This window comes from Pteropus medius, unplaced genomic scaffold (assembly GCF_902729225.1).
Source record: "Pteropus medius unplaced genomic scaffold, Ma_sr-lr_union100, whole genome shotgun sequence".
Taxonomy (NCBI): Eukaryota; Metazoa; Chordata; class Mammalia; order Chiroptera; family Pteropodidae; genus Pteropus; species Pteropus medius.
The window spans coordinates 2,476,695-2,548,400 of NW_024346692.1; the positions used below are offsets into that span (position 1 = coordinate 2,476,695).

At 37.9% G+C, this 71,706-nt stretch overlaps 3 protein-coding genes across 6 annotated transcripts; 1 reads left to right on the forward strand and 2 right to left on the reverse strand.

Annotated features, from left to right (window-relative positions):
* Positions 1-7,178: 7,178 nt before the first annotated feature.
* Positions 7,179-25,105, reverse strand: ERP27 (endoplasmic reticulum protein 27). Its single transcript, XM_039876422.1, has 7 exons — positions 24,129-25,105; positions 23,615-23,715; positions 21,724-21,861; positions 12,635-12,751; positions 8,968-9,093; positions 7,685-7,882; positions 7,179-7,284 (listed from the first exon to the last, which is right to left on the reverse strand). The coding sequence occupies exons 1-7, from the start codon at positions 24,220-24,222 to the stop codon at positions 7,237-7,239; spliced, it is 822 nt and encodes a 273-aa protein (XP_039732356.1). The 5' UTR covers positions 24,223-25,105; the 3' UTR covers positions 7,179-7,236.
* A 151-nt stretch (positions 25,106-25,256) lies between these two features.
* Positions 25,257-42,257, reverse strand: ARHGDIB (Rho GDP dissociation inhibitor beta). The gene is made up of 6 exons (XM_039876424.1): positions 42,028-42,257; positions 33,373-33,556; positions 32,641-32,724; positions 30,460-30,536; positions 27,898-27,961; positions 25,257-25,955 (listed from the first exon to the last, which is right to left on the reverse strand). The coding sequence occupies exons 2-6, from the start codon at positions 33,548-33,550 to the stop codon at positions 25,756-25,758; spliced, it is 603 nt and encodes a 200-aa protein (XP_039732358.1). The 5' UTR covers positions 33,551-33,556; positions 42,028-42,257; the 3' UTR covers positions 25,257-25,755.
* Positions 40,639-57,774, forward strand: PDE6H (phosphodiesterase 6H). Of its 4 annotated transcripts, XM_039876427.1 has the most exons (5): positions 40,644-40,722; positions 44,095-44,268; positions 53,790-53,970; positions 55,003-55,043; positions 57,283-57,774. In XM_039876427.1, the coding sequence occupies exons 3-5, from the start codon at positions 53,837-53,839 to the stop codon at positions 57,357-57,359; spliced, it is 252 nt and encodes an 83-aa protein (XP_039732361.1). In that variant the 5' UTR covers positions 40,644-40,722; positions 44,095-44,268; positions 53,790-53,836; the 3' UTR covers positions 57,360-57,774. The 4 variants fall into 4 exon arrangements, with proteins under 4 accessions (XP_039732360.1, XP_039732361.1, XP_039732362.1 ...); XM_039876426.1 differs by lacking the exon at positions 44,095-44,268 and having other exon boundaries at positions 40,639-40,722; XM_039876428.1 differs by lacking the exons at positions 40,644-40,722; positions 44,095-44,268 and adding an exon at positions 47,057-47,431.
* Positions 57,775-71,706: the final 13,932 nt, after the last annotated feature.

The window sequence follows — 71,706 nt, forward strand, 5'->3', positions numbered from 1 at the left end:
CATAAATACACAGTGTCAACTCTATTAATAGATAGATTCTGTATTTGAGGATTTTCCAATTTTCTCCCATCTCTTTCTTAGCCATTTTAAGATGACTTTTATGGTGCTTCAGCATCTATACAAGTGTGTGTGTGTGTGTGTGTGTGTGTGTGTGTGTGTGTGTGAAATGCTGGTTCATAGGAGTTTCTGAATCTAGGCCAAAGTCAATTGTGTATTTTTACATTTCAGGATGTTTTCCATTCCCTACTATACACTTGTGGGGAGATAGAAAGTTAAAATTAACTCCATTTCATAAGTAAGGAAAATGAGACACAGTGATGTTCTCAAGATGGCATGGTGAAGTCCAGATTCGAATCCAAATATCCTCTCTTGTTACAGTTTCTTGAAGAGCAGGCCCCATTTTCTCACCATTCCTTTCTATTAATTTGAATTAGAGAAGTTGTACAATAAATGCATACTGGAAGGTACATATACTCCTATCTTCGTATTTACAAAAGATGCTTCTAGTTAATATGTTTGGGCTCATTTTGAAGAGATGTACAGCATTTGTAATCTTAAGGGTCACTTCTATTCTAGATCCCATTTAAAATTTTAACTTTCCGCTCATAGACTGAAGAGACAGATCTTTTCACAGCCTCTTTGTGATGAATAGTACTCATACCTGACTCTTCTAATGGAGAATCATTTAACTATGACGTTATAAAAGACAAGATGTCTTAAACGAAACTTTCTGGCAGTCTTTTATGTGCTGAGCAGAGAAATAACTCTAAAGAAAGGGATAAGTGCTTGGAGAAGTGACTTATTCCTTCAGAGAATTCCTAGTCCCTTGAAGTTTCTTCCCTTTCATGTAACTGTGACCACTTTGCTCAAATCTGATTCTTGATCCCTCTGCAGAAAACAGACAGACTCTTATCTCGATGGATTTTTGAGTATCTGTTTTTTAGGGAGTATGTCGCTTACAGAAATATGGTCAAGAATTTGTAGAGGTACATGAGAAATTAACATTAGTTTCAAAAACAAAACAGCCTTTGCTGTGGTTTAGGTTCTGTTCTGGCTTTGGTGATTAAGAACTGTAACTAACAGCCTCTTCCAAATGCATCCCTTTTAAGATCCTGCTCAAGGGTTATCACAGCTTTCCTCATTCATTCATTAGTTATCTAGCAACAAAGTTCTTTTAAGGAAAACATGGTGCTTAAAAGTAGATATTTTGAGAACTGTGTGGAAATTGTGTTTTGTGACTTGAGCTTTTCGGAAATGGCTATGCTAAGACACTAAGATGTAATTAGAACCACACAGATTGGAAAATGGTGACTTTCTCCTTGAGGAAACCCTGATGAATTTGAATATTCTGTAATTTAGCAAATTGGAAAATGAGAAGGTGGAAGGAGAGCTAGAGGGTCATAAGCTGATGACAGTTCTTAAACTGTAGCTCTTAGTAAATTGCCATTTTAACACTTGCTCTGGCTTCCATAATTACATCCTGCTTTAAACTTATGGGCTACCATTTTTTTCCCAAATAGCAGCTGGCCTCAGCAGAGCAATGATTCCCTGCTCTTTAGCCCTCACCTTACAAATCAACATCATTTTATTGGCTACTACCATTCTTGCATTTCACAATCATGTAAATACCTGACCACAAACCACATGCCTGTGCACAAACACCTAACATTTCCACTTGTCGACTGACTTAGCCCCTTCCCTTCTCCAGGTCTGGCATTTCATTAGTGGTGTGAAGGAAAAAGAGCATGTGGAGTGCACAGGGTGAGTCAGTCTCAGACAGGCTGCAGGCCTAAAGAGTTAAATCACAAGTAACATTTCTTATTTCATTCTGTGACGTGTTTGCCAAAATGTGGTAAAGTCCCCTTTAGAACTAGTAATATTCTTGTGGTATAAAGAAATGGATGGACAGGGCTAGAACTTTCAATATACTGTTCAATATGTATTCACTTCTGTCCAGATACTTCCTTCTCTGACCATGCCCCTTTGTGCTCAGCCCTCATGCTATAACAATCTGCCTCAATCTCTGCCCCACATTGTAAACTGGAGCAACATCCTAGGAAAAGATGAAGATGGAAGAAAAAGCAGAGACAAACATTATGAGTTGGTAGAAAGTAATGAAGGGTGGACCACAGGGTGGGTAATTATTAGCAAGAAGGTGGATATGCTAGAAGGAGTGAGGAGCAGGAAGGGGTTACAGGAAGGTAAGACACCATTGTCTCTGGTCATAAAAGGAAATGATATTTAACAAGAAATATGATAAAGTCCATAAAATTTAGTTATTATAAATAAGCATTATGGTCAAAATTTAGAGTTAAATCTAGCATCAAAATTTAGAGTTAAATCTACCATCAGGCTGCTGGATGTGTTGACAGATGATAGCACTGAGCTTAATCCCACTCACTAACATCCAACTCAGAGATTGCCTTCTGTTGAGGTGAGCCATTTTCCTTGGGATCACACACCTTTCCTGTGTGCAGCCTGCATCAAACGATCAATGTGAGGGTTTAAAGACCTGGCCGTCATTCTCCAGTTTGGGACAACTCCAAAAGAACATTTCATGGGATAATCTGAGTCTTTGTTGTGACTACATTATAGCCCAACTTTTCCTTCTGCCTAATCCTACTTTCTTTTCCTCACAGGTCCCAAGAGCACTCTTCAACAAATTTCCTGCAAGGAAATTTAGTCTCAGAATCTTCTTCCTGGGAAACTTGACCACTAACACAACACGTCTGTTAATTTTAAAACTCTTACTTCACCATAGCTAGAATGATGTCAAATCCCATCTATTTTTTCTTTCTCAAGCCTAGGCTAATACCACATTACCATATTAAGACCAGAAGGCCTCATGTAGAAATTGAATCCTGCTATTAAGACTTAGTGCAATTAAAACATTAAAGTTTGGATTCCATACAACTTTTTATAACCTATAGAAGTAGTTTAACTCCATAATCCTTCACTTTCCCTTACCTTCCACTCTAGTGTGACTCAGATGTTTCATTGTCAAACCCACAGAAACAATGACTTCTGCTTACAGAATGGAATAAAAGAATGATGCACTGGCCTATCTTAGAAATGGTTTGAAAGAGGGTGAACTTTCTTCAAATTTACAGAGGTATGCTTTTAAAATTATTCGTTGCTTTGATTTCTAGAGTACTTTTCTCCAAAGATTTGAAACTCAAAAGGAGTTTTTAAATTTTTCCTTTTTCTATTCTCTAGGTTTCTGCATGTAAAAGTACTGCAATTAGCAGTATGAGTCATATACATCCCACTTCTTGTTTTATTTTTCTCTGCTTAGAAAACCAGATACTTTCAGAAAGGTGAAATAAATAGGGCTGGTTCCAAACCCAATTGTGAAATAAAGTTTGTTCATGATGAGCTTCTTCCCTTTTGTGGTAGACTCTTACTTTTTATGGCTTCTCTTCCCTCAACTCTGGGGCCTCTTCTGCCCATTACCAGCCTCCTGTTTATTCCTCAACACAGCATCTTTCTTCTTTACCCAGCTATCCCTGTTTTGCTGTTCTCTGTCCATGACCCAGAATCAATACGATGGCTTCCATGCTGCCTGTTGTCACTACAACTGAAATATCTCTGTTCCATAGCTTATCATCCAAGGCCAACTTTGCTTTCTTTCTTTTAAACAAACAAACAAACAAACAAACAAACAAACAAATAAATAAATAAATAAATTTTATAGTGACATCGGTTAACGAAATCCAATGAGTTTCGGCTGTACACTTTAGTAGTAAGGCATATATATATATATTTACATTGTGTGCTCACCCAACTTTGCTTTCTTAGGAGGTAACTTTGCCTAGCACACTTGTTGTTGATTTGTAAGTATTTAAATGAATGAATGAGTATATGAATAAACAAATTGCTCTCTTACTACACCACTTAACACCCATCCTACCCCCACCCACCCAAGGTGAATGTTTATTAATAGGGGTTTAATAAAGATGGCATGACCAAACTAGGTGAGTTGGGTGAGAAATATCATGGCTGTTGGTTGTTAGAGTATTCTATTAGCCATGTACTTCTGATATTTTGACATCTGGGGTCTTGCTAACCCTGGAGAGACTGTTCCTTCCAGGGCTAGACAATTTCTGGAGATAGTAAACATTTCACCTGCTAGGGTGTTTTTCATTATGCAAACCAACCAATCCAGAGCCCATACCCCAACCACCTCCTTTACTGAGTTCTCATAAGGCTCTCACACTCTGGGCCACCATCCACCTGCCCTAATCACCCCAGAACTAGGTTCTAGACAACTCAGGACAGTGCTTATGCCTCAGATCCTGCTGAAATTATTCAATCTTGCTTATCATGACTTGTTTGTTCCTTCCTACAGACACTACAATGAGGACTCTTGCCCACATTTTTCTCTTGCTCCTTCTGCTTCCTGACTGGTTCTAACACTTCCCTCTATGGCCCTGCGTGGCATGGCAGTTCTCTCCTATTGGGATGTGTAACAAACTGTCTTTTCAGCGGCAATGGCTTCCAGATCTGTTGGCCTCACCATACCCGAATAATAGTAAAACCTACATTTTAAAAGTTAAATACTTTCAAAAGAAATGTTTAGATACTTCTCTAATCTCAAGTGTGAGGTACTCCACTGCTAATTCTTTTAAGATCCAGAAGGAAGCCTCTCTTTTTCCATGTTCTGCCAATTGGAGAAATGACTTTTACTCAGAGAAGTCAGTGCAGTATTAAATAAAAAATTAAAAGTAATGAGAGACTTCTCTTAAGATGTATTATCATTGCAAAAATTCCTATGAATTATTGTATTATCCTCAATAAACTAAAGTTCGAAGGTTTTCTCAAGATCACAGAGCCATGTACATGGAAGAGGTGAGACTCAAGCACAAACTTTCCTGGCATTCCTCTGACTTAGGCCCTGCCCCCACTCCTTCCTTCTATCATATATCATAGTCTTCCAAATATTCCAATGCCTTTTACAAAGTTCTCTTGCCTAACATAACCATGTCCTTCATACTTTAAAGAAAAAAGTATGGCAGTGTTTCCAACTAGGACCAATAAATGATTTCACAATAAAAAATAGCTGAGATATATCTAGATATTTCAACAACAACAGAGCCTTGGGAAATGAATGTAGAGTTTTAAGAAGATATTATCAAAAGACAGAGAAGATCTGGAAATTAGAGAAGTTTGTAATACTAAGTCTGATCTTTAGTGAATGAATTAGAACTTCTAGAGATCTCTTCTTTTTGAAGAGTCCCATTCTTTGGTCACGGGTCCCCAGAGCTACAAAAAGGTTGGCTGTGAAGAAGACAGGAAAAAAATATCTTGTAGTTTTGGAAAAAACATAAACTGAGAAGGAATACTTAAATTCAATACTGTAAAGATGAAAATAAGCATATGAAAGAATATATAATAAAATATATTTTATCTATCGAATGTCATGAAGCAGCAACATACACTGTAAAAGTGTCAAGAACTATGTAGTTAGTGTTGACCATAGTTATGGGGGGAACACTTCAAGTAAAATAATTGAAAAATTAACCCAATATTGAACAAAATATAGCTCATGGAAATTTATTTGTTAGCATTTACCAAATTTCTACAATAGTTTGGAATTTCACTATTTTAAGCAAGAAAGAGGTAACATTGAGAAAGAGGGAAAGGAGAAAATAATGAAGTGAATCAAATGACTTGGAAATAAAAAAAATAGTGATGAAAAAGTTGATAGTGAGTAAGGAGAAAAAAGACTGGATCAGCAAAGAGCTGAAGTTGCTCTTTGGAGATGGTGATTGGCAGCTGTTAAGAGTTTCCATGGAGTGTGGGTAAGAAGAAATAAGCTGTGTATGGCTGGGGGACCTCAGCTGGATATCAGGAAGAATTTCCTGACTGTAAATGTCAAGAGCTCTGGTTTATAGGATCAAAGAGAGGCTTCTGGGGTATGCCTATCCTTGGAGTATTTTTCAGCCTCAAGCAAGAGATTTTTTGGGTGGTTTTCTGCAGCCCTGTGGATGGACTGGATGGCCTTCTCATGTTGCTGAGAGATGTGCTGTACACTGCTGCTTTCACAGTGTCCTTGCCAGCTGCTGACTCCCAGCTCAGAGGCTGTGGAGTTTTCCCCACAGAAAAAAACAACTAAGTCTTTCACTCTCTGTTCCTCACTTGGACCAGTCCTTAGGTGTATACTGTGGGTTGTTTTTTTTTTTTTTTTTTTTAGCTTCTCAGCACTTAGATACTTTCGTTTTGAGCCAAGGGCCTCCTAGAACAACGCAGTATCTGTGTGTTGACAGTAATAGCCTATGAGCCAGAGACACACAGCCAAGCTCTCCCTCCCACATGGGCTGGACTGCACACTTCACCTGCAGTAATCCACACACTTAGTCAGCACTAGCCTGCCCCAGGGCCAAGTGCCCCCGTCCTCTCGCCTCTTCCTCAACCCGAACCTATTAATTGATTCGATTCTGAACTTTTTGGCCACATTTATACTAATCCTCACTCAGGATGGTTTCTACCCACCTTCCATCCCACCCGCAGAGTGAACATTAGTGGATCACTGGTGAGGGTACATATTGCTTAGTTGGGCAGCTGGGTATTTACAAAAGGTTTGACCTGAAAAAAGATGCCAGTTTTTTCTTATAACATTATGGCCTTTCATTTATTGTGTGATTATCGATTTACATGGGGAGTTAGGAATGCTAAACAAGCGTAGAGTTTTTACATGGTCTGTTTCTGCTGAGTTCAGAAACTGGGGAACATCATTTGACTTCTGGCAAAAAGACAATTTAGAAAGGTGTTTTAAAACTGTCTTTTTGTTCTTTGCCCTGAATCTGAGATGGGAACATGTACTTCTAACGAAAGTAGAGTTTTAACCTTTAGGTAACCCTAGTAGAGAAGAAACTATGTTGTATGAAAGTCATGTGCAGGGTCCACATTCAATATCGAATGACAAATCAGAACAATCTCCCTCAAGGCATGTCTCTCTTCATAGTGGCATCACAAGATTTCTCTTAAAGCCTCGACCTAGTGGTACGATAATGGTATTATAGGCCTACATGAGATGAATACATAAGAGAAAACTAAATGGGTAGTAAGAGTATAGGAAAATTAAAAGAAAGGACAAGGAGAGTAAATGAGATTTTAAGGAACAAAACGAAGCTGTGTGTGTGTGTGTGTGTGTGTGTATCTGTAGGGCCTGATGTTACTCCTCTTTATTCAACATAAAGTAGATACTTGATGGTACGCAGAAGTATCAGGGAGAAATCAGAGTTCCACCTTTGGAGTCTTTTCTTCTGATTCATGATTTTCTCCCTGAAAAACATCATGACACCGATATTTAGATTTGGATTCCACTCTTGTTTCTGAGTTCTGAGATTAAAGAACTGAGCTATTTAGTTACTCATGGAAGTCTTAATCTACCTGCAATCTCATGAACTCTTTATATGGAATTTGATTTGTTTCCCACTGATATTGTGCACAGAACGGTGAAATTCAAAATTCAGCTCCTTTGAATAGGCAAGACCTTTCCAAAAATGCTTTTGTAGTTCTATTCTCTGTTCCCAAAAAGCATCAAGACTCTGTTCACCATATCGTCATTTACCTTTGTTCTTAATCAAATCCAGTGGAGCCCAGAGAAATTTTATTCAATGGGAAATAAAAGAGACATAGAGGAAGAAAACTCAACTTGCTTTCCTTATAGTCTCACACTTACCAGCCATTTCCCTTTTAGGAATCCATCACAAAAGCTTTGCACGTGCTCTACAGAAACTTCTGCCATGGGCAAGGTATCCCACTCCTCATCCACAGTTCGGTAAATGGCCAGTGCAGGCAGTTGAGACTCCTTTAGTTTGAAAAATGATATCACCTTCCCATTTTGCTTCACACCGCTGTCCACCAGAATAAAAAGAATCTGCAGTTGGAGAAGTTTGAAAGAGAAAGATCTATGCGAGGTCCTGAGGAGAATGAGACATCCTGTAATTGTGGCAGTTTACTCTGATTGAATTTATGGTTCGTACCACACAATTTAAATCTTAGTCGAATTAGAATGAATTTATTCTTACTTTGAATTAGGTATTTTATCCTTTTGATCCAGTTGATATAGTTTTAAGAACATAGAAGGGAGAAAGTAGAACCTAATGGAATGAGTTTTAAATTTTGCCTCTGGTACTTTCTAGCGGTGTGACTTTCAGCACATTATTTAGCCTTGCTGACACTCAGGGCTCTCATGGGCAAAATGGGCTTTTGCTGGGGCGATTAAATGAGAGCATACATTCAGTATTTCTAGTACAGTTTTTGGCACATAGTGAGTACTTAAATGCTAAGTATTTTATATTATTAAATCAAACCTTCTACCCAGAGTAGAAATCTTCTTTATAATATTCTGATTAGAGCATTGGCTACATTTGGTAACACTGAAAACTTCCTGTGTTAGGAAAACAACCACCAGAAAGTCAGCTTATTTTATCCTCAGACAGTTCTCATGATTGAACAGGCCTCCTGGTTCAATGCAGTAGCCTTAAAATGGTTGAAGTTTTACTATGTCAGTGATATCAAGCAGAATTGCACAAAGTAGGAAAGGGAAAGAAATAAGTATTTATTGGACATCCAGTAGGCACCAAGTACGTGATAGGTGTTTGATATGAGAAATAAGCCCTGAAATCTAACACTTTAAGAGATCATGGCAAGTAGTAAAAAAAATGTGATAAATAGGTAATTTTTATTTTCACATCTATACTTTTGCTCAACTTATCAATGTAGAAAAAAAGAAATAGGATTACCACCAACAGAAGATATGATTATACAGGTCTTTAATAGTATAAAATACAGTATCTTTAATTTTAAATCACAGTAATGTGATCTACTATGTTCCAGTTCTTACTTTATCTTTTAACCGTACTTGTTTTCCTTATATATTTCAGTTCCCTCACCCCATGCCACTTTTTCTAGTGTGCATGTGCCGAATTTTCAAAAGGGTGTCTCTCATGCCAGACTTACCTTCCCCTGGAAAAGCTTAGCTGCCTTCTTGTATCTGTGCATGCTTTCTTCATACTCTGGGGAGGCCTTGTTCATCATCAGGAGAAGATGAATCTGAATCATACTATTAAATAAGCCAATTGCAGTCTGGCAAGTTGAAATGTATCATAGTAGAATAAAAGAGAGATGGGGTGAAAAAAAAAAAAGCAATCTATTAGAGGCAACCCAGTAAATACATAGACAGAAACATAAATGAGAGCCGTCAACCAATAACACAAATGATAATTAGCCTCCAAGATGGCTCTCGGTAAGTCACACACTCTGGTTTTCATACAATGGTGTAGATCCCTTTTTTCCACATGGAATAGGGCTGAGCTGAGTAACCAGTGAGATATTGCAGATATGCTGGAGTGTGACTTCCAAGAATTAAGTCGTCAAAGACATTGTGGGTTCTGCCTTACTTTTATATCAATTACTCTGGGAAAAGCCAGTCCTATTGTTGGGTGTTTAAGCAGCTTTATAGAGAGATTCACAAAGCAAGGAACTAAGCTCTCTTACAAACAACCAACATGGACTTGTCTGCCATGTGACTGAGCCATCTTGGAAACAGATCTTCCGGCCCCCATCACACCTTCAGATGACCTTGCCTCCATAACCTATCACAGCAACTTCACAAGAGGCCCCCGATTAGAAGCACCTAGCCTAGTCACTTCCAAATTGCTTCCCATAGAACTGTGTGAGATAATCAATTTTTACTCTTTTAAACTGTTAAGTTTTGGGGTAATCTCTCTTCATGTGTTAAGAGCAGTCAGATACATTTAAAATGTGGCCTTTGACTCCATATTAATAGTGCACACTTTTGAGTGCTTACTATCTGTTGGGCACTGTTTTCAGGTCTCCACATATAATAACTAATTTAATTCTCAAATTCCCAGTTTTATAAATGAGAAAATTGAGGCACAGACTCTCTCAAAGTCACATAAGAGGTGGACTGGGATTCACACAAGAGAGTCTGGCTCCAGAGTCCATGCTTTTAAACCATCAGAATGTACATAAAAAACTCCTTCTAAACCAGTTCAACCCTAAATGTGGTTGAACCAGTTTACCTCGGGTCAATAATGAGATGAGATCTTCAGGAGATCAGAAACATTTTTTGCTGATTAGAGATGGTAATTCGCCATGAAGTCATCAGTGACGGAAGAGAGTGAGATAGCTTTGAGCCAGAGTAAGGAGAAGAGAGAGTGAAAATATGGCACTGGCTCCCTTCATTTCATTTTCCAGAAATAGTGCTGCAAAAGTCTTTTTTTAAAAAAAATTCCATTCCCTTTCAACTCTCCTAAATACAGAAAACATTGCTGTAAAACTAGCACGTGCACAGGAAGAGAGAGAGAGAGTATGGCGGGTTAACAAACCTCTGGGCATAGTCCCAGGATGGTGGGAAGGGAAACAATTAGGTAGGATCCTTTTGGAAGCTACACACTGCTGTGTAGAGATTCTTTAGGTTTATTGGCCAACATGTAGTCAAGGAAGGCTCTATTGGTTCTTTCCAAAACATTCTTCCTAGAGTTTAAAACCAGTTCTTAGATTTTTAAATTTGGGAGATTAGATGTTAAGTAATTGTCTGTTGTTTGACTAGATTCCACTACTTAAATTTAGAGCATGCATCTATGCTCCTACAACAGACATGGAGGATAATCCTTGGGAAGAGTCAAGAAATCAAAGCTAGCGAGTCAGAAGGTACAGTTGTCTTAGCAGAAGGGATTGAGCATAGCAAAAGTGATTAGTTTAATCCTCATAAACACAGTCTAATTTTTTACCTTGAAGCCAAGTATTGAGTCTGTACATTAAAAATACATGTTAGACCAAATACATTTCTGTGACTTTCTGCCCAGTTGCTGCTGATACAAACCTCTGTACCATAAGCAAATGAGCAATAGCTATAGTAGTGGAGCAGGTCTCCAAATGAAAAAAGTACTACTTTTGGGAAATGGAAGTCACAATAAAAGTTGAACTTGCACCTATAAAGAAATTCTTACCTAATTTCTTCTTGATGTGGTTTGCCTTCACTACTAAAGTGAAGTTTAAAATAATGTCATTCTTCTCTAAGATAAAAGATAGATCAGGCATAAGAACTCAGGAAAGCCAATTCTTGCCACTGCCTTAGTTGTCCCGCAGAACTTAGGACCATAGGGCCATAAACCCAGGAACCATAAAGTCTTTTCTGGTCCCACATGCATTCCTGGCATCTCTATAGACACAATGACCAGATTGACGATGGTCTAGAAAGAAAAATTTTTTTCAATTATTGCTGTCAACAAACCTAGATGCGTGCATTTAGAACCTTAGCGAAAGTGGAAATGGAGTTAGCACTCCATGGAGACAAAACATCGTGTGAGAGGTGGACATGAATTTAGTCAACAGGAAAGGGGTGTTTTCTGTTGAAGGCTGTGTAGGGCAATGGAAAAACCACAGGATTCAGTCAGACAGACCAGTCATGAAAAAGGCAGAGACAAGTGCAGAGGGCTGTCTGTGAAGCTCAAATTCCTAGTCACATGGCCTTGAGGAGGTTACTTCAATTTTCTGAACTCCCTCCCATTTTCTCTCCTGTGAAATGGAAATACACAAGACGAACTAATGCATGATGAGTTAAAATTTTTGCTTTCGATTATGCCTTTTCTACTTACTGTGTGATCTTGACTAAGTCACTTGGATCTTGAATGTTCTCCTTTATAAAATGGGCATAATAATTTCCTCTCTTCTACCTCAAAAAATCAATGTGAGGATTAAATGAGAATATGGTGGAAAAGGGTATTGTAATTTCTAAAGACCTTGACATGTTGTAAAATGTCATTATTAGAGAATGCATAACAATTCTGAACTGATATGGATCAATGGAAATTAATACTCCATCACTCTATGATCTCTGGCAGAGAAAAGAGAAAGCAGGCCATATAAGATAATTCTACAAGCTGTAGAGTGTTAGATTATGAGGACAGATGGACCACCACCTTGACCCAAGCTGCGTACAGCGTGCAACACCAAAAGAAGACAAACATAGAAAGAAAGCTGAGTCACTATGTGGGTCTAGGCGTGTGCAGGTGATGCCACACCCAAATTATTAGTTACTGGTCCACAAGGATGTAGGCACATAAAATGGGAAGAAGTGTATGAAAACTTTTATAGGAATTTTACATAGCTGCAACATCCAAATATGTCATCCTTAGGGTTTTTTTTTTAATTTTTTGTTTATTTTATTGCATTTTACAAAAATATTGGTTCCTGATGCTTTAGGGAAAAAAAATGGAGCTACATCATAGATTGCAATCTCATTTGAGAATGTGGGCTAGAGTGTTGCTAGGATCAGAGTTACCTTTACTGAACACTGTCAGGCAGGAAATCTCAGAAGTTTTTGAATCAGCCACCTTAACTTTGCATTATGGCTCTCTTTCTTATTAGCCAGGTGATAGATCATTTAACTTTCCTGACTCTGTTTCTTTCTATGTTGAATAGAGACAAGTCTATGAATCTTAAGAATGGAATATAAACAACTAGGTATTCCATTAATGGCAGTTACTGTTATTATTGGTTAAAGGATCAGAACTCCTAGAGGAAAAGATCTTTGCTATTAAGACAAGTACCCTCCTTGACACAGGGACTTTAGGGGCTGGAGACAGGGGATATTCTTTACCACAGGGTTGTACTCTGTCACCAAGTAGAGGCTGTTGATTTCAATGAAACGGCTTAATTTGGTGGCATCAATGCTTTCAATGTCTTCACTGTCTAAATCCAGTTGTTCGTTATCCGCCTGGGCAACATAAAAAAAAAAGGATAAAATTGTCGCTGTTTTGTCTTTATCCATTGATAAATGTTTCTGGACTATCTACCACATGTCAGGCACTGTTAAAGCTCCAAAAACAGAACTGTAAATAGATGATACTCTCTGCCCTCAAGGAACACACTGCCATGTGGGATACAAAGAAGTGGGCAGAAATGTCCCACAAGTTATGGCAAGTATCATCACAGGTCCATATATCATCTAAGAAAGAACAGAAAAGTTTTCATAAAGAGGTAGTTCCGTTAGAAGGCTATAAATGTATCCATAAATTTTGTATGTAGATCTTTTTATTCAGTTCAAAATATTTTTAAAAATTTTTGTTCTTATTTCTTCTCTAAACTATTGATTATTTCGAAGTATATTCCTTAATTTTAAAGTAAGACTTTCTGGTTATTTTCTTGTTATTGATTTCTAACTTAATTTCTACATTTTACATCTTTTATCAACTTTTATATGTTATGTGTCCTTAAAATTATGTACAGTCTACAGTTTTGAATGCAATATTCTATATATGCACATGAGGTAACATGGTTAATTTTATAGTTTAAATTTTCTGTATTGTTATTGATTTTAAAAACTAGTTTATTCTATCAAGAGAAGAGTGTTAAAATCTTCCAGTATGATTGGGAGATTTTTTTCTTAAATTTTTTCTTACAATTCTGCCAGTTATTCTGCCTATATATTTTCAGGACATGTATTAGATAAATGCAAATTTAGAATTGTTAAATCTTTTGTGCAAATTGAAAATTTATCATTATGAAAGATAATTCTTTATCTCTAAGAATGCTTGTTGCCTCAATGACTACTTTGTCTAATATTAATATACTTATTTCAGCTTTCTTTTGGAAGTGTTTGTATGGTATATCTTTATCCTCTTATCTTTATATTTTGCTTGTGTCCCTGTGTCATTATGTTTGAAAATGATGTCTCTTATAAAAAGTACATTGCTGTATTTTTAAATATGCATTTTTTCCATCATCTCTGCCTGTTGTACATTCCATTTTCCTGCATTTCTGGCCTCTTTTGAATTGATCAAATGCTTTGTATTATTCCTTTTTTCCTTTATGGGCTTAGAAGTTAAATAGGCTTTAGTAATTCTCTTAGGGATTACCAGCATACATTATACAACATGCACTCTTTACTTATCAAAATCTAATATTAATTGGCACTTTTATCCTTTTTTTAGACAATGCAGACATTAGAATATTATAATCCAGTTTACCTCCTCTCAACTCCATTCTCTGGCCCACACTCAAAAAGTACAGGTGATTACTGTCGTATGTCTTAATTCTAAATCTCACAAGACATTATTATCATTGTTATATAGTCAATATACCTTTACATTCATGCCCATATTTACATTTTAGTTTCTTTTCATTTTTTCCTGCATTTTTGAGTTTCTATCTGAGATTTCTCCCCTTTCTGCCAATAGGTCTTTCCTTTAGCATGAAGTAGTTCTCTTGGGTGACCTACTCTCTCAGCGTGGTTGTTTCAAATATCTTTATTTAACCTTTGTTTTTGAAGGCTATTTTGCTGGAAATACAATTCTAAGTTGACAGTTATTCTTTTTCAATTTTTGCAAGGTATAATTCTTTATATTTTGCATTCCACTCTTTCTGTAGAGAAGTCATCTGTGAACCTTAGTATTACCCCTTTGAGATTATTTTGAGGGCAATCTCTTTTCTCTGATTTAAGATTTTTTTCTTTTTCTTTGAGTTTTAGCTATTATACTATAGTATGGCTAAGGGTAGATTATATGTGTAATTATATATATTATATGAGTGTGAATATATGTGTATATATTTATATATTCATATATGATAATTCTAATACAATTTCAGGAATCGAGATGATTTGAATTTGTGCTGCAGTCCTTGGGAGGATGGGTCTACTTATGGCTCATTCTTGTTATTAGGGTATTGCTCTTTAGGTTCTAAAGCAGAGCAAAGGGTATTTTACTAAATCTACCTCTTACTTTCTCTTCTGGGCCCTAGATTTCAACTTTTACTTTTCTGGCTCTTTGAGGGTCTCAGAAATGCTCATAAACCTCTCAGCCTCTTGGTTGCTGCTTCTAGAACTTGCAAAAGTCTCCCAGAAGAAAAGCACTCCCAATACGGGGTTTACCTTTTGGGTTTCCGTCTTCCAGATCTTTGTCTAGACATTTTCCTCTCTCTAACTAATTCCCGTTTTTTTGGCCCAGTTTTTTTTTTTGTTTGTTTGTTTTTTGTTTTAATTGTCTGTGGTAGAAGGGGCTGCCTGGTCTCTTACCCCAGAATTACATTTTAGAACCACCTTTCCACCATAGTTAGGTATATTAAAAGATAGGATTTCATAGGCCAATCATTGTTTTCAGAGTTTCCCATTCCTCTCCTCCAGTCTACTCATGACCATTAAGACACAATGTAGTGCATCCATAACTCATAGCATCTATGCCTACAGATAAAATGATCAAGGCCGAGTCCTGAACAATTCCCTTTCCTAAAATACTTTGGGTCACTTTTGGGATCTTTGGACCACCAACCCTTGGATATTTCTTTAACCTCTTCCCCTTATACCTGCTATCTTATGTAGGTCCTATTCAGTCAAATCTTGCCATGGATCATTCTTCTGCTCTCAGGATCCTTTCTCCCAGTCTACCCAGCAAAGTCAGAGGTAATTATCATTTTAGTTTATGCATGAAGGAATTCAGACAAAGGTAAATTAAAGTCACTAAACAGTAAGAGTCTAATATTGTTCTTTATTGTCATCCCTATGATGACTCCCATTTTCTATTTTTCACTTCTTTTGTTCAAGATTGTCTCTCGCTGGGTTCATTAAATGCAATACAAACCTCTAAGAAGCTTGATGCACTCTTTATGTTTAATTTGGTTAATTCTCTGTATATCTAGTCATTCTCTTATAATCCATTTTTTATGAATTATTTATTGAGTGCCTTCCCTATGTTGTGCACTGAGGCACAGATGTGCTGACATTCACTCAAGTAGCAATTTAATCACTATTTTATGACTTTTTCGCAACTCAAATTTATGAAATAAATAACTGCTGAGGTACAGAAAACATTTGTATTTCTGAAAAAGTTTTTTTGAAAAAATTTATCAAAACCACGGGCTATTTTAAACTGTGAACTCCCTTTGTATATTGGATTGTTTTAAAATTCACAAAGTTCAAAGTGGAAAGCTTGAGGCAGAAATATAAAAGCAAGAGAAAAGTCTTCTTAGGTGCAGTCTTTACTCACTGTGCTACCATCCTCCCTAAGTCAATAAGAGCGAGAAGAGAAATAAAATGAGCACACAGATCTTCACTGTGGCTTAAGGCTTGGTTTGCCAGCTGGCACATCTTCACAGTTAAGGGTTTTCTAATTGCAGCGATCAAACTTATCATTATTATAATCACAATCAGGGCCTTTTTCATATTTAATATGTTTACTTATTACTTTATGATTATTTTTCTAGGAACTCATAGGCCTGGTGTCTGTGCCTCAGCTGACTTAGCTGTGCTCGGGGCCAGGAGCCCCCTCCCTCTGGCTCTCTTTTCCAGGCAGTCCGTCACATTTCCCAGAACAGAGGCAACAGGAAAGCCAGTAACTCCAGGTGTTTCTGGACTTAAGGCATGCAGTATATTGGAGGTAGAAGATGCTAAGTGGTGATAACATTCTCTAAAAGGCAAAGAGCTTTAATAAAAACCACTCTCCTGAAGTCTCTCCAGTTTGTACTGCTTCTTTTAACAAAACCTGACTGATTATTTCACTGTTTTTTAAACCAATAAACTCTGGAACATTCATGTGTAGGCTTCCTGGAAACAACATCTGAACAGGAAATTTGCCTTCTATAAAGGGAATTAATTATCTGTATAATTCACTGGAAAGGAAATCTGACCCTAGAACCAAGAGTTGGGAAAAAAATTCTTTAAAATATATTTTTCTACTTTTTGGAGAGAATTTTACTAGAGATATCATATTATTTTTCTCTTCAAGTAAAGAAGCTTCTGAAGAAAAGCAGGAAAAGTAAATCAGGATTGCCACCTTGAAATATGATTTTGAGATTCCCCAAAAGTATCTGAAGTGGATTGGTTTATGTTCTAGACATTACTTCTATCAAACCAACAGATTTAATCACTCCTTTTATGTTAATTAGTATTTCAGCAATATTCCTTTGAATTCCTATGTATTTCTCTAATTAACACCCCAGCTTTTGACAAAATGTATTAAAGTCACCTTAGTTGACATCGTAGTTATAGTATATTGGATAGCACTGAAAAGTCATCTGTTAAACAAATGCCCTCATGTCTTTGGGTTTGTTTTTATAAGCTGCTTAGCTTACCATATGTTTGGTAAATGTATGCTTTAAAATATTTAATAATTTGATATATATTACTTCTTGCATTTCCTATCCATTTATTTTTATGCACTAGTTCCTTCTGATGCTCTTTGTTTGGCAAGGTAAGTTTCTTATATTAGGTACCCAACAAATAACCATAAAAGGAATGAAAGAATGCCTCTACTGTGTTTCCATTACTATCCTATTGAGTTAAAGTTAGGCGAATTATATTTCTTAAAATAGAAGTCAAAGCAAATTAAATGTTCAAATAATATCTGAAATTTCCTTTTAAGATGGGCTCATGGTTTATTCAATACAGTATTATATCTCTGTAAGGGCAATAACAAGAGTCTTGTTGGAGAGTATAAAGTGTCATGCCGCAGTCACACTCAGAAAAGACAGACAGGCTACCTTACACAACTTATTACCGTTCATCTTACTTAAAGTTTTCCCGATGATGTTTATATAATGGGCCTGCATTATTTCTGGAGAGTGATGCATTCCATGAATGTAGCATTTACTGGCTTCTTATTGCTCCAATATTTCAAGCATTAAGTAACTCAACTCACGGTCTTATTATTGTTTTCACTTATCATTTCAGTTTATTTCTAAATATGTTCTTACAACTGAAAATTCTATATGTTTAAATTCTGAATTCAAAATATGTAATGCTTACTTTAAATCTTGAGAAATTATTCTGGGATTTGATAAACTGTGCCAGGGGTATAGAGAAATGGTTTAAGAAAAAGCAGTTTAAAAAAAGAAGTCTTCAGAAGGAGGGGCATTAGAATAGCTAGAATCTTGGAGTAAAAAAAAAAAACTTCACAAAGGTTTTCTTCAGCAATAAGTGCTTTAGAAAGTCACTGTAGTGTCACAGAAAAGGTATGCGTAGGAGTTAGCAGTGTTGGGTGTCAATCAGATGTCTGTTGTGTCTTAGTTGTGAGACTTTGGACAGCTGAATCAATCTCATGAAACCATAGTTTCCTTATTGATAATGTAGGGATCATAATTATTTCATCAAATTCTTGGGAGAATTAAATGGTAGAATATTGAAAAACATTTGGAATAGTGTCTATCATAAATTAGGCACCAAAACAAACAAACGAACAAACAAATGAGCAGAACAAACTATGAATCTAACATGAAAGATACCAGATAATTTGCAAAAGGTTTACATTTCCCAAGGTAAAGAAAAATAGTTTTGGTTGATGATCTCTTAAAAAAAAAAAAGTTATCTCAAACTCCTGAATAAGAACTCTACTAAAATATGGACTCAACTTTTGAAAGTGTAAACTGAGAATAAAGTGTTTATTTAAAAGCTGGCACAGCATAAACTGAACCTCTCCCAGATCTGCAAATGGAGTAGGGTAGGAACCAAAGTGTTTGTTTTTAGTATGGCACATAAATAATCTTGTCCACAGAGGTCTCAAGAGTTCATTCAGAACAGGTCTGCCACTAGCAGTAAACAAAAAACAGATGCTAAAGAAGAGTGAACGGCTCTGGGAAGTCATCAACAGGACTTTATAAAGAATAAGTTGTGCGCAGAGCTAATGTGCCCATTAGAGGTTTAGAATGTAGAGACATCGAAAGCAACAGCACTTGTTTTTCTTCTCCTTGTGTGTATCTTGGTAGTACTGGCTTTAAAATCAGGACTTTGCAAGATCTATAAACAACAAACTGATTAGAATTTTCATATTGAAGGGTTACTACAGATGGCTCAACAGTAACATGAAAGGCATTAACCTAACCGTCCATATCTTTCTTGCCAAAGCTTTTCACAGGAGAGTTTGATTTAATCCTATTTCACGATAATGAAAATGCAAACCCGCAACCGTTATCCAGGTGGGGAAAGAGTCGGTAAAGGGACTCAGGCACCCTCAAACATACTTTTGGAGGTTAGTCTGTTCCTCAAACCCTTTCTTAGTGTCTTCTGAGTACCAGAGACGTATCGTAGACCTTTGGAATACGAAGACAAGTAAGTCCTGGTTTCTGCCCTTGAATAGCTCCTGGTCCAGTGGGGTAAAAGATGAGACAGACAGAAATACATAACTTGCACTGTAAAGTGGTAAATGAAAATGGAGATATGGAAGTCTAGAGGAACACTTAGGCCAATTTGGAGATTCCAAGGAGGCTTTCTGAAGGATAAGATGCCTAATCGATTCACTGGAATGTGAGGAGGAATCAGCTGGGTGAGGCTAAGTGAAAGGGGAACACTCAAGGGCAGTGGCATTCTAGGCAGAGGAATAATAGTGTGTGAAATAATCGAATTGTATCATCATACTGCATATATATGGGTATTGAGAGGGTAAAGGCCAGGGTGAGAATGTTCTTGAAAGGGGAGTAGAGAAGCAGGTAGTGGCCAGGTCATAAAAGACTTATGTTTAAATATCTTAATTTTGGTATTTTAAGAAACGGGGACTATTTAAGAAGGAAGCATCATGGTCAAATTTCCATTTTAAATCTGTCACTGTACCAATCTAGAAATTACATATGAAGGAATAAAGAGAGATCAATTAAGAAGCTATGGTAATTGTCTATGCCAAATATGCTAAGAATCTGAAAGAGGAAAGAAGTAGAAAGAGTGAAGGAGAATGTAGTTTCAATAAGATAAGAGGTACAATTGGCAAAAATTAGAGACTGAATGATAGCCATTCAATAAAATAGTGTTTTAGAGGAAAGAACGTGATTCAGCAGGTGCAGATGATAAATTCAGTTTTGAATATGTTAAGATTGTGGTGCTTATGAGGGTATCCAAATAGTTACATATAGCAAGGATTTGAATCATGAGAAAGATCCAGGCTAGAAATAAAACCTACCAAATCCTCATGTGTTACTCAAGCATAAAACAGAATTATATCACCCAAGGATTACACATTCATTCATTAATTGATTCATTCACATATTCATTTATTCAATGAACACATAATGAGCACCTGCTATGTGTCAGGCACTTTTTTAGGTTCTGTGGTTGAAGTAGTGAACAAAACAGTCTCTCCCTCCATGAAATCTGGATTCTATAATCTAGATTAGGGAGAGCATTGGGTCAGGCAGTAGTGTAGGTGAAGAGAAGGTCTTAAAGAGATTAGGAAAAAAAGAAGAGGACCAAGAGAAGTGGGACTCTAGAAGTCAAGGAAAGAGAGAAGCTTAAAGAGAAAAGCGTGGTCAACATGTCAAATATGGCAGAAATGTTCAGTAAAAGAAGACGTAAAAAGTGTTCATTGGATTGGAAGTATGAAAAGCCGTTTTAATAGAGTACAGGGTATAAACCAGATAACAGTGTATTTAAGAGCTTAAAAAAGTTGGAGACATTGAATATAAAATACTTGTAAGAGAGAGTTGGTGAGAAGTGAAAGAGATAGATAAGAGGGTGAAGAACATTTAGCCCAGAAATTTTGAAACTTTATCTTTTGCTCAGTTTCCCACTTTGCCCCTCCCTATCTTTCTGAGGGTGGACTCTGGTCATCTTTACCTTGGTACTCCACTGATAATACAAACTCAACAATCAAACACAGGATCAGAAAAACTTATTTCTGTGTATACCTTCAAAAACTTATTTCTGTGTATATCTTCACTATTATTAGATACCCTAACTTTAAACTTTGGCTCCTTTCCATCATTTTGATATCTAATCCTTGAAAAACCTGCTTTTTCTTCAATTTCTATTGCTACCTCTCTACTACAGACCCTTAGTACATGATCTGTTTTGCCACCTAACAAAGTTCTTTGCAGTCTTGTCTTTTTGCCTAATAATCCATCCTATCCATTTTCAAAATAATGTTGCTAAAATCTCCATGATCTAAAGATTTAGGGGTTTTCCAGTGCCAACCAAATTAAGCAAAAACCCATCAAGCTGGTTTTCAAATTTCTCCACAATATGGTTCCAATTAAGCCTCTCTGTCTTATATTTACTTCTCCAAAATATTTACCTAGAGATCCAGTCAAATTGGCCTGATCATTGTTTCTTAAGTTACATTTTTTCCGTCTTGGCTATTAATTCTCTTCCACTTTGTCCAAATATTATCTATCCTTTAAATCCTGGTTCGTTTGTCTTCCTTATAAATTTTTTTTGGTCAGAATTCCTACTTTTACCCTTTTTACCTTATAATACTTTAACCATGCTTTGTATTCTAACCATATTTACAATCTCTACTGTATTTTAAGATCTATGAGAGAATATACTTAACATGTTTTTAATATTAATATCTTGCCTATGGTACATAGTAGTTGTTTAATGCATGTTTGACAAGTGTAAGGGAACTCCTAAAGACATAAAAATATGAAATTTTAGAGCTCAGAATGACCTTAGAGATGATATGGTTAATTTTATTGTATAGATGAAAGAATTGGAGCTAAGAAATGTTAAATGACTTGCTCAAGTCACATGGCTGATCAGTGACCAGGCAGAGCTACACATTTCATCTCCTGCCTCTTAGTCCAGCTCTCTTTCCGTTTCAGAACAGCATGTGTTTGGGAAGCTTGAGTTGAGCCATCATCCTTGTCATCATTGTCCCTGACTTGGGCATCAATCTTTGTGTTAAAGACAGACTTCTTTCTAGACTCAGAAGTCTGTGCATCCACAGCCTAAGGAAAAACTGGGAGGAGGCTTGAGCTGCCCAGGCAACTTACCAGACGGAAGAGAGAGATGGTGTTCCCAGTGACGTTGTAGTGAGCCAGAACCTTAGAATCAGTGCTGATTCCAAAGGACACGTCTTGAAATTTCTGCACCAGACTATGAAATACGGACACTGCTGGTGTTTCTAAATCCTAAAAACAAGTGGGGAGAAAACCTCACAGAGGTTATTTTGGAGGGGAGAAATATAGAAACAGAACAGGGAGTAGAAATGTGCTCACTCATATCAGAAATCATAGACTTAGTGTCCCGTGATACAACATTTGGCTCTAAGAATGCAGGCTAAATTTGCAGTGGCATTGCTGAATTTTCTAGGCTGGACGGGTTAGTTGGTAACCACAAAGTCATGGTCAAGCCCGGGATACCTGCCTGGCCTTACTGTAGAACTTACAGTTTTTGCTATCTGAGAGGGGCCTCAAAATCATAGCTGCCTGCAAAGTTAGGCTTCATTGTCATTGATGCTCATGGGGAAGCATATATTTTAGGAACAATTTGTGGAGGCAAGAAGAAATGCAAAAATAAGAAATAAGTGCCATCAAAAGGGCAAAAAAGAAAAAATAATGAATTAAAATGGAGGCTTAGAAGTTTTGTTAACATATGTTTGTGCAGGGTGTGGGAGAATAGTCTTTCTCCTTCTACTGTGTGTAAGCCTGAGGCATTGCCTATGAAAGATACTGCTCGCATGTTGCTTCAGCTCTGGAACCCAGGCTTGCAGGAGGGAACAGAGAAGGCACTTATGAGTGATAAATCTAGCCCTTCTATAGCAAGCTGACATCATTTTCCCTGCTGTTACAGGACCATCGCCCACAGCAGCTTCAGGTAATAAACAGGAATGAACATATTCTTTGCTGACATCTCTCTGGGCTGAGGGAAGAGATGTGAAAAGAGAGAAAAAAAAGACGGTTAGCCTTGCATCTGGGGTCAAGCAGAGGCAGCTGGTACCATGCTCATCTGAAAAGGTGTGTGGAGTTCATTCGAGGCGATGAACAATTGTGAATCTAGGCTTCCCCCTTTTTATTCTGCTCTTTAGAATAAACAATGGAATTGCTCACAGATCAAATGATGGCATCTGGTGGCTGCTTAAGTTACTGCACATTTCTCTAGTTCTACTCCTTTGCCCCTCCCTGCCTTTCTGAGGGTGGCTGTTTTTGTCTGCCGCTTAGATCTCTCATCACTGAAAAATGCGCTCCCCACTCTACCTCTCCCACTTACATCTCATCACAGCTACTTCCAGCTGTGTACACAGAATTGACAGGGTGATGGTGAGTTGGGATTAATGAATGAAAACAGAAAAAGATCTGCAGTAAGAGAGAAGGGGCTTGATCAGCTGTGAGAACCACCAGATGTAACCTCAAGAGAAAGATAAAAATCCTGGAAGGATGCCCTCTCATTACGGCTGCTTTCATTAGCCAGGCAGCCAGTCTGGAAGATGGAGGCTAATACCTTCAGAAAGCTAACATATACGAAATGGTGTCCTTTTCCAGCATTTCAGAGTAAACAAAAAGGAAGAAGAATGAGGGACGACCTATTTGATGAGGCTTTAGACGATGGTAACTATTGACTAATGCTTTGCTTGGATGATAGAAGTCGGCTTTACTCTGGCCCCTGCCTCAGCAATCAGATACTGACTTAAGCTTCAAATTATCCAGAGATGAGGAGACCCAGCCAGCAGCCTCAGAACTCTTGAAGCAAGTAGAAGAAAGACGTAATTCAGAGACTGAGAATGTCTAGAAATTGAGAGATCTCGAATGACAAAGCTAAAAGCAGACTCTGCCCCTTTGGCTTCTAATGTCCTGTCATCTGGCCAGCAGGTGACTGCCATGGCTCCTTTGAGATAGAACATTTCTGTTTCTTTGGGGGGATAGCAAGCATGGTATCCGGACAAACCTGGAAGAAGCCTATGACAGCCACCTCAGCAGCAGCAATGAATTCCATGGCAGCTGGGACATCTGTGAGCCATATGGGTTCCTGAGAAGAACCAGGATCTTCTAGACACACGTAGACAGACGAGAGAGAGAGAGAGACAGAGAGAGAGAGAGAGAGGAAAAGAAGAGAATGTGTTAGGGACTGGATAGAAAAGCAGTTCTAAATAATGAGTGCATCTAAACTTTTTCTATTCACTCTAAGGCCAAGAAGATCTGAGAATGCAATTATCATTTCAAGGCTTTATTTTTATTTATTTTTTGGCCGACATATGGAGAGTGACTCCACTTTACGGCATCTCTCTCAAAGACAATGCAAGACTTCCTTCTTCTCCACTAGGCAACACAGGTCTTAATCTAGTATTTCCTGGAAATTTTTCTAGATTTGGAGGTAAAGTACCCAGTGTAGTACTGTGTTCCCTTCCATTCTCCTAACAATACTTTCACCCCGTGGTCACCCAAGTGCTTTTTTCTTTTACCTGAGGATTCCTGAATTTCTGCAGCACCATCTGGGGACAGCTCATACATGAAGAGACATAATAGAAACAGGAATCTGGATGGGGCAGCTTCCATTGTTCTTCTGCTCCTGCTCCAACCCCTGGACTTTGTGTTTTGAAACACGGATTCAGGGCAGCCCACTCTGCAGTTTAATGGCTGTGGTTTTATTAGTGCTCTGGGAACTTTGCAGCTGGCTCTAGAGAGACCTTCAACTTCTGAGATAAAAGACCAAGTTCAGTGATCGGGCCTCAGAACAAAACCAACCAGAACAAAGTCAGGTCAGTTTATTTAAATAAGAAAAATAAATAGTCTAGGCCAGGTTAAGTACTAGGGATACGAAGATGATTATAATCTGATCCAGCCTCTCCCAGCTTAGAGAGTCAATGTGAGAGATGAACAAATGAACATATAGTCTACATATAAAATGGAAAGTGCTAAAAGTTTTAGAAACTCAAAGGATGTTATGAGAGTACAGACTAAGGACGTTTAGGACAATGATGGGGTCAGTGAAGGCTTTCTTCCTTCAGGGATGCCCAAGCAGAGTCCTGAGTAAATAATTTTACCAAGCAAAAAAGATGGAAGAGGAGTTTCATGGAAAAAGCCAAAGCACAGAGATGCAAATGTAATGTGTGAGAGAATTGTAAGTAATTGAGTATTACTAAAGGAAGGGAATGATAAACATGGACAGAATCATGCTGGGGCCAGTCCTCAGGAAGCTTTGTACAATAAACATAGGAGCTTTGGTTCTACTTTGTAGGTGATGGTAATCCATTCACTGAAAGATCTTAAGCAGGACAGAAACAATGTCTGATTTGGCCCACAGGTATCTGCAGAACTCTCAGATTCCTACAGGCAGTGGGTTATATAGGTCTCAAGCTTAGGAAAAAGTTTCTTAAGATAATACCAAAAAATAAAACAAATTGAGATTTTTCTACTATTTATGTTTTAAATGTTCATTGTCCATTGCACTGAAACAGGGGGACCAAACTGTTTCCAGTCATATAAATGCCTCCTTACTGTGCCTGTTCACCCCCTCTGAGGAAACTCATAAATATGAACCTTCCAGTTACCATTTTTGTTCAAATAAAGAAAACAGGGAAATGAGGGGCTCAGTCAGATCATACGATTGTTTTATTCTTACTCTCTTGTGCTGTTTACAGTGTCTCCCAGAAAAGAAGAACCCATCTGGCAGGGAATGTGACTAGGGACCTTCATAGAGCCAGCAGCAACCACAGAAGAATCCAGGGGTGAGAATGAGCCTTGGAACCCAAGGCAAAAGAACAGTTAGTGATCATTTGCCCATTTCCTGGCCTCTAGTTGTTCAAATGGGAATAAGAGATATTAAATGATCATGTATTGAGGTGGAGAACTTCGAAGGTCTGGCCATGATGGGGGTCAGAAGGAGTGGGCAGGATTGAAGCTTGGGTTTTAAGCATCCAGTACCAGGGACCACTTTGAGAGAGTGTGGGAGAAGATGCATCAGAGAGACGGTGTGGGGGTGTTGGGAAAGGGGTCCAGCTGTGATCAGGGAGAAGGGACAGTGCAGTGAACATGACGGAGAGGGTTCTTCCAAGTGCCAAGGGTAGGGACAGTAAGGGGCAGATGTGCTCATTCTGTCCACTCCTTCTTAATGGACAGATTCCACTCCCAGGTGAGGTGGTCGTGCTTGTCATCGTCGGTGAAGAAGGACTTGTTGTGGTAGGTGCCTCGGGCCAGCATGCCCTTGGGAGCCTCCTCAATTGGAGTCAAGAATTCATACTCCTCTGGTCGAGGCCCATAGCTGCCAACCATAAATGTGGCTTTATCCACTGGGAAGAAAGAAAAGTTCATTAGGGTAAGAGTCTGATAGAGGAAAAACAAATAGTGCAAACTGGAGAATTTGGAGCACTTTTTTTTATTGGAGTGCCTTTTAATACAATTTCCTTTGAATTTAATAGTTTCCTTTGACCTATTTCCCAAGACCTATGGTTCAGTAATCTGCTGTGGGTTCCAAGAATCAATGTTTTTAAAAAGCATCACCACTGCTTGTGAGTATCAGGAAAGTTGGAGAATCGGCACCCTAAATCAATAGAGATTAAGATTTTTTTTTATGGAGATGTAGCAGATTATACCAGAAAAAAAAAACAAAAAACCCAGGTGGTCAAAAGGTGCAAACTTCTAGTTGCAGTATAAATAAGTTGTGGGGATTTCATGTACAGCATGGTGACTATAGTTAAGAATACTGGACTGTGTATTTGAAAGTTGCTAAGAGAGTGTATCTTAAATTTTCTCATCACAAGAAAAAAATTATAAGTATTTGTAATGATAGATGTTAACTTATGATAATTATTTTGCCATATATACACATATCAAATCATAATGTTGTACACATGAAACTTATTCAATACTATATATCAATTATATCTCAGGTCTCTAGTTGAGACCTGAGTTCTGATCTCGAATCTTCAACTACATAAGTCATATAACAGTTCTGGGCTTCCGTTTCTTTTCTGTATAACAAACTTTAAGAATCTTCTATCTATAGACTATTATTCTATGAACATGTCAGTTGGAGGAGATAAGGTAATAGCTGGTAATCAGAATGAACAGACTTCATGGGTGGACTAATTGAATAGAAGGGTAAAATCAATAATTTGGTTAAGAAAAAGAGCTGGGACAGATGGTGGAAATAGCCAACCAAAGTTATTAATAGATGAATAACTGGGATACATATTAAGAAGAATAGGTGATTAGAAAGTATAAATAAGTGTAGGTAGGTAGATAGGCCAACAACATGTAGCTAGCATTAAGTGTTGTGACAAAGTCTGAAGGAACAATGACAGACACCATTGCCCTCTGGCCTAAGTGAGGCAACAGAGTCTCTATGCCCAAAGGAAAATAAGAAACTTGAGTATTTTTTCTTTCATAAGACTAGATATTAAGATCTTTTAAGTCAACAATCTTCTGTGGCATTTGAGTAATTGAGTGGTTCTCTATGTCATACAAATTTATCAGACAATTTCTCCCTTAGCCCTTATTTACTGATTTGGTGGAACTGACTTATGCATACATTACTGTTTCACGCCTCTGAGGGAAGAGAGCCCCTCAGGTAAAAAGGAACTGTAGGAGTGCTTCCGTCAGCTCTCCACCCTCTTATCTTTCAGCCCATACTAATGGAGGAAAACCAACAAGTTCCCAAGACATGTGCAATTTAGGTTCAACTTGTCAAGAATGACTGCAGATTAAGTAATGTTATATTATTTGTTTCAATTACACAGCTTTTCTCAATTCTAGAAAGAGTATTTTTTTTCTATTTCTTTGTTTAGGATATAAACACCCTCCCCCCACCCGCCCTCTTACATGCTACTCCCAACTCCCCTTCCCAGCAAACATACATGCCATTGCATAAGTCTTTCCTGTCTTGGATTTCTCTGACACTCAGGTTTTATACCTGTGAACTGCTTTTTCTTTTTCTTTTATTGTTGAGAGTACTTTTATATACTTTATTTGATTTAAAATTATCTTGGTTACCTTTCTCCTTTGTGAGTAATAAAGTTGAATTCTAGAACCTCAGTGCCGGCCCAGACTCCTGAATGTAGGTCTTGCCATTAACATCTAGGTCAGAGGTATATATGTACACTTTCGCAGGGTGAGCACCCACAGCTTTGATCAGATTTTTAAGTGAGTTATGTCTACAAATTGGTAATCACCAAAAGTTTCAGTATCAGTGAGAAGCAAAGTTTGGGACAGTATAAAGTGCAGGTCCCTTACCTTTCACCCCAGTCCGGTAGGTGTGCTGAACATACTTTAGGCCTGACACAATATCTCTGTTCACCTGTAGGTGGGAAGGATACAAGCAATTCAGATTACAGAGGCTTTAATTTTTCCTTGTCATTCATTCTAATCCTACCTAGCTGAGTCTTCTCTGAAGATGAAAGGATTTAAGATTTCATTCAGATTGTTATTATTATTGTTTAGTGTGTGGTGCAGTGGAGATTGGAGAGAGGAATTCATAAGACCCAATGTTGCCAATCTGGTTTTAATCATGGAATACTGCGATTTTTGTTTTTGGGGAGTGGGATGGTTAATTAAAACATCTCAATATTCCTCATTATATTTCCCCTTCCTCAATAGTCCAAAGAACGGTCTTGAGCTTCCTCTCCCCGATACTACTGGCCAGAAGACTGTCCTTGACTTAGGAAAGGTTACAAAGGTACCGATGGAAACTATTATGGAAACATCCGAAAATCCTAACCTCAGAAACGATCCACCTCTCATATGAAAAACAAACAACAAGGAGAAAAGCAGTAATGGAAAATCAGGTCTAGAAGATGGTCATAAAGTAACCAACTATGGTTGGAATCTTGAGGTGAGGAGATGGGCCACACGAAAATATCCTCCTCATATAAATAATGAGTGAAATCCACTTGTGTCTGGCAAGTATTTTGGAAGTCTGTCATTTTCAGATGTTGTCTGAGACCCTGCCACTTCCCAAGCCTTTCAAAGAAAATTCACTAAAGCGGAATGAAAATATAGAGCCCAAGCACTTTATTTTTCCATGAGTCATTTTACCTAGGACTGAACTGGGTTGTCTGTTAATTTTATACAGTGGTCATGTTTATACAAACAAATTAAAGTGGACAGTGCATCATTAGCTGGAGGACTTGGTTAATTGTTTACTGATATGAAAAATTAAAGCATCTTCAAATAATTTCTCCCCAGTAGTAATTATGGCTCCTTTTTCATTTTGGACAAAATAATTAAACCAATCTGTCAATGCTACATTGTCTTTTATTGATAATGAGGCAGGTCGTAGTGTCTATTGCCAGTTTAGGTTCTAGACTGTCAGTAAAATCTGTGACAGAAAAAAAAATGGCTTCATTGAAGAATCGTGATAAAATGAAATCAAACTTTCTAATTACTCTGACTCCCACATGTGGCTCATAGCAAAAATGAATGGATCTTTCTAGAATTATCTAAGCAGATCCCTTGGGCCCAGTAGGAGATTTGTTCTCCTGGGAAAAAGACTTAAAAATAGGAATGGTGGTGGATTAGCAATAAGGCCTTCAAAACAAATGGTCTCCTGTTTTTCTGTTGCTTCATAGAACGTCCATTTAATATAAATATGTTTGATGGTTAAAGAAAAGTATGAATGGTTCTAGTATTCTCTTCCTCTGCTTCTTGAACATCCCTCTCCATTGATTCTCCCACACCAGGAGGAAGAGGCTTTGGTGACATGAAGAAAAAAAGTAAGAGCTGTGGAAGTCAGAGATACTACGTTTTCTTGGGAGGCAGAAGAAAAAGGGAGAGAAACTAAAAGAGCCACTCCAGACCCAATTTTTGGAGAACGTTGTGAAGTTTCAGAGGAAAAAAAGAACAATGAGAGTTACTAAGAGAGATAAAGCGGATTTTAGGTTGTGTTGCTGGTGTTACAAGTGCAAACTTTCTTGGATATTTTTCAAGAGACATCTGTAAAGGCGTAAATTGCTTTTCAATTATTTTCACTTTTGAACTGGTGTTTTTTCTAACTGTAGCTCCATGCTGGGACAGGCCACAGGGTAGTTCAGGTATATGTGGGTTATATACAGAGAGTGATATTTTTCCTGAGTGGGAATGAGGGGGCAGTCAGGCAAATATAAGCAATTAAGAGCATGGTAAATTTCTGACTTATTCGTTTTCACAGTCAAGGTTATTTTTCTCTTTAATTTTGACTGCTCCCTGGAATATGTGCCTGTTTATTATATTTCACTTTATCTGCTCCACAACTAAATAGTAATTTCCAGTTGTTTACCATGGAACGCACTCCCTGGATTTATACAATGATTGAGCAATCATAGCTGAGGCTCTATCTTTTCCTTTCTCTTTTCCCATTAACTGGTTCATTCATTTTCTATGTCTCAGTAAATAGTCACTAAATATCTACCATTTGTAAAGTTTTGTGTAAAATATTGGTAAGAAGAGATATATAATCTCTCCCTATCTCAAAGTGCTTATGCTATAAAGGGGAGAAATGACACAAATGGTACAATACAAAGCAGTGTGTGCCTCGTGGGTGGGAATATTAGTTTACAGGGAGAGGGATCCCACTGAGTTAAGTGATCAATGGAAAGTTCAAGGAGATTGTCCTGGTTGGAAAAAGGCAGGAAGCGAGGGTGGGTCTCAACAGTAGAACTTGGAGCTGGGGGGAGGACTGTTCAGATGCAGAGAGAGAGAGAAAAAAGAAACAAACAAAAGGTGTGCCAACATGATAATGCAAGATATTTAATTTTTTTCTTTCTCTGGTTATAGGTAGAATTTAAACTTTACAAAAAACATCCAGAGCAAGATACTTACTTTGAAGTGAATTTTGACTCTATATTCAACACCTTCTTTTAGCACAAAAATTTCTTTTTTGAGGGCTTCAAGATCCCCTGTAGAAATGAATTTAGAAAGAGTTTACTCAGAAGGAGAGACGCAAGAGATGAATGACGTTTAAACTCCAGAGCCATTTGCTGGGCGCTTCAGGACAACACGTTCACACAGCCCTCAATTCAAAGGCTATTTGAGATTAGTAGCTGCACAAACATGAAATGCCTGAAATCCTACAGCCAGATATGAAAGAAATGTGCTATAGTTTGACAACAACCTTAAGAATATACAAGCTATTACCAGTAATGAGTTATGGACAAAAACAAGTCTTTTCTAATTGTAGCTAATAAAAACAGGTTTTATTAACCATCCTAGAGGAAAGTCTGAACTATCTTGCCATTCTCTCTATTGCAAATGACATGACATATATGTAGTCAAAAGAAAAGATGATTAAAAAGACTATGCCCTTGTGCCTTGTATAAAGAAAGACAGGAAAAATATTATATGAGTACCAGCTATTTGGTTTTGTATATTTGTTCATATTTGTGGCATTTTCTAGCTTTTAAAAGTTTACTTGTTTTGGTTCCTTTTCATCATTCTAAATGAATTTTCACTTTTATACTTGTTTTTTCATTTGCAGTTGCATTTTCATATTATTTTCCTTAAGAAAATAAATACAAAAGCTTCGGGCTCCAGAAAACTGGGATTTGTCCTTAATTCCTGGACCCTGGTTAGAGAGATACTCATTCTCTCTTCTCCCAATGCGATCTTATATAATTTGACATTCATTCGAGGCATATAGATTGATGATGACTGACACATATGTGCAGCCAATGCCTAGTGATGTGTATATAACTATGATGGTTTGTTGTGTGTGTTTGTGTGTGTGTGTTTTGCATAGCTCTGTGCATGTTTCCTGAACAGAGCTGGAACCAGGATATACTAAATAAATATCTGCAATTCACCTCAGTAGTTTCTTTGTGACAGAAAACCAAATTTGATTTTCCTGCTGCTGGGAAAAGGGATAGAGACCAAGTTTTCCCTGCAATGTCATCAAGGCCTTCTAAACAGAACAAATTTCCTTAGTGCTTATTCAGACCTTATCTTTCAAAATGACAGTTATACCTGGTAACATTACACAATTTCACACAGGAAGAGGCCTGAGTCTTGGTGAGAGAAAGAGATTTTTCTCTCCTGGAGAGATGCTAAACTGTGGGGGCAGTTGAATTTGTGTGTCTGCTCTAATGATTTCAGTTGAAGAGGAAGTGTGTCTTCTCAGCCTCTTGTTTCCTCCCTCTGACAAAAAAAAGCCCATATAAGGTAAAGAGTATGGATATGTCCTATGAGAGGGGAACTACCTTGTTGCTAAGCCTACTGTTCAATAGCCATGCTTGCTCTGTCTCATGAGTCTACTTTTGAATCTGGTAATAATTTTTTTCCACTAAATACCTACCTTTAATGCCTCCAAACTCTGAGCTTTGTGGCCCTTCCCTCATTTCTCTGAGATGCCCATTTCCCATATACTACCCACCTTCCCAGCCTCTCTTTACCTCCTCAAGACCTAAATCTCAGGAAAGAACTTGACCTTTGTTATAATAAAGTAAAAGAAAATAGCATCTCAATTTGAATCTTTTTTGGGGGGAAGGAGGGAGTCTTTATTTAAAAGAGTCATAGTTTTAAGCTAAAATTATACATGTTTAACAATAGAATTCTTAGTATTATTCAGGAGGTCTTAGATGGCTGCTTGCCTTCAGGTAAGTTCTGCAGCTAATATAACATCAATACTTTCTCCGATGTTTAGACTGTATAAATAATACAATTCCAGAAACATGCTTCTTGCTTCTTAAAATTTCCATCTTTTTACATGAATAGTAATTCTCTTGCTATCCTATAATGATAAAAATCTAAAGTAAATATGATACAAGTAAATATATCCAGTATTTATGCCTGCACACTCTTTAATTAAATAGAGACAGAGGTTGAGTTTGTTGTCAAACATGGTAAATACTGGATACCCTGAGAGATGTGATTTGTGGACTGGTCCCAGCATATTCATCTCTGAGATTTATCTTATTAGGGTTTCCTTCTGCTGGGATAGGAGATAAAGAGCAATTTTCCCCAGTGATATCATTAGCTCCCTTTCAACGAACAGATGTGTCCACTTACCAGTGAGGTCCATGGTGATCGGTCCTGGGGCACTCTCACATACCAGGGTAAGGCGGGTGACAGTGACATTGGGGGCTGTTGGGTCTGCAAGATTTAAAAGGGAATGTAAGCACAAGGAAGAGACATGTATATCTAGTGCATGTGTGTACTTCAAGTAGGAAGAGCGAACACGAAAAGAAAAGTGATATCTCAATCTAGAGTAGAAATACTAATGAAAAGTAGCAGATTCACTATGATTGGTCTTAGCCAAGTACAGCGGTGCTATTTCTGCTTCAGGAACTTATAGTCCATCTTAATTATCAACAGCAAACATTTCTTGAGTGGCTGTGGTACTCTGCTAGTTGGGCCCTGCCAATCCATACCTTTGGGCCATTCTTAGTCTGCCACTGTGTATGTGGAAGAGATGAATGGTTAGGTAAGGAGTCAGAAGGAGAAAAGAGAAAAAAAATGAAAATATGAGAGAGAATGGAGAGAATACAATTCTAAGTGGTAGTCTGAAATCATTTCTAAATCTTCCTTACGTGTTATTTTTGCTTATTTCGATGTGGTATTGCACCTTCTCTCCAAAGAAGATTTACATAGTTCATAACTTTATTTACCATATATAGACTATGCTTCCCTCACTTATCCCTGAAAGCACTTGGTGCTCTTTCCTTTGCACTGGCTCCCAAATAGCTGAAATGTATGCCTTATTGGGGACCCTCCACCTGATCTTCATCTCCATATACACACCTGCTACCACAGGACCATCTCCCAGGAGTGTTTTCTTGTACTTGGCTAGACTTTCATCATCTTTGTCCATCTCTTGCAGCTCTTTCAGGGACTTCTGAGGTGGAGGCTTGTAATTGAGCTTGCCGTCCAGTTCATCGTCATCCTCTTCCAGGTGTGGTTCTGGGGCTTTTTCAGTCATTTTGATCTATTTCAGAGAGAGAGAGGACGATAGTCCAGAAGTCAGTGACTATCATGATGTTTGTGGGGCTTTTGTTAGCACCATCGTTGCCCTTATGGACTTCTGTAATTGTCAGAGATTTTCCGGGACATTTCTCCCTAATTCCACTTTGTTATATTTCATGAAATAAGAATATAATGCATTCATCTTTTCTCTGACATGCCGAATTTTCCATACTGTGATAGGTACCACCTCTTCACTGAATAAAGCTGATAAAAATATAACTTATCTGTGAATTACATAGTATGAGTGAAGCAACATAGCACAAGCAAGCCTGAATAATGGGCAAATAACCCCAAATCAAAGAGTATAGACATTACCACAGTTCTCCAAATTTAGCCAGCCTTGCCAGTGTCAAAACTGTTAGCATGTACAAACTCAGATGTGATGGTTTCAAGAGACAGGTGGAATAAGTACTTTCCAAAGAAAGCTGGCTTCTTCCCATTAATCAAATCTTTCCCCGAACTCCTGCAATACCTCAAAGGTAACTCATAGAAATCGTGGACCACTATGATGCCTGCCAAGGTATCTGAAAGGTTTCCACCCAACACTGCTAATAATTCCTTGAGGGCAGGTACTAGGTTCTGTGTTTCTCTAGGATCTCCCATAACACTTGAATACTTCAGACATTTTATAAACATTCATTGATTGGTTAAGTTCTATAGCTAAAGATCTTCTGTTCTTCTGAAGTGACACAAAATAGCAAAGAACTCTTTAAATTTCTCTAGACAAAATTGTAATATGTCTTTAGTACCCTTCCATCAATCTCTCCTTTCTGGACTCACTTCCTGTTTAGTACCTACCTCCCATCCCCGCCCCTAGAATTTCCAGTGATGTTACACTCTGAGACCTCTTCTGGGCATACCCTGGAATCTGTTTTCCACAATCATCATCTACATTTACTTGTTTTGTGTTAAAAAACAATTGAGGGGAGATCTAATAAAATTATTCACATGTAAGTGTTAATGATTAAATAATAGATTTAAAAATTATTTCTCTTAGGGCATGAGCTTTTTATAGTCAGAGCTTTTCAAAGCTGAAATAAACCTTAGAAGTGATCTATTCTAACCCCTCATTTAACCATTGAGAAAAATTGAAACCCAGAGGTTAAGAGAATTGCTCGTTTACATAGTTGGGTGAGAAGTAGTGTCCTAATAAAGAGAAAGAAATCTCTATTGAAAGAATTTCAGGTCCCTGTGGCTGGCAACAATGGAGCTAAGTGGGGAAACAAGGGAGATATTTGGAGGAGATAACTTTCTGATTTCTTTCAGTTCTTCCCCAAAGGATAACTTCTTCCCTGCTTGTCAATAAAGGCTTTATTGCTCCAAAATGGTGTATCTATAAGACAATATCCATCACATCACACCCTGAGTGACTTTGCAAACCTCCATAAAGTGCCCTGCGTGTGAAGCTATCTCTAGCCCAAATCAGTTGTGGTTTTGAGTTTCAATGCTACTATCATTGGTAAGAGGAAGAAAAATAATTTAGGAGTAAAGCCAAGCAAAAGCAATTTTAACAGAAAAAAAGAAAAGAAAAGAAAGAGAAATTATACATGTTGGCTCATTAATTCTCTTCTAGCAAAAAAGCAAGTCAAATACTGTGAGCCTGATCACCTCTGAAAACAGCATTGCAATGCCTAGGTCCACTTCCTGTGCAGGAAGGAAACATGTAGGCCTGTTCCTATGGCAACTCTTGCCTCAGCTAAAGAACAAGCACCACTCAAAGCTGAGCTTCTAGAGAACAGCACAATAACTGGAGATTGTGGGTAGTTTAAGGACGATCATTAAGAGGCAGATAAAGAGCAAACCAGAAGAGACTAATCATATGAGATAGGTTCTCCTCTGGTGACACCCAGGAGCCTGGCCAAATACCCAGGTGGGAGGTCACATCATAAACCTGTGGAAGGAGCATCAGGAAGGCTATCTATAGATGAGGACATCTCAACCCCTATGAACAGGCCTTTCTGGAATATATTGCTTGATTCTAACAAGTCATCTGCTTGAAGTCTGACAATCAGATGATGACGACACATGCAGCCACTACTTAGCTGAAGGTGATTTCAATAACCTTCAGGGAATTGTAGTTCTTCGTCCTTGAATCTCAATTTTGAAAGGAGAGTGAGAGAGATTGAGAGAGACAGAGAGTAGAGACAGAAAGATCTGGTCTAGGACAGGGTCTGCTAACCTCTAACAGTGCCCTCACTAGCAAGTCAGTTTATCTGTCTAGATCTTGTTCTTCTCCTTAGTAAATATGAGATTTACGTCAGTTATAAATACCCTTGATTCACTGTAAACAGATATAATAATTGCTCCAGGAAATTAGACACCAATTTATTTAAAGATATTGAAAAGTAGAGGATAATGTGGGATTACTGTATTGTTGCAGTCAAAAGGAGGAAGTTCAGGACCACGTTAAAATAATTTGGTCTTATTATATAGAGTAAGAAAAAGAGATATGAGGCCAGGCGACCCAAAACCAGCTCATTCTGGAAAGCTGATTAGAAAAAGATGAAAATGTCTTATATGGCAAATAAAAGGACTGGAAAAGCAGTTCTCAGGGAAAGCCCTTTTAAAGCAAAGTTAAGGTTGCAAATATTTGGTGAGCCCCACCTGTTTACAGGATACTGTGCTTTAGCACATACTGATGTTTAAGGAACTCTCCAAAGTAGAGAAAGGATTAGAGGACGAATAATCTAAACATACTAAAAAGACCCTGCTGGTTTGACTGATTTTTAGAGATTACAAGTCTCTTTAAACATCTGATAAAAGTCATGGTCCTTTTAAAAGGAAAAAAGGAATAAACTCATGAAATTGTGTATGCAATCCAGAGGTTCATGGACTCCTGAAGTCCTTCAGAGACTTTGTTGGATTAGGAACATGACCTGGAAACTAACTTTTGGAAACATGAAGCAAAAAGTTGAGGAAGCTTGCTTCTTCTCTTCCAGGCCTAGCCAGATCAATGACACAACTGAGTCTTAAACTAAAAATCATGTCTATGAATGTTGGGTATGTAGAAGCAGAAGATACCAGGTAACACCTGCATCTGAGGAAGTGTGATCACAAACCTGGCAGAGGAGCAAAGGTGTCCAGGGAGCAGCTCTTTAGAAGAGTTCAGTGGTCAATTGACTTGATTTTGAATAATTAATTCTTCGCTGAACTAAGCCTCATGCATGGGTTTTGGTTCTGGCTTTGCTACTAACTAGCTGTGACTCCCTGGAGCGAATGTTTGAACACTGTGGATTTTTCCTCATCTTGGGAGGCGAGGGATGAGAGCAGACCATCCTTGGGTGCTTTCCTTTTCTAAGACCTCTATCTGAAGGTTTCTCCTGATCTACAGTCAGTAACAATTAAGTTGCCAGTTCAGTTACCTTATCTGTTACTGCATAGATAAGAGATTATCTATTTGTTTTAGTATTTCAAATTTATGCAAATTCCTCCAAAGATGCTGCATTTTAAATTTCACAATTCATCTCTGGGGAACTTCAGATTCTCCAAAAGACTTAGCCATAAATGGTTAATATAGTTTAACAATGATTTCTCAAACTGTATATATATGTGTGTGTGTGTGTATTTGGCCACAAATGTCAGTTTTCTTTTTTTATCCTCCCATTTCCTGGGGGCTTCCTAAAGTGAAAATAGAAATGTTATGGAAAATTTGCAGACAATTTTCCAATCTCATCATGTAAAGAACAATTGGTTTTATCATCGATGATAACTATAATAGTTATCATACATAGAACTAAATGCTTTCATGAGGATCATATTACTTAGTCCTCACTAAGAGATTAGAAAACTCTTCTACAGATTCAGGTAAATAGCTCACCCAAGAAGACATAGTGTGTGAGGGGCAGAGCACCGGTTGTCTGACTTTTAGGCACCACGCCCTGTTGCTTCAGTTGTCTTTACTAAGAAGTAATAATGAAATTATAACGCTTGTTAGTCATTTTGAGATTCTATTCAGGGGTGCGCAGGCAGAGAGAGGTAAATGATTCTTTGTAGGAATGGCTTTAACAAAGCAGGAAATTGTCACAAAAAGAGGGTTTCAGTGCCACTTTGCCCTTGTGCAAGTCTCTGAACCTCTCTGAGCTGTAGTTTCGTCCTCTGCAGAATGAAATCATTGCATTAAAAGATCTCTAAGTCCTCTTTGAATGCAATGACCCTAACGCTCTTTGATGTAAAAAAAAGGGTATGAAATGAGAAAGAAAAAGAGGAAGTAGAGCTGGGGCTGGGGAGAACCCTGTCCAACCATCAGCAAAAAACATTCTGTTGGGCTTTTCTCAGCAGCGTTGTTTTGTTTGTTTGTTTTGTCGTATGTTGTTTTTGACTTTGGTTCTTTACACAGGAAAAGCAAAATGAAGAATTAATAACTTAATGAGGTTAATATTGATTCTGTCAGGCACAAAGCCCCCAAAGCACATAGGGCTTTTTTTTTTTTCATGTGCTGACTACTCCAGTTATCTCTATTTTCTGCATCCCAGATGCCTACACAGATAAATTTTCATGGTGGAACCCTCACACTCCCATGTCTGCTCTTCAGTGAAACAATGTCAAGGGTTAGATGTGCTGAGGTGGAGCCTTAAGCTTCTCTGGCTCAATTAAAATGCCAAATTAAATTAAGATGGTTATTCACTGCATGAGCATGACAGCACAAATTGACGTTTTCACTTGCAAATTCAGTGGATTTTTCAATTTTTAAATTTCTGAGGCACTGCAAGTGAAATATGTTTAAGAATTTACACCAATCTCAGGATAGAGCGCACTCATCTGGTTCATTAATGCGGATCTAAGTAAGTTGAAGACAAGAAGAGATGAAACTCTCGAGTTTAGATGAAACGCATCACCTGGTGAACCTAGAAAAAGGTGACCTTCATGTCCACTAGAACATGGACTTCGAGTCCAATGGACGAGATATTTAAAATGTGATTTTGCACTTGACTTATCATAGGACTTAAGCAAGTGATTGATTTCACCGAGCCCAAGTTTTTCCACCAATAAAGTGAGAATGATCTTTATGGGGTTGAAGAGTTGGAGAAAACATGAGAAGTCCTAAGACTGTATTGGCCAATAGGAGATGTTCAATAACTACCTGTCCCTTTCTCTCCTCTCTTCCTTGTGATGCTATCTATTTTGTTGCACAGTTTCAGAGAAGTGAGTTAACTGCGCAGGCATCAAATGCTTTCTCTAGGATCTGCAGTGCTGATACTGTCCACGCCTTCCTTCTTAAAAATAGATTTTATTTCTTTGAAGAGTAGAGAAGAGACAAGACGTTCTGGGAATCGCAAGGACTGTCACTATTATATTTCTTTAAAAAACTTCCACATAAACAATTTAATTTTAGATTCTATTTATTGCTCCCTTTTATAGTGGAAGCCAGAGGTCACTCTGTGAGTGAGAAAAAAATAGAAGACACAGGCATAGCTAATGGAGAGAATTTTTCTCTGGAGCAAGATACTGTGGAGACCTCACTCATGTCCTAGAGTTGCCAGATCATGCATCTAGAAGCACAGACCATGAATATAAATGTGGTAGAGATGAGGGAGGGAGAAAAAAAAAATGTGGAAGTACCAGAAGCAGGGGATTTCCAGCAGAGAAGTACCTATGTAAGTAGCATCAGCATCCCCCAGCACCCTGTCGGCCCCACGCCCCGCTGACCAGATTCTGTCCTACCTTTCCCTTATCTGGGCCTGAAGCTCTAGAGCAGGTCATGGAGAATTGAGCTGTCTCTGAATGACTGTTGACATTTCAGAGCTAGTCGGCTTTGCCGCCTGCCTGGTAATTTGGCTTGTTTGAGGAATCCAAGTTTATCACTTGGGACACCAGAAGCTGTCTGGGTTCTGGGGTCCTCTCTGGCGTCTCAGGTTTCCATAGAGGGATTGGTGCTTCCTGGGATCCTCAGGGCTGCTCTCTACCCCCTAGACCCCACAAAGAGCTTCGAAACTGAAAGCTGGTTGAGAATAACCAGCCCAGTGCCTGAGAGGACAGTGTCTTGTTAGATACAATTAATATTATAATCAAACCTGAGGAAGGTACAAATTACTAGAAGCAGAAATCTTTAACATTTCCTTCAGTGAGAGAAATGATACATTATTTCTTGTCTGTGGATTCATAGTAGTATATACTCTTCAGCCCCAGATTCATGTGCAAAGAAGGGAGAACTCACCTCTTCAAACTTTTCTGAGTGTATACCCTGTGACTTAGTCTCTGTGCTAAGAATTTTCGCAAATATTTATTTTAAATAATCCTTAAAGAAAACTGCATTAAAGAAGCCATTATTAGGCAAAAAGATTTTACTGCAGTAGCTCAGCCCATTCATAGTTTTAAATGAAGCATGGAATATTAGAGAGAAGTAAAGAAACTTTATGATCACTGTGCTTAGAATATCGATCCCTTCAAGAAAATCCAGGGGAATTTTTACTAGCTCTAGCTGTGGAAACCAGAGTGTAACACAGCCCAGAGTGACTGAATAAGGGCTAATTGAATAGATAACCGTTGAGGTTTCAGGAGCAACCTGAGACCCTTCCCTGAGTTCACCCTAATCCGGGATCCTGGGTAGTGATAACTAACACTGACTCGGGAGCAAGAATGCTCAGAACGTGAAATTAAAGAAAATGTCTCCCATGGAGCATTTCCTAAAATGTCCTTCTGAGGCCTTGTAGCTCTTGGCCCCGCCTCCCCGCCGGCCCCAGTCAAATCACTTAACACTTCTGAGGCTTATTGTCTTCTGTGTCCTCTCAGCATTCAGAAGTTTCTAACACCAGGCCTGACACATAGAAGGCACCCCACGTATGCTGGCTCTCATTCTCTGTCTGCTTAATTTTTCCTGAGAGCTTCTCTTTTCCTGCTAGCTAAAGTTTGTAATGTATTGTGCTCCCAAGAATTGGCCCAGGCCATCCTTTTTTTTCATCACATTGACTTTGTTGTGCTGAGTTTCCACTAAAAACACAACCTTGATGTTGCTTGGAGCAAACTTCCCTAGGGACAAACTCACACTCTCCCAGACAAAGAAGAACCAAATTCCAGTGCCTGGAAGATGCCAGCCAGTTTTTTTTTTTTTGGCTGTAACATGTGCTAGATCTATGTAACGTAGATGGAAAATGAACTGTTCTCTTAGAAGTCCATATAGCTCACAAAAGGGTAAGATGATCTTGTTACTAATTGTGTCCTATCTGGATTTGGAAGGGATATTTTCTTGTAAATTGAACAAAACAAAATGATGGCAATGATGAACGGTACCTGACTGTGCACGAACCCCCCCGGGGCCAACACGAACCTCTCAGTTTCCCTTTCTTGATAATTCCTGCAGTGAGAATCAACATGCTAACCCTGATTTCAGTAGTTCTTGGCTTCTGTGTGAAGAGGTGAATATAGGAACACTATGTGAGGACAGTTTGTCTTCCCCTATCCTGAACAGAAAGACAGCTTAGGGTTTATTAGATCCTCACTGCAAGTTACCCTAGGTCTAGGGTTTAATTACACACTATGTTTATAAAACATGCTGATTGGGACACCCTTGAAAAAAGAGGAAAGTATTTCAGGTCATGCCTAAAACACTTCTAATGGAGGCCAAACTCAGACCTCGACATTTTCAAGGCCCATTGACCAGGTGTGCTAGCTGGTCCCACTTGGATTTTTCTATTAAAAAATTATTTAGAGTCTTCCGTGTTTGCTTTTAGTTCTTTCAGATGTAAAGACTGATTCTTTGGCAATAAAGCAATTATCTTTCTGCCCATCTTGCTGCAGGAATTTAATACACATTCTTTGTTAGTGGTAGAAATTCTATCCATGTCCGAGTAAATAACAATGTATTCTACCATACTTCTCCCTTAATAGTTAAATCCCATTGTACTTAAGAGAGGCTTTTGTTATGCATTTCTCTTATATCACCAGAAAAATTCTTTAGTAGAAAACAGTTTAATGTTTGACAGCTTTGAACCTTTTCCCCCTTTTAAACCAGTCTCTCTGTAAATCTACTTAAAAACAGGAAACCGCACATCTCCACCCCAGCACCAACCCTCCATCCACCAACACATTCCATATCAGTTTGGATCTAGGGTCCTTTTGCTTCTGGGCTTGGCCAGATGCCTACTCCTACCTTGTAGGAAACCCCTGCAGACATTCCCAGTGGCTATGCTCATAGCTCTTCTCCAGGACATTCAAGATTTTATCTCCTGGGCTGCAGCACACGCCCTCCTCTCCCTCACTGAGCTGACTCCCCTGAGTCATTGCTACCATTCCCCGGGCTGACTTCCCCTTCTATGCAGAACTGTTCCAGCAGCCTCTTTAGTACTTTCTTATCATAAAGTTTGTTTTAAAGAGAAACTGCCCCTCTAAAAGAATATGCTATTGAGAGCTATAGCCTAGTTTAGAGATTTCCTACACTTCTCTGTGCCCACCTGCAGCATCCCACCCACCCACCTACCCTGCAGTATTTCAACTTACATTCAGTTGTTCACGTCTCTGTCCGGGGTGCCTCTGTCTCTCAACTCTGACTTCTGAGTACTGGCAGTTAGAACAGGAAGGAAGTTAGCAAGAAAAAAAAAAAAATTAAACCTACTAGAAGAGGAAACCCTGAGCTGTCTCAAATCCTGTTCTGCACTGCGTATCTCTTGATCAGCTAACTCTGGGCAGCATATCTGTCAATTAATGGCACATGTGGAAGCACGACTACTCATGTGAACATGGATAGGGATGAATGTTCATGCAAGGGCGTAGAGCCTATAGCCATGAGTGCTATGAATAATTGTGCAGATATGTCTAAAAATCAAGTCATTTCAGTGCATAAGCTTACTGAGGCAGCTATTCTAAAACCAGTAACAACAAATTTCCTCAGGCTTGACTTTGTATCACTAACTTCTGTTCTTATGTGGTCTCTGCCAGCTTCTTTATCAGCTAGATATGTTGAAAGTTGGCTGGCAGTGAAAGTAGGGTGCTAAGAAATTATAAATGTTAACTGCATATATTTGGCCTTAAATTTTAAAATTTGTCCTCAAACAGATTTTTGAGGGTTTTTTTTTGGTCATAATTTCAAGATGTAGCTTTGTATTATAGCACAAACAACCAAATGTTATTTGTTGTAGTTTTCATCAATTTTTCTTTTAAGTTAAAAAAGCCAAAGTCCTGCTTTTGATTAGATCTGGCAATGCAGATTACAAAAAGTCACACTTTATTAATTCATGGTCTTCTAACTCAAAATTTGTGGTAATTTAACAAGTACTAAAATCGACTTTGTACCGTATTCGAGGAAATGGTTTGTGAAGTAATTTAAATGGGACAAGTTACAGAGGCCAAATTTAAACCATTTGAGGTAATAAAGTTTTTAAGCACCCGAGCCACATTTACTCTATACATTTACTCTATACATAGCTACCACCTTTAACCAATTCTTATTTATACTAATATCTCAATATTCAGTATTTACATTGTTTCAATATTTTTAGAACTGACTAATCAAGCTTGTGTATTTGGAGAAACAAACATTTATTTTGTTGTCATTTAAATGTATTGCGTTTCGTTTACTTCATTTTGTAAATTGGCGCCACCAGATATATTTTGTCCTTAGTCAATGGTGCTGAAATAATCAAGGAAATGGTGGTCGTTTGGTGGGAGGAAACAGATTAATATAGGAAAATATAAAAAGGAAAACAATGTATAATTAAAATTAATAAAAATATTAATCAAATACAATTTAGTATTTAGTAATAAGAAAAATATTAATCAAATACAATTTTAGTAGTAGAAAATCAAATACAGATTTAGTCATAAATTTCAAAATGATACAGGTAGAAGATAGACCTTGAAAGTATCTGACCGTATTATAATTAAAGCAAATATTAATTTACACAGAAGACAGTAAAATTTATAGCTCAGTACTCTCAAGAGAAGACACACTTCTTTCAGTAACCTTACTTAGTCAAGCACCTTTTTGATTCCAGGTACTGTATTAGGCACCAGTGAGATAGCAGTAAACACCAGACAAAACCTCTGCTTTCTTGTGGAACTTATGTTCTAAGGGAGACAGACAAAAGATAACATAGGTATAATAAATTATTTGGAACAAGAAAGATTTTAAAAATCAGAATGGTAGATTCATAGTCTATATGCTACTTTCATGCCATTTCTCATGCTATTAGAGAAAAGACCTCACTAATCAAATAAGACATTTTTTTCCTGCTAAGTCCAATGTGTCCTCACAATTTTTCTTAATGCATTGCTTTTGGCATAGGAAGGTTTAGAAGCCCCTAAAAAATGTCTGTAATATCAGTATGTGTGCAGTATGTGTGCATTTATTGGGGGAGGAGAGAGCATTCATAACTTTTGTCAAATTCTCAAAGAGACCCACAACCTCAAAAGGATTAAGAATTGCTAATTTAGAGTCTCTTCCTGATATACTGAAGACTTTCAGTAAGTAGGAGGACAACTGCCATGTTCTCCGAAAATATTTTCCAACATCATACTCAGGGCATAGATTTACCTGAAATCACCATTTCTCTTTTTCTTCTGCTGCAGTTTATTGCTCACATGTATTTATCAGATGGGAAAACAGATTAAGATACTCTTCAAAGAAGACTAAAATGGCAGACCCTTCTCTTATAGCCCATGCTGACAAAGATGCACTATGTATTAAGGCTCTTGTACCCATATCTAAGCTTCTACAAATGTAAGAAAATACCTGTCATGCTGGTAAGAATGCTCTTTCTTTAAGAACCTTTGTCTTTTTTGCCCACCTCCCATCCCCCACCTCTGGCAAGCACCAATTCTCCACTTTGTTCTCTGTATCTACGGGCTTTTTTTAATTTTTTTTTAATATTTCACATATAAGTGAGATTATGTGGTTGGTATTTGATTTTCTCTATCTGACTTATTTCACTTAGCATAATGCCCTCAAACTCCATCTATGTTGTCACAAATGATAAGATTTCCTTATTTTTCATGGCTGAATAATATGCCATTGTGTGTGTGTGTGTGTGTGTGTGTGTGTGTGTGTGTGTGTGTGTGTGTAAAACTCACGTTTTCCTTATTCATTCATCCAGTCATGGACACTTAGGTTGTTTTCATATCTTTGTTATTTTAAATAATGTTGCCATGAATATGTGCGTACATACATCTGTTTCTGTTAGTGTTTTCATTTTCGTCGAATAAGTATCCAGAAGTGCACTTGTGGGTCATATGGTAGTTCTATTTTTAATTTTTTGAGGATTCGCCATACTGTTTTTCATAATGACTGCACCAATTTACATTCCCACCAAAAGCTCACAAATGATCTCTTTTTTCCACATCCTTGCAATAGTTACTGCTTGTCTTTTTGATAATGGCCATTTTAACAGGTATAAAGTGATGTGTCATTGTGGGTTTGATTTGCATTCCCCTGATGATTTGTGATGTGGAGCCTCTGATCATGCACTTGTTGATCATCTATCTATATGTCTTCTTTAGAAAAACGTCTATTAAGATATTCTGCCCATTTTAAATTGGATTTTTATTTTTATTTTTATTTTTTTGCTGTTGAATTGTATGATTTCATTATATATTTTGGTTATTAACTCATTATCAGATATATGATTTGCAAATATTTTTTCCCATTCCATAGGCTGCCTTTTCATTTTGTTGATGGTTTCCTTTGCTGTGCAGAAGCTTTTTAATTTGATGTAGTCCCAATTGTTTATTTTTGTTTTGGTGTCAAATAAAAAATCATTGAATCATCGCCAAAACTAATGTCAAGGAGCTTACTACTGCCTGTGTTTTCTTCTAGGAGTTTCACAGTTCCTTACAGTCTTACATTCAAGTTTTTACTTCTACTTTGAGTTAATTCTTATGTCTGATATAAGATAATGGTCCAATCTCATTCTTTTGCAGGTGGCTATCCAGTTTTTCCTTCTTCTACTTTTTAAAATTCAGTTTCCACTTGTTCATTGTTATTATAAATGGAATTGATTTTTGTGTATTGATCTAGTATCCTTCAACCTTGCTGAACTCACTTATTAGTAATAGGAAGGCTTTTAAATGTAGTTTCCTTAAGATTTTCTATGTAGACAATCATGCCATCTCTAAATAGAAACAACTTTATTGTTTTTTATTCCAGTTCTAAGCTATATGCTTTCTATTTTTTCATGTCTGTATTGGCTAAGATTTCCAGGACCATGTAGAATAAGAGTGATGAGAGAAGACATCCTTGACTTTTTCCTGATTTTGGAATTGAAAGCATTCAGTCTTTCACAGTTAGATATGATGATGCTAAATGTAGGTGTTTTGTTGATGCTCTATATGCATTCCCCTTTATTTCTAGTTTGCTGAAAATTTTCTTTTTCTTTTTTTTATCATGAATGGGTACTAGATTTTATCAAATGTTTTTTTCTGCATCAATTTATACGATCATAAAATTTTTCTTCTTTAGCCTGTTGTTATAGTGCATTATGTTGATTGAGTTTTAAATATCAAGCATGTCTTGCATATATGGAATAAGTCATGCTTGGTCATGGTGTATTATTATTTTTATATATTGCTGGATTTGATTTGCTAATGTTAAGGATTTTTACATCTAATTCATGAGCGATTTTAATTGGTGTTTTTTCTTTTTACAGTTTTTGGTGTCAAAAAATTTCATGAGGGTAAAACTGGCCTCATGAAATGAGCTGGGAAGTGTTACCTCATCTCCATATTCTGAAAGATAACATTACATTTTTAATTAATAAGTTAGTTTTTTCAAGATTAACAATGTACTAGAGAATCCATAAACATGGTAGAGTATTAAGGGAAAACAGGGTCAGTCTTAAAAATTTTTTTTCACTTTAGTGGGTTTCTCTCTGGAGTCCACTGTGTATTAGTGAGAGTTGGAAGCTCAGTCTAGGAGATTCCAACTGTGGAGAAAATGTGGCTTTGTTGTATATCTTCCTACTCACAGGTATTTTAAGAAACACTAAAGAAAGATTAGAGATTAGCACTTGTGTAAGCAGCTTGTGGGACAGCTAAAATTTTAATCACTTTCTAATTACTTGGTACCTGCCCTTCGACTCTTTTCCTGTGTATAATTAATAATACTTTCCCATCTGTCAGAAGGGATCAAGAATTATAGAGCTATGGAACATAGATTTTTATGACATTTAGTTTTACAATTTACATGCAGTAAAACACTCTCTGTGATGTATGGTTCTGTGAGTTTTGATGAATGCATAGAGTTGTATACCCACTACTATAATCAAGATACTAAATAGTTTCACCATCTTTCAAAAATCTTTTGCATTTCCCCTTTATGGTCACTCTTCCCTTCAATCCCCTCAATCTCTTCTCCCTATAGTTTTACCTTTGTCAGATGTTATCAATGAAATCAAATAATATAGAGACTTTTGATTTGGATTCTTTCATTTATTAAAATGTGTTCAATATTCAGTTATGTCATTATATCTGTCAATTTATTCTTTTTTGTTTTGGCCCAGAATGTTTCCTGCTGGTTTTATTTCTCTTGTTTGTATCCAGCACACCTAAAGTCCAACTAGAGAAATTCCTTGGTGATGGATCACCTTGTGTAGAGAGAGCAGTGTATGACCCATTACCTGGTTGATGAGATCGGAGTTAGACAACTGACCAAGAGTCAGCCAACACTACGTTAGCCAACGACCCACGAAATGACCTGGTAGAAGAGCTCTGTCCAATAGAGGCAGTGTGTACTGACTGCGGCTGACCAGCCTACTCGGATCCAGCCTACTCGGATCCTCTAAGAAGTTTCAGAACAAGCAGCCACTTGGAACAGGGAATGATGGATGTATTCCCTGAAGATACAAGATGTCTAGATCTTTAGAACTTCACAGTGGCTTGAACAATGTTTCATTCTGCACAAAGCCTTGCTGAGGTTGGTTGAGTTTCCTGTCTTTCATACTTCCTCTTATACCCCATACTTTGCTCTTTTCGTTGTTCTTTCTTTCTAGATATTAAAAATTCCTTCTCTTATCATTTCTTTTCTGTTTCAAAAACTTCCTTTATCATTCACTTCAGGAGAGTTTTTCAAACTAAATATTTGGCCTTTCCATGCATCCATTACCCCTCACTCTCCACTCTCCTGGATCTCCCTTGAAGGGGCAAGAGTTGTGGCAAAGCATCCCCCAACGCCCAACATTGAGAATCACTGAGTTATATATTTTCTGGCTGACAAATGTGGTTTATCTCCCTCAAGAGTGTTGGATGGCAAAAAATTGAGAACCATGGCATGCTAAATCATTTATTTTACATATGAGAAACTAAGACTCAAAGAGGTGGCAATTTTCTCACATAACAAAGGTGTGGTAAAACCAAGCCTACACAATGGTTTAGAATGACACTTCTCAAACATGAATGTGCAAACAAATCACCTTGGTACCTTGTTAAAATGCAGATTCTAATGCAGTGAGTCTGGTGAAGGGTTTGGTATTCTTCATTTCTAGCAAGTGCCCAGATAGTGTAGATGCATTACACTTTGCGTAGCAACGTTCTTACATTATTACTCTTTCGACTGCTGTTTGAATTGCAGTCCTTCACCTTCATTCTCAAAGCAGTGGGGAATGTGTGAGGGTTTGACAGATAAGCATCTGAATATCCATATGCTTGGTGTGTAGGAAGATGTGACTGGTAACGGAGACACAAAGGAGGACATGAAAAGACCTATCCAGACCAAACCCTCTGCTGGCTCTGCAAGGCGTTTGCTGCCTTCATAACTCTAATTTTGGTAAAGACCATGGGAAAGCTTTTTCAAAATCTCGTAAGCTGTTTAGCTGCCATGTAATCTGCTTGGGGCTGCAGGTTAAAAATCCTTCCCTGCTTAAGAAGGATAAATTGACCTTCTTTTTCTATAATCTATGGGAGTGCAGTTTTCTAACAAGTAACAATTTAGAGAAGGCACACTGAAATTCACTGGCAAGGCATAAGAGTGACCAGCAACACATCCTTCTTGGTCCATGTCTGTTTTGCCATAGTATAGTAGAAAGAAAGCTAAATATGCAAGGTGTTCCCAAGCTTGGGCCTTTTCTCTAGCTCTACTACTAACTTGATTAGCAGTCTTGAATAAATCACTTAATTTTTCCGTGAAAAATTTGTCAAAAGAGCTTAATGATACTGGCATATGGACTAGGTTTATCTAAAACTATATAAAGTGAAGTACAAATTAATATTAGCGACTCAATGCAGTTGGAAGACTGAAGCAAGGTGTCCCACTGAATTGGATTATAGCTTAGTCTCTACACCTGGGTCTCTACACCTAAAGTCTCTGGGTTTGGAAGATCCAGTAATCAATTTTCAAATATATGTCATCAGTGAAGAGTTCCCAGCTGTCAGCTGGGCTCTTTCTCTGTCAAGGATCACTGAATTTTATATCATTCCTGAGTTGCGATCCCATCTCTCTGAGGAAATACATACAATGCCAGTTAGGGAGAGAGATTGTATACTTCTCAATGTTCCCACTGCATCAGGGGACACTGTGGTTTGTGCTCTTTTTTCCAGTTATCTAGAGTCTCATAAAAATTATGTCATGGTGAGTGTGTGTGTGCGTGTGTGTATGAGAGTGTGTGCATCTATGTGTGAGAGAGAGAGAGGAAGAGAGGGGAGGAGGTGAAGAGGAGAGGGTGTGTGTGTGGGTGTGTGTGTGTGTGTGTGTGTGGAAAGAGAAGGCATGGAAGGTAACAAGAGCTAAAGGTAGAGAAGGACAAACAATATTGCACCCCAAACTGCAAATTTACTCTTGGATATCAACACTTATACGTGTTTGTAAAATCAATATCTAATTATTGACATGAGAGAGTTTAAGTCAGTTTTCATATGAATATCCAGTGATTAGAGAACTCCCAAGACTATTCTAGGCTCAACCCATATTCTTTCCACTTCTTTGCACCCAGGTTGGTGTTCTAAGCTGATGACGGTGGGATTAGGTAGCATGAGGGTGTTACTGAGGGATAAATCAGGATGCAATGATCCTTTATTCATCTACTGTGAAGAAGGCAACTGGACAGCTTATAAGAGCAACATTCAGCTCTGCACTTCTCAGCTTCTGGTGAGTTTAAGCAAGATACAATCAAAGGGTTTTGGGCGGGGTGGGATCGATCTGGCTCTAAAATAAAGAAATGGGTGAAGAATCTGCGGGCCTGGACCAGGGCTGGGAATGAAAACAGAAGAAAACAACGGGGAAATACACCCAAACTTCCTTATCATGCCATGCGACAAGCTAATAAGTGAAATTTGATTAGTACAAGGTCACTGCAAACCTTGATTACTAACTTCATTTAGAAGAAACCCTGAATGGGCCCTCCTTTTTTTATGGCTACATAGACAACAGTTTTCTGGGAAAGGAATGATCTGGGGCACTAAATGGCCACAGAACACACAGGTCTTTACTCTCAGGATGTGCTTGAAAACTTGGCTCGGGTGCTGAGAGGCTGACATGAGAGGATAAGGACAAAGAAAGCCAGAGCCAGAGCCAGTGTGGGAATGACTGCAGTGCAGTGTGGGTGGCCTAGCCTGCTCCCCTGGATGTTAAAGTGTTTGTTCCAATCTGAAACAAGGTACTTGCTGGATTTTTGTTTATGTTTTTCTCATGGCTTTGGTTGGGTCTTCTCTGCTTCTCCAAATTACTTGATTCTGTCTGCCTCAACAGGACACTGGGTGATATTCATGGGCCCAACTCTATCAGTGGAGGAAACAGTCTTTCTGCATCTATTTCTTCCCCATCCCTTCTCTTTGTCCATAAATAATAAAATTGTCTATCTGCCCATATCTTTGCTGAGAAAGAGGGAACTGGAAGTGTAGAGTGATAATAGCAGCATCAGAAAGGCTGACCCAAGAACCTTCTGACACTGCTTTTCCTTAGCTGGAAATTATGGAGGATCATCTTCTCTAGCTTCTTACAGCCGAGCTTTGCTGGGTCTAAGGAGACACTAACTCTGCTTCCCTACAAAACTGTGCCTTGAAATATCACATCGTTGCCTCCACTTCTTTATGCAGAAGAACAGTTTGTAAACTTCTAAAGGGTGAAGGCTAACATTGCTTAACAGACAGGAAAATATTACGCCTCACGAAGGAATGGCTTGCTTGACACTTTGGAAGGTAAAAATGTGGAACTTCTTCTTGTAGCTAAAATCAAGACTGATACTAGATTTAGAATTATTCAGTTCCAAGGATGCCCTTGGAATACCTAGGAAAGCACAGTCAGGATAAATTTAGCCTTTGGCGATAACTGTGGATGAAAGGACTGACGTCCAAGACAGGAGAGAGTTGTATTTGTTCTTCTCCCGAAGGTTTTATAGGGAGAACTGGAAGGTAAATCTCTGACAGAAATACTCTAGAGATTGGTTGACTGTCCTAGGTACTAAAAAATGAATGGTGCACAAGACACGCAATAAACATGATAACAATTATTATCCATCCTATAAATCCCAAGGGCCATGAAGATCTAGGGAAAAACCAGGCAATGGTTAGGCAGCTCTTCCTGGGAAGAATTCTTTTACATAATGCATCACACTTAGAATTAGACATGGACTCTGTCCAAGCCTAGAGGTTCAACTTCAAAATTCTATAAACATTCAAAAGAAACTGGCAAGAGAAAAAAAGGAAGTGTCAGAGGGAGATGGAAGTCAAATGTAAGTTTTAAGTTCTTTGGAATTGATGTCAGGGGTGTCAGAGCAATCTGAGGAAGGCAGAATTCCTTTTAAGACAGAATTCTGAGTCCAAGAATAAGTTATTAGTTGGGGCACTTGAGAGATGCAGAGGATCACCCAGTAGGTGTTGATGACAGTCACCTCTTAGGTGCATGACAAGGGCTCTGCAGCAGATGGCTCAGGAGAAAGGGGATGTGGAGGGAGTACAGGTGAACTTGTGTTCCAACCACAGATTTGTTTGTATGGCTTCTTGACTCACACAAGGTCTAGTACATAGTTACTCTTTTTGAGCACTTTTCACCAAATATTTTATTTATATCACCTCTTCTAATTGTCCCCGTAACTCTAAAAAACAGGTATTATTTGATTCATTTTATAGATGGAATGAGGTCCAGAGAGGTTATACAACTTGTCCATGGTCGTATAGCCAGTTTTGTAGAGCAAGAATTTGAAACTATGTCTATTTGATTCTAAAGCACATACTCTGCACTGTTTTGGCCCCAAAGGGCAATTTGACCAATTAGAGTTACCTTAGGCCTTCACAATGATTTTTTTTTAGTAAAAGTTTGTACCATTAAATATTTGGGATATAGTTATATTTAAAAAAATGATTATTTACTTGAAATTCAAATTTAATTGGGTGTCCTGCATTTTTATTTGCTAAATCTAACAGTACTAACCCTAGTGGACTCTCCAGATGAGAGAAAGAAAAGTTCATGGTTCTCTATTATTTTGAAAAAATTGGGAAGTCCAAAAAACTTGATCTGAGAGAAATTCTCTAATTTTTCTCTGCAGCTTTGGCAGAACTGAGATGTGTCACTTACTGGTGGCATACTCTGAGACTGAGATGTGCTCTTGGCGATTCACATGGTCTGAACCGCACTTAGGAGAGGCACAGACATTGCCTGTTTACCAGGCAGGAGAGGTCCCACTGGACAAGAATTAGATTCAGTGAGCAGAGGAGCTGGCAGGTATTTCCTAATGTCACTGAGGGCTTTGTAAGGTGATCATCTATCATCTATGGTCTGATGGAGGAGGTCACATGGTCAGGATCTCATGTTCAAGATATCACTTCTATTTCTTAATTTATTTACTCCTTTGACACATATATATGGCATACCTATGAAATGTCAGGCACTGTTGAAATTCTGTGGCTACAGAAATTAACAAAAACTGATAAAGCATCTTCATGGAGTCTGTTTTAGTTGGAGATTAAGACAAAATTTATAGCATGAGCAGGTGATCTAGAAGCCTGGCCAGGTTTCACCATCCCTTGTTCCGGCTCACAAATTAGTCAGTGCATTTCTATTGATAACGTTGAACACTGGTAAGAGAGGATGAAAATAGTAATTGGGAAAATGAAAATAAGAAAAAAAATCTTGGAGGCAAGGATAATAATTGAACATAATTTTGAAAGCAATAAAAAAAAGTTGATGAAGTTATACATTTTAAGATCTGTATAAGGATGTGCAGTGTAGCAGAAAGAAAGATGGTTAGCGCAGGCCAAAGATTGTCCAGGAGAATCGAAGTTAAGGATATTAGCATAAATCTATAATGGGTGAGAACGCTCAGGCAGTAGATTATGAAAGGGGATGGCTCAAGGTGAGAGATTAAGGCTATTTAAAAGTTCTTTGGAGTTTTTCAGAATCTTTCTTCCCAGGATGAATATTATCAATCTTTGTGCTAGAAAGAAAAAAAAGAACTACTTTAGCTTAGCATATTTATTTTTTAAACTTACCTTTGTTAATCATTTTCTTTTATTTGTACTTGAAGAATGACAATGTATGTTTCTATGAAAGCTAAAATGAAAGTCTGTGAAAACCGTATTGGGTAGATTCATGGTTTAGATGGGAGAAAATGTCAAAGATTTCTGAGAAATGTGTAGTTGAAGAACCTCATGTCTGCATATGGAGTTAAATCACAAATTTACTACTTAATCACCCTGCATCGACTTCCCTATTTGTGTGTGTGTGTGTGTGTGTGTGCATTGGAATGTATTAAATACTTTCATGGGTATTGGTATACCTGGTTCAGTGCTTTCTCTGTCCAGATGACTACACTGTCACCCCTCAAACTGGGAGAGAAGCCTCTGGATCATGTGAGAATTAAATAAAACAAAGACTATAAAGAACAAAGGCCATAAAAACTGGGTCAATAAACATTTAGTCAGGTTATTTTGCAGCTGGATGGAAAAATATGTAAAGCTTAAATAACATATCATGCTGTAAAGCCTGTAGACATCATTTAGTCCCTTTCTCTACCTTTACAGATGGTGGAACTGATCTCAGAGGGGAAGCAAACCATTTTAATAAATTTGCATAGAAAGCTAGTGGCAGATTTATTGGAACAACATACATATCTAGATTTTTTGAAATCTATCAGTTGTCAGTTTGTATTCCACTATATTGAATGCCTCCATCGATTTATACCATATTTTTAAAAAAATCCCTTTTAAAGATAAATTCTTCCCTATTATGTCAACACAACATACTTAGGTTCTTTATCAAGGAACTTTTCTTTCCTAGTTTACTGCAAAGGTCTAATAATCAGTGGTCCTCATACTTTGAAGAGTCCTCTTTTTTTCTCTCACAGTCTAAGGTGCCCAAAGGAGAACCATCAGCCACCCCTGGACTATCAGAATGAGTGACACTACTACTTTGGTTCCTCCAGCTTCCAACCAGGGTCCCACCACTCCACGCAAAGGGCCCCCCAAGTTCAAGCAGCGGCAGACTCGCCAATTCAAGAGCAAGCCTCCTAAGAAAGGTGTGAAAGGGTAAGATCAAAATGAAAAAGACTTTCAATTGTTTTTTTTTTCCTACCACGACTGCTTTGATTTTGAGATTTAATGCTCGCAACATTAAATAGACTTAAAAAATTTGCACCACATTTTCCATTTTCCTCTCTATGACAATCTTTGCGGAATCATGTTTTTAGCCCTGGAATACTTTCTCTCTTAGCTCCCAGGTCTATGGCCAAATATAATATGGCAAATGAAGCTTTTCACAGTAACCTTTGACTTGACCTTCCAGACTCTTCTTGACCATGTCCTTTCACCAATATACCCTGTGCTTTAATCTGGAATACAGAACCACTGGACATTTCCAGAACTCAGTTTACTTTTATGGCTTCAAATCTTATGTCTTAAGTTTTCTTTTTTTTCTCTTTCACTTCTGGACAAAGTCTTATTTATTTTTCAACATACACTCATATGTTAATTTCTTTTTGAAGCTATTACTAACTCTCTTAGACAAATGTTATTACTTTGAAGTTTGCATTTTGCACATAAGGCTATCATAACTTGTATTATTTTATATTACAGTTATTTATTTTCATCTGTTCCCTGAGACTGAGCTACCTCAAAGAAAATTTGTTTGTTTTTTCCTTAACTCCCTGCACCTAACACAGTGCTTGGTACATAGTAGATGCTTAATAAATGCTTTTGGGTAACTAAACAAACGTATGAATTAATCATTTTAATGCCTTCACATTGCTTTCTCATTCCAACTTCTATTTTAAAAAGTGGATCTTGACTAAATTGCCTCACTGATAATTCTTTCTGGCTCTCAGTTATCTTAGGTTATATTTTTGCAGGAGTAATATCTCTGTCCTGGGACACACTATCTAAAACCTGCCCAAGAGGCATTTTCTTTGCCTTAATTCAGTGCAAACAAAAGCAGTTTCTCAAATACAAAAGATGAAACCTTCTTCTTCTTCCCCCTTGAGTTAGGAAACTCTCCCTGTGAGTCATTCTAGGACCCATTTGTTCTGATCTCAGCTAATTTCTCTTTTATTTTTTTCCCTGTAGGTTTGGAGATGACATTCCAGGCATGGAGGGGCTAGGAACAGGTGAGCCACCTAAAGACTTAAGGGAGGACTTTACACTTGGCGTTTCATCTTTTTATCTGCTTCGGGCCTCAAGGAACAGTTGAAAGTTACCAGAAAAATTTAAGGCTGCAGATCCTTTGAAGACCTAGACATGTGGGATTTTAATTTGACCTCCTAAGATTACGTGTGTGCCCAGATGCAAACAAAAGAAATCAGGCCAGGCCTAAAGTTTAATGAGTCTTCTTATTTTGTTCAACAGCTCTTGAGGGAATATAATGGTGAATTGTTGACTTTCGTGGTAGAAAGAGTCTCAGAGTTAGTCTAGACCAACTTCTTTATTTTTCGGAAGAGAAATCTGAGACGTAGAAAAATTAAGTGGCAACCTGAGGCCACGAGTGAGGTATTGGAAACAAGGGAGGGGCCTGGAGAACCCTTCCACTCTACCAGGCTGACCACTCCCTTACCAGCTTCCTTTTTTACACATACTCTGTCACTTCGAACAGGGCCTTACACACTGAAAGTATTCAATAGAATATTTTTAAATTGCCTAGAATTTTTTTATTCATTGGAAAATGAATGTCTATTCCTTTAAAAACTTAACAGGCTTTATTTTGCAGAGCAGTTTTAGGTTTACAGAAAAATTAAGCAGAAAGTACAGAGTTCCTATATAGCCCCTCTGCCACGTTCCTACCCCTGTATAGTTTCCCTTATTGTTAGTATCTTGCAATAGTGTGGTCCATTATAACTGATGAATCAGTATTGATACATTGTTATTAACTAAAGTTTATAGCCTATATTAAGATTTATTCTTTGTGTCGTTCTCTAGGAGTTTTAACAAATGCACCATGTCATGTATCCACCATTACAGGTTCATATGGAATAGTTTTGCTATCTTCAAAATCCCCTGTGCATCTGTTCATCCCCTTCTCCCCGACAAACTCCCAACACAACCACTAATATTCTTACTGTCTCTATAGTTTGGCCTTTTCCAAATTGTCATATAGTTAGAATCGTACAGTTTTACGGCTTTTCTAGATTGGCTTCTCTCACTTAGGAATATTTATTCATTTAAGTTTCCTTCATGTTTTTACATTGCTTGCTTGATAGCTCATTTATCTTTATCACTGAATAATATTTCACTGTATAGTTGTATCACAATTTATTTATCTTATTGAAGGACATCCTAGTTGGTTCCCAGTTTTAGTAATTATGGATAAAGCTGCTACAAACTTCCTCTTGCAGGTTTTTGTGTGGACGTAAGTTTTTAACTCATTCATTACACTTTTGATAAATGGTAGCACTCATAGTAATCAGTGTCCTTACCAGGTATTTCTCAGTGTACTTGCTTTTTGCAGTCTAATGTCACTTCTGGGATCTCAAATAAAATTTCTAGCCATTTTATAAAACTCACACGCCATTTTTCTGAATCAAACTGCTTCTATATTTTGGCCAGGTGCATTTAGGACCAGCAAATTCACTTTGGACTCTGGAAGATAGCTTAACTCTGCCAACATATTTGGAGTAATGGAAAAAGGTTTACACTGGGAGAAAATCTGAGGTCTTTGACCTGGTCCTAGTCTCATCTCTACAACATTGTGATTTTTTGCTAGGTGTTTAAACTTTCTGGGTATCAGCCAGTTTCTCTATATCTCAGGGACAATAGTATATTATTGCCTAATGCAAGGGACTGGATTAGAGAACACCTTGAGGTCACTTCTCAATTTGTGATTGGATGTAGGCATTAAAAAATGTGGAGGAACTGAAGAGAGAGTCAGAGAAGCCCAAGAGCCCATAGGGATTGGGAGGGGGTAAGGAGACCCCAGGCCACAGGAATTTAACCCTTGGCCTGACTAGAATTCTACTTCTATTTCTCATTTTAACCCTTGGCCTGACTAGAATTCTACTTCTATTTCCTCCTGGGTGGTTGTGCCTTGGGGAGGTCCTGTGTGATCAGTGAGATGTACCCTCACTGAGCATCCCCATGCAAAAGCCTTCAGTCACCTCCCTAAAGAAGATGCAGAATAAAACCAACAAAGATGCCTGGAGGGGCTGTTCTGGGGACATCAAAGCCCTACAGAGGATTAATGAAGCAATTGTTCTGATCCTTTCTGAGCTTCAGGGCCATTCTAGATAACTTTCCAGTCACCTGGACAATGATTAAGAGAGAGGAGTGCAGTGTCTCCTCCCGGAAGACTCTGTCTGAGCTGAAGAGGCTCTCTTGGGGGTGAGGTTGGCTTTTAAGTTCTTCTCTCTCTTGCAGATATCACAGTGATTTGCCCCTGGGAGGCCTTCAGCCACCTGGAATTGCATGAGCTCGCCCAGTTTGGAATCATCTGAGACATCAGAGGTTCTGCCACCCTCAACAGCACCTGCTGTAACTTTGATCACTTTTGCTCTATTGATCTGCCAGAGTCTTGATTTTAGTCTTGTTCGGAAGTGGTTTCTTTGGCTTACAGTCATTTCCTTTAAATTACTACTAAGAGTTATCTTAGTGTCAGACTCTGTCACGCAGTATAGTTTAGCTCAGAATAGTGGGTGAAAATCGACTTTGGTTAGGGCATTTCAAACTTTACCACCTTTTCCTATCAGTTAGTTAGATGTCATTGGTATTTCTTTAAATTTTGTTTATTTGTTAAGTCCTTCGAATCTCTTTTTGCTGGACATTCTTTATGATTAGTAACAGACTTTTAAGATAATCATTTATGTCACTCCCCTCCCCTTCTCATTTAATAAAGGTAATATTTACCTCAAACTTTATGAAGTTGTGTTAAATGTTATATGCAAATGATGTCTGTTCTAAAAAAAAATTAAACAAAGAAGGCATAGTCATTCAGGAAATAAGCACAGTGCATGCAAAAGAGCATAAGATTAAGAGTCATGTCCTAATTCTTCTTTGTAACTTTGTAAATCATGCACTTTCTGGGTCTGAATTTTATTGAACCAGGTTGGCTCTAAAGTCCTATGCAACTTTAAATTGTATAGCTCAAAGTTGGTGGAAGACTGGAGATTTAAGCTCAGGACTCTGATAGTATGAAGCTTCTTTTTAGTGCCTTGATTCAATTGATTGAAAAGATTTATAGCATACTCTAAAGTGTAGACTCCGATGCAAAGGATAGGTAGTTGATCCCTCAAAATAAAATGGTTTGCTTCACCCCTGAAGTTGTGTCAAATTTAATGTGCACATACCTAGCTATATCTTTCCCCAATACTTTCGAGACAATTGTGCAATTCAAGTGCTGCCTCTGTCTGACTTGGATGCCTAGAGTTCTAGCAGTAGTAATTTCTTCATTTCGCTTTTGTAATCTGTGGCAAGAGAATGGAGTAAATTAACTGAAAGGAGAGGCAGGATGATAGAGAGGAAAGACATTTGGGTTTTAATCCTGGCTCTACCAGTAAATTGCTCTGTAATTCTGAGGAAAATTTTCACCCTTTGAAACTTTCAGTTTGCCTGAATTCAATAATCTAAGGTTCATGGTAGCAATAAATTCTATAACTTGGAGGTTTTCGGAGTCTAAACATGGGAATTAGAGACTCAGCACTCAACAAAATTTATTCTGCTGCGGGCTCTGCACTATTTTGCACAAATAGCCTAGTTACCTTCTGGCCAGAAAACTAGGTGCTTACAGAACACATCTGGATTGGTTGGGGGTAAGGAGACTGAGGAATTCCAGAGCATGGGAATTTAAATTGCTCCTATTTCTCATTTTGTCTTTGGCCTGACTAGAAGTCCACTTATGCTCCCTCCTTTAAAAGTACAAAGACAAAGTAAGATATAAATTCAAAAGTGGAGCTATGACATGCAAGGAGTGTGGTGGTAATGTGTGCTTCTCCTCCAGCAAGAACTCCTGCCTCTACCCACACATTTATTTTCCAGTCAGTGGCTCCATTTGACAGCTTTCGGTCTGCATTTGTTCATCTTGGTGTGCCTTTCAGTCAGGGAGGTCTGGGTTCTTTGGCTGGATGAGACTCTGGTCCACATTTGCTTTACTTTGCAAATGTTTCTTTAAACATGAAGCAATAGCACTGACAAAACAGAATGTATTCGAAAGAACATATCCAATGACCAGGATAGAGAAGTATCTAGAAACCATGTTACATGAGGAACTGTTGAAGAAACTGATAATATTTAACCTGAAAGAGAAAAATGATAATCGCCAGTAAATATTTGAGAAGTTGTAGTGAACAGAATGAAGCAGATCTATTTCATGTAGGATTTTCGCGTTTAGTGGTAAACAAGAATAGATATCATTTAAATCCCATTCAAATTCTAGGATTCTATTCTTCTCTTCCTAAATTCTATCATTTCTCTTCCTTCTAATGTGAAACTAGAAAACACTTATTAAATAAACAGCATATATGAAAGAGGTAAATCATTGTCCCCATCAAAATCCTGGCAGCAGACATAACCATATTCAGAGTAATTGAGGAAGTTTAACAAAGAAACTATTTACAAAGGCTTGTGAAGAGTTACAGAGACCCTACAAAGGTACTTCAGTAATTGGGGACAGCAACAGTGTTGGGGCTACAACATCACCTACCCTATACCTGAAGGAACCGCCAAAGATCTGCTCTGACTATAAAAGGGCCCTCTGAGATGGCTGTGGCTTTCAGTAGAGAGACATAGCCAACCCACAGTGATACCCTGGGTAATTAGGAAGGAGCATGGGTCAGGATAATACACCCCAAACGTTGTTCTTCTCCCATTCTCTACTCTCCTGTTTATGCTGACATTAGATAAACCCAACTAGGAGTCAGAAGACAAAGGAGCCCATTAGATGTGGTCAGTAAAGTTCACCTCCAACAGCAAATCAGATGCAGAAGGGTGGAGAGGGGAGGTGATGGGGCAAAGGAGGAAATATCCAGCATGGCACTATTATCGAAGAACAGATGCTATTCATCAGCCAGGGATTTGTAGTTAGAGCTGAAAAATAACATGGATATGTTTATAACCTCCAGAGTTGATTCTGATGCAAATCACTGGAGTAGAGGAAGGACAATGTTGAATAAGCGGAACACAATAGATTAATGAGAACGATTGCAGAAGGAAATTATCATAGAATTGGAGGGTTTGGAGAATTTTTTGAAATCATCTGATACTTTCCTGATAATGAGAACCATTGAGGATCTCTTATTAAAACAAAATTTGGGCCCCACTCCAAATTTTCTGAATAAGAACCTACAAGAGAGAAATCTTAAAATCTGTATTTTTTTAATAAGGGCCCCGGGTGATTCTTGTATTTGTGCCAGTTTGGAAACACTGATGTGGTCCAAGCCTATGTTTTAAACATTAAAAATTACTTGATTCTTAACTTGTTACTACCCAGTGACTGATTTAACCAGTTCTATTTGTCCCCAGTGACATATGTAATATGTGTGAGAACGTGTTCTGGCAGACTGCTTTGCTGACCAGTAAAACTGATACGCCTCAGTACTCCGGACCTAACCCAGTTCAATGCTTCTGTAATTGCAGAGCATGCCAGAAAGTTCAGAATGTAAGTGTTGGACTGAAACAATGTCAGGAAGTAGAGGGTCAAAAGGGCACAGTTATTCCCAGGGATGACCTCTTGCCGTTGCCTCACATGGCCACCTCCCTCAGTAACCTATGTCACTCTCTGTCCTCATCGGGACTGGGGGAAGGCGGGAGGCACCAGGGAGGGAGAGAGCTTTGTGTCAGCAGGTGGAGGCAGTGACCTTCACTTATCCTCCACCCCTTTCTTGTTTGTTCATGTCATTGGGTGGAAGTTGGTGCTGGTGATGTAAGCACCAAGCCTCGTTCTAGAGCTCAGTAGCATTACATTCAGAGCAGAAAAGAGTATATAAGGAGAAAACACTCCTCTGGAGGCTCCCACACTAGGTAAATATACGCAGTTGTTATTAGACAGTTGCCACTGTGCCATTGACCTCCACTTCTTTTTCCTTTGCTCAACGAGAAAAGTGAGAATCACCATAAATTGAGGAAATAACAGAGAATATTTTCTCAGTAACTAAGAAGTAAACGGGAAAACAGACATAGATAAGAATAATCAGTAAGACCAATATTGAGCACAAGGGGAAAAACCATTACATAAGGCTGAACAACACAAACACTAATATAAAATGAAGGAAGTATGACACTGAATTGTTTTAAAGAGAGAAACAGAAAAGGACTTATGTTTTATAAAAGGCCAGAGGGAAAGGCTTACACAAGCCACAAATGTTGTGTGTGTATAAACTGATACAGTGCTTTTGCAATTCTAAATGTGCTGTTTGACTTTCTTCCTACTTCTTGAAGGCAGAGTCAGACTGCAAACACTAAAAATAAAAGCAAGAATCATAAACTTATTGTCTACATCAGTCACACCATTGCCTTGTGGTAAAATAATCAGCAGGCCTGAGTTCTGCCTGGCTCTGTTACAGCACCTGTTAGATAATCAGCTAATTTTTTTTTGGGTTCAATGTTTGAGAATAAAGCAAAGATATTGGGCTAAATGATCACTAAGGTTCTTAAGAACCAAGTAATAAATCTAAACATAGTTCAAATATGAACAAACCATTCTCTTTATGGTCAGAAGTTATAAGGCATTGAGCCCCAGTTTCTAGCTTTTTAGAATGTGTATGTTTAACCACTTTCCTTACACATTTCTTCAGGCCCAACAATCAAATCAAATCATGTAGAGTACTGCCACCTGCTGTAACGAATGAACACTGCATGAACACTTGGAAGAGGGACCCATTTCTCACAGAGCCCTTTTAGATCCACTAAGCTAATTTTGAATTTGTTCTCACTCATTGACCAATTTAAACTATCCATGTTTATCATGTGCATGTTTATCCAAGTACTAGATAAATGTTGAAGAGTATAGAAATGAGCACAGTACGAAGTAAGTCTCATTTTCTCCCAATGCCCAGAGGCCCACTCCCACTCTCAGTCAATCCCTGTTACTGGTTTGCTGTGAATACTTCCAGAGCCAGTCAGTGCATACACATACTTATGTGTACATAGTATTATTCTTGGCTGTATACTCAGTGTCTAGCATGGAGCCAGGCACATAGGAAGCACTCAATAGATATTTATTGAAAGAATGAATAATAAATTCAAAGACTCTGGCCCTGACACTCTTATCTTAACTTAAAGGTATCCTTCTTCACCTTGGCCTTGTATTCATGAGAACTCACTTGGCAAAACAGGCAAAATACTATGTTGATCTAGATATTTGTAAGCTCAGCTGAAACTTCCACACATTCTCTCTTCCTAAAAGTCAAGAAACATCATAAGAAGTTATAAAGACGTATTTACAGCACCTTGCTTGGGTATTCTTCACTGGTTTAGGAGAATTCTATTCCTCCGTGTTTTCAAGAATCTTCATATAGTAAATGAATCTTTTTGTTTTCTAGTAGAGACTACAAGGATTTAAAGCATATTAGCTGCTGTTTTCAATGCTATTATATAACATAATGTCTAGAGCAAGAGCGAAGGACATTGGGGATCATTAATTGTGGGGTTAATTCACAAAGTTTCTGGTTTTGTCCTTTATGTTTCTAATGCTCAACGCTTCTATTAATACCCTTGAATGTGCTCAGGGAAACACCATGATGGTCAACTTTGTTTCATACTTCAGAGTCTGATGTAGCCAGTGGCCATGGTGCTATAATCATTCTCATTTTTAATTATGTGGTTTGACATACCTGCCCTTTGAAGCGAGAAGTCCATTTGTACAGACAATGCCCAGGGAGATTGACATCCTCTAGAATCACAGAGGATTCTAAGGGTAGACCATGAATGAGAACCTGGGAGATGACCAATTTCTGGCTTAAAGCTTCAGCTCCTGTTATAGATTTTCCCATGTTTTTCATAGTAACCCCTCCAAAATGAACAGACAAACAAAAATATATATAGCATAAACACACACATAAATAACATATACATTTATATGTATGCATAACTGTATACACATATATGTATACTATATATACGTATGTGTATGTACACATATACATATATACCATATGTTTATAGATATATATACACAGCATGTATGTGTATCTGTGTGAGTTTGTGTTCTCAGATGAGGCAATAAAAGAATTATTGTATGAAGAAAAGAAGAAATTACTATTTACTTAACACCTTCTGTGTACCTGATGATTTAGACTAATTCATTGAGTCCTGAGAATAACAATGTAATATATATATGTTATTAATATTATTTTATGTTATAGGAGAATAAGACTTAGTGAGGTTAAAATAGCAGAGCTATGATTAAAATACTGGTCTTTCAACAGTAATTGAAAAGTTCTTTTTATTACACCTACTATTTGCACAAGATTAAAAAGGACTTAAAATAGGTTAAACAGTAAAGTGTAAATTATCAGTTCCATGGAAAAGTAAAAAGTAGTAATCTTTGGAGATATTCTGGGAATAAGATATTATGACCTTAGTTAAAACATATTCAATTATGTGATAACATTCCTGTTTGAAGTTTAGAGAAATTTATGTAAATTTAATAAACATTTTTAGTATCAACGATTTTTGCAATTCTGTGTGTTGACTTGAATTACCTCTTCCCACAAAAGATGTTGAAATCCTAGCTCCCAGTACCTGTGAATGTGACCTTATTTGTAAATAAGATCTTTGTAGGTGTAATTAAGTTGAGGTCATGCTGGAGTAGGGTGGGCCCATAATTCAGTATGACTATTGTCCTTATAAGAACAGGCAAATTTGGACATAAACGCACACATGGAAGATAGCCATGTGGAGATGAAGGCAGAGATTGAAGGCATGCTGACACCACCAAGAAATATCTGATACTACCAGCAGCTGGATGACAAAAGGAAACGTTCCTCCCTAGGGGCTTTGGAAGGAGCATGGCACGGTCAACATCTTGATTTCAGACTCTAGCCTTCTGAACTGTGAGAGAAGAAATTTCTGTTTTTTTAAAGAACCCCATCTGTGGTACTTTGTTTTGGCAGCCCTAATTGCCTTTGTTACACAGCATATTAGGAGACTAATATACTCTGTTGTGTCTTAAAAGGGATACAAAGGCTTATAATTTATTCATTCATCAATTTTTTTGAGCACCAGTTTATACAAGGTATTCTTGCCAAGCGCTACAGACAAAATAAGGGACAAAAACAGACATGGTCCTCTGGCAGTTATACCCTAGTTGGGGAGAAATACATTAACCAAATTAATATATAGAAAAATAAAACTTTAACTGTAAGAAAATCTATAATTATTTGTGGTACAAAAAACTATAAGTGTATATAATGGGAAAATAAGTAAACAGGTAAGATCATCTGGACAGACATCCTTGAAGAAATGACAAAGTGGGATTCAAAGGAAAAGTATAATTATCTAGATGATGGGATAACGAAGGTGTGGTGTGGATGGGAATACACCAATGCATATACAAAAGCCAAAGGCAGAAGTGAGCCTGGCCAGATCGAACAAAGACCTTTGAAGCAAGATGTAGGGAGGCAGAGGGAACACATTGCAAGATGAGACTGGAGAGACATAAGGAGTCAGAAAATGTGTGCCTTGTAGGCCAGGCCAAGAACTCAACCTTTATTCATCCATTCTAAGAGAAAGCCATGGTGTACAAATTTAGTGCAAAGAAGACAGCTAGTGGCTGAGGGTGGGTTTGTACATGCATATGTCCTGGATTCTTCCCACTCAGATTATCCTGTGTTCTAAGGCCCAGGGAAGAGAAACTAGAATCAAATATTGTGTCACTGAAATCTGAGTGAAACCTTAAGAGGACAAGGGAACATGAGCATATCAAAGCCTGGGTGGCTGCAGCTTCTATAGCTCAGAGGCAGGGTCTCAGAAACACCACACATAAACATTAGCAACATCTGCATCTTTGGGAGCTGACATTGCCCCAAGAGCCCGAGAAAGAAGGAGGAAAATGACAAAGAAATTGTGATGGCCAGTTTTATGTATCAACTTAGCAGGGTTATATTACCCAGTTATTCAATCAAACACTAACTAGATATGGCTGTGGAAGTATTTTGTAGATGTGATTAACATCTATAATCAGTTGACTTAAATAAAGGAGAATATCCTTGTTAATCTGGATGGGCCTGATCCAATCAGTTGTGAGATCTTAAGAGCAGAACTAAGGTTTCCATGAAGAAGAAATGTGTCCTGCTGGACCATCAGCTCCTGCCTGAGTTTCCAGGCTGCCCCTTTGATGGCCTGACTTAAAAATTTCCAACTCATCTAACCAGTTCCTACAGTAACATATCTCAATTTCTTGAATAAATTTCTTAATATGTTTATATCTTACTTCTGTGTTGGAGTGCTGACTAATACAGATATGAAGTTGCTAGGAGGTTTTATTGATGAAGTATCGCTAAGGGATGTCAGAAATAGCTGTCTGAATAGCATCAGACTGAACCTCCTTGGTGGTCGTGGAGATCCAAACCAGAGAAGTATGGCTTTGTGATTGTTATTTTGAAAATACATTAATACTCAGGCTGCTGACTTGTGGCAATGGAATTCAATGCCATTGAAGAGATTTAGCAAATGCTTGAAGGTTGAGGAGAGGTAAGCCTGGTCTCTGGGGGTTACTCATGGCCTTATTGAACTTTGGCTGAAATGTTTCTCTTTGTCGTTTATGCAGTATAATTTCTACCAGCAAGTCTAGAGAGTTAAAAAGCCAAAAGCCATTCTTTATAGAATTGGACTTAGACTGCCATCTTGTGGATATTTAGCAGAGACTTTAGATTATTCATGGCGTGCCTTCATTTTACAGAGGAAAAAACTTGAGTCCCCAAAGGAAGATATGGCTGTTACTCATGATATCGTCATTTGGCCAATCTGATGGGCCATTTCGACACATCAATAACGTGCTCCTTTCAAGCTCAAGAGTAAAATGGTGTAAGTCTCAGGTTAGACAGACATGAGATTTGGGGTGAGAAAAAAGGTAGGATGAAGTTCAGAAATGGGATGAGGCTGAGGGATGGTTCTTAACATTATTTTATTACAAAATTAGTGTTATATATCAATGTAGAATACATTTTTAATAAAACTAAAAAGCTGATTACAAATAGCAAAGTGTCCACTATACCCTCTCTGTTCTCCAGTCCCTAGAAGCAACTCTTTATCAGCTTCTATTTTTTATCTTCTCATAGTTACCATTATAACTTTACATAATAAGCTTATTTAGTTAGTATTTATTTATAAGAAATATTTATAGTTATAAATATATATATAGACTCCCTGCTATAAAAGATGAGGTGTTAGCTTTATACCAGTGGCTACTTTTGCTCTCCATTCACTTTACATAAATTCAAAATTTAGATCTCATATTGATTATCACTATGATTTCAATCATATAGTTCAACTGATACTTCGTTCTCCATCAGCTTTCGTCATTACCCTGTGTCTTAGCTTATTCAGGATGAGACTATCAGAGTCTTCGTCTCTTCCTCCAACTTTCTTCTTTTCCCCATTCTGTTAGCTACATCTTTTCCTTTATGACTTCCGAGTTTTTAGCATTAACATTCTGTTCACTAGCCCTACATAAACTTTCTGTATTTTTCCTATAAATTGATTCTAAAAGCAAAACTAATCAACAGCAGTTACATTATTTTGACTATACGATTGTATTTTTCAAAGGAGGGTCAAGTAGTGTGCTTAGAAAACGTTTCTTAGTCTATCTATTCAATGTCTACACTTCTGGGCTGCTCAGTGGAACATCTTTTCAGCAACAAGGTCAAAAGGAATCTTTTCTTGCATGTCAACAATTAAAGTCTTATAAATTTTGTTTACGCTTTTATTTCTTTCTTGCTTTTTCAATTGTCTTTAATTCTCTTTTTGACAAAAGAATGATAGATCTTTGTCTTCTCCTCAAGTTTATCTAGCTTCATGATTTTTTTATCTATCGCACCTGACTATTATGAGGGAGACATCCCTACCAGAGCCTCTACCCTACTGGGCTACACTGGATGAGAGGTCTTCCAAGCTTGTAGGTAGCTGTGTTATCCTAGACACACTCTTTTCTAGATCACATTTGTGTTTTCCTTTCTGGAAATGTTTATGAATGTCTGCTATCACTGGTGCTCTAAAATTTACAAGGATTTTTCACTCATCATTTACTGATTTTTGCAATCAGAGAATATTTCTCTGCTGACAACTTTTGTTCTCAATTTGGGGGATTTTTTTTCCAACTGTTTCTTTGATAATACCCTCTCCTCCATCTTCTCGGTTCCCCCCTTTCTGGGATTCTAAGTCAGAAAATGGGTTCTCATTTTCTCATGTTTTCTCTCATATCATATTTCTCTTTATCATTTTGCATATGTTTATTTTTCTATCATTTTATTGATTTTTTTCTATCCTATTTCTAAACTCTTCGCTGTTCTTTGCTTGCTCCTTTTCTTTCACATCTTGTTCATGAATGAATGTAAAATTTTACTGAGTTCTCTGCTTTTCTCTGCGGTTGTTTTTGTATATCTTCTTCTTTTTGTTTTCTTTATGCTGCTGTTTATTCTTACGTGTCACGTCATCTTTGATTTATCTCATCATACTTAAGAATGAAGCATGGGATCTGGTTTAAGCACCTTCCTATCTACGTTGGTTTCCAGATAGGCTGCTCCACTGAGTGGAAATTCTGAGAGGGTGTTCTGTTTACAGAGGCAGAGCTTGTGGAATGGCTAGCTTAGCTTTAGAATGAAAAGATGTGGAAGTGGCAGACAGATGTAGTTCCCCCAAAAGTCAGAGCGAGGAAACTTTACTGTAGATGCCAACATCCCACTAGAAGGCTTTGCCCCCCGTATGGGTAACAAATGTCAGTAATGAGAGAGGTGGAGAGAGGAGAATTCAACTGGCGTACCTCTGCTCTGTTTATATTTTTAGTAATTTGGCTGTTTCCGGACTCCAGAACAATTCCTCTCATTGAGCCTAGAGCCCCTCTGAGATTCTAGTTGGCAGATCATGGTATCCTCATTCTCCCATTCAGCCCCCTCATGGGACATTTTAGGCTATGACTTCCTTTGCTATGGTCCATCAATATACTCCTATCTGCTTTCTGTTTTCCAGGGATTTATTGAAATCTCTCATCTATTGTGATGTTGATTTCATGGCATGGAAATTATTTCACATCTACTTTTTAGAGTAAGGATTTACAAAGGAATCTGAAGATAGTTCCTGTTTCTTCCAATTAATAAGTCAACAAATAGCTGAGGACCTCCATATGTTCTGGACACAGATGTACACTTTGGTACGCCGAAAATATAGCATATTGTTGCTGCTGGGAATTTAAATGACAGTAGCAGAAACACAATTGTTCAAGAAAAAAAAAGGAATCAATAAAAGAGATTATATAATTAAATTCTACACCATATAAAATAGGCTGATTGTCCTTTAAGCTCTTTTAACAGAGAACCATGAGGCCTGGAGACTGCTTGGATGGTTTCCTAAAGGAGAGAGAACCTGAGCTGGCAGAAGGAGAGGACCTTAGTCAGAGAGAAGGTGAGCAGATGGGAATGATAAAGGCACATTCAGAGAACACATGAGGCCTTTATGGAGGTCAGCCTATTACGGTCTAATGAGTGAGGCAAAACCCAAATGTGTGGAATCATTTCTTTAGCCAATAAACATTAATCAAGCATCTCCTATGTGCAAGGCATCATGTCAGGCACTGACCAGGTGGAACAAGGGAAATATATGTAAAAGTAATTCTTGTCTCTTATCAGTTTATGTCAGTAGACAGAGGTGATGGAAGCATGGAAACATACGCAAAGACAGCTCTTGCTTTAGGTCTCTTGGTTTCCTCATTTGTAAAATAAGGAAGTTAGATTAAATGATAGAATCTCTAAGCCTCCATTCAGTGATTACAATTTATTATTAACAAATCACTTTTAGAAATACTTAGAGTTGTTGGTCTGTTTTGTTTTGAATCCAGAAGCTTTCAAACTGTTGGAAAAGAATGGCAAGGGTATGCAGAGTTGACTTAATCAATATTCATTAGTTTTTCAATCATAACTATTACTGAATAGCAATTTAATGATTAATCTTTTCACCACTATAATTTGTTTTATAACATTGTAATAGGGTGTTAAAGTACTATTACTAACACAGCCTTATTTTGAAAATACAGAAAGACTATGGATTTCGACAGGGCTGATTTATTCTTCTTAGCCAATCAAATAGATGCAAAGGCCACTGGGGAAATGGGAAAGGGAGGGAGATTATACTCAGAAGTTTAGCAACATTCTTTACAGTGGAAAGGAGCTTAATTAGGGGCTTCAGTATCTCATTTCAGAGAAATGGAGAAATAAATTTGTAAGTCTATTTTTCCTCTTCTCATCAGAGTAGACTAATTCTAGGAGGGAAACCATCTAAAGACTTAGAGAAAATTCAGAAGACATACCTTGATTTCTAATACTACATTCTTTCAGATCCAAAGTGCCCTAAAATTCATCTCTACTCACTATCCCCTTAATGTACTTATCAGCGAAACTATGTTCTAGAATTGTATAACTTTGACATTTGATACTTATGGATTAGTAATTATTCAGCTGCAAATAAAAAAAAAACCTTTGACTTATTTTTTTAACAATAAAAAAGGAGCTCAAAAGTATCAAATGCTAGTGACTGTTCAGTAGCTCAAAGATGTCAGGGTTGCTAAAAGATGTCACTGCCAAGGCCTCTGAAATTTCATGTCTTTTTTTCATGACTACAAGATGGCTGTTTTGGCACCAGCCATCACATCCATATCTAACACAGAATGAAGAAACTAGGGGCAAGATCTAAAATAGCCAGAGAATACAATACCAATTTCTGTCCCCACCCCAGCACAAGTTTCTTATGAATCAGACCTGTATCACAATGTTATCTCTAAGCAAAGGAGATCATAAAGTTTTTCAAGGCTGTACATAGAGACACTACAAAGATGAAGGGGTTGAGAATGGATTTTGCTTAGCCTATAACCAACGTCTTTAGACTGCCTCGTTATTCTATAAATCAGCAGCATACTTTGAACAAATAAATTCTTAATCTTACAGATTTTCCCCATAAGTATTTGCCCAGATAGTTTATTAATATTCATCCACTTATCCATTCAACAAACATATTAGGCTTTATTCCGAGTCAGGCACTATGTACACTGTTAATAAGACATAGTCTGTTCCCTCAGGGAAAAGATAAACTGGCAGAAAGGGAAAATACCTAAATCAGACTGAAGTTTGAAGGGAATGGGAAAAGGCACATTATGTGTCAGGCACTGTCATATGTATGGGGAATACAAACTCAAAGGAAGCTCTCAATCCAGTGGAAAGGGACAGGTAAGAGGGATAAGAGATCTGATAGAGGTCTGTTACCGTAGTTTTTCGATTATTCAGGTCTTTAGGACAAGGGAATCACTGCTTTCCTTTTTCAATTTAAAACAGGAGTCTTTTAGACGTTTTATAGATCTGGCATCTTATGTGACTCAAAGCTCAGGCCCTCGGAAATGATATTCTTTCTAATCTCCAGATGCTTTACTTAGATTTTCTAGTAAATACACACAGAGACAAATTTGACTAATATTCTCCACATTTCAATATTCATAGTGCTTAGAAGAAACAAAACAAGTTGGAGTGAAGGCATCTGTGATATTTATTTCATTCATAGTAAAAATATAGCAGAGTTAGACTATCCTATGATATTATTTTGCCTAGGTAGCCAACTGTATGGTAAGGTACAAATAAGCAATTTGTCACTGAAGCTTTAAAAAAAAAAAGGATCATCCCTTAAACATCTCCTCTGGGTTTAAATTTCTTCCACAAATCTGTACCTGCAGATCATCACTAAATGTCTGAGAGAAAGATCATTTTGGATACCCACAGGATATGTCTGGAGCACAAAAACAGCCCAAAGAGAATGTCTCTCAGCCCACGTGCCTCGGTGTGCTGGGCTCGAGCTGATGTGTCTATACTTTGGCTCTTCCCAGGAAGCAATAAATTTTAAGTCTCGTTGTCTTGTCAAGGACACGATGTCAACCAGGCTGCTTAATATGACCTACTGAGAGTTGAAATGATGGCTTGTGAAAGATAGAAAGTTAATGTAAAATGTCAATCCAGGTCGAAGTGGAGCAATTTGTTATCTTTATAAATTTTTCTCCGTGTTTGTCTCATTAAGAAAAGAAAGTGGATTGAATACTCTTTTTCCCCCATAGACCTAGCATTAGTGGTCATTAGTTACGTATGTGTTTATTGTCTGTTTACCTCATTAGCTCCACGCAGACAGAGAATCTGTCTGTCTTATTCACTGTTATAAGTCTCAGCATCTCAAAAAATGCCTGAAAATAAAAGGACATCAATAAATACTTCTTGCGTGAATAAATGACTGAGATGATTATTTGTGTGCATATATGGTTGTAAAGATCAATACGGCATAAAGGAAGGCTTCCATTCTCTAGACAGAGCAAGGCTGTTCTTTGCTTGCAAACTGCAGGTGCCAGTTGAAGTACTTGCTGTGATTTGTGACTCTGCCTGAGTGTACTTGAAGGGGTTGCTAAGAAGACACTGTGCTAATTTATGAAGCTACTTTCTGTCTGCTCCAACACCCCTTTCTAGACTCAGATTTGTGACCCGGGGGCTGAGAGGCCAAGAAATGTCATCTGGGCTCCCTGGAGGAAGACTGCCGGGTGGCAGGCTGTGAGGCAGAAGGAGGGAGGAAGGCGTTCCTGTTCTTGTCAGCAGCATCACCCAGAAACAGCTCCCC

What these genes read in the sequence shown, in the direction of transcription:
- ERP27 (XM_039876422.1), bottom strand. Translation starts at nt 24,222, where the DNA reads ATGGAAGCTGCCCCATCCAGATTCCTGTTTCTATTATGTCTCTTCATG. An exon ending in AGAAATTCAGGAATCCTCAG is followed by an intron (nt 23,716 to 24,128) that starts GTAAAAGAAAAA and finishes ACGTGTGTCTAG; the next exon opens with AAGATCCTGGTTCTTCTCAG. An exon ending in TGACAGAGTACAACCCTGTG is followed by an intron (nt 9,094 to 12,634) that starts GTAAAGAATATC and finishes TCAACTTGCCAG; the next exon opens with ACTGCAATTGGCTTATTTAA.
- ARHGDIB (XM_039876424.1), bottom strand. Translation starts at nt 33,550, where the DNA reads ATGACTGAAAAAGCCCCAGAACCACACCTGGAAGAGGATGACGATGAA. An exon ending in GATCACCATGGACCTCACTG is followed by an intron (nt 30,537 to 32,640) that starts GTAAGTGGACAC and finishes TCATTTCTACAG; the next exon opens with GGGATCTTGAAGCCCTCAAA. An exon ending in CTACCGGACTGGGGTGAAAG is followed by an intron (nt 25,956 to 27,897) that starts GTAAGGGACCTG and finishes CTTTCTTCCCAG; the next exon opens with TGGATAAAGCCACATTTATG.
- PDE6H (XM_039876426.1), top strand. Translation starts at nt 53,837, where the DNA reads ATGAGTGACACTACTACTTTGGTTCCTCCAGCTTCCAACCAGGGTCCC. An exon ending in CCTAAGAAAGGTGTGAAAGG is followed by an intron (nt 53,971 to 55,002) that starts GTAAGATCAAAA and finishes TTTTCCCTGTAG; the next exon opens with GTTTGGAGATGACATTCCAG. An exon ending in CATGGAGGGGCTAGGAACAG is followed by an intron (nt 55,044 to 57,282) that starts GTGAGCCACCTA and finishes TCTCTCTTGCAG; the next exon opens with ATATCACAGTGATTTGCCCC.